Consider the following 67,435-nt stretch of genomic DNA (forward strand, 5'->3'; position numbering starts at 1 on the left):
CACCGCTTCTGTCTGGATTCCTTTTGGGGGAATAAAAATTTACCTCTAAGACTTCAGTGGGTCTCAGTGAGAAGAAGTTTATTTTAGTTACAGGATCACAAACAGATGTCCATAATTCTCATGTTTCTTTTGTTCACTTGCAATAGGAAAATCTAACTCACTGATACAGAATGCTTAAAAACTAGAGGACTGAACTCCCCCCATGCCTGGGGATGTCTGGAGCCCCTTACACTGACACTAATGAAATTCAGAGTGTGTTCAGACAATTGCTAAGGAATTATACACCAGAGAGCTGGTTGGTCTCGATAGAGACAGAAATATGTCAAATCTCAGGGAAAGATACGTTGGAAGAACAGCTAGAAAGAGAAGTCACTAATAGGCAGATTCCTGCTTCATCCCAAAAGATCTCCAATTTTACAGAAACCAGTTAGAGACCAGTGAAGACAAGCAATGCAAGATTATTAGCACAGTCAAAGAAATAAATTGTTCAGGACCTTCCAAGATAGGTCTAAATTAGACTTTTTCCTTTGTAGTGCTAGCCATTAAGCAGCACACACAATACTGCAGTTGTAGCCTTCAAAAACAGTTAGGGCATACTTTAAGAATTAATGTTTTTATCTGTGCACCTTTAGTCCTGTTTACGCTTACTTAAACACAACAACATTTTTTGTAACTAGGTACCAAGAAAAATGTTGTCTTAGGCTGAAAAATGTCTTCACACTGTTCAAAAGACATAATGTAAGTTCATACAAAATTTGCAGAGACTCCCAAATATGATGAGAGATGTTCTGACAAACATGTTGAGGAGATCATGGATTTATGACTTGGAGGAAGAATTGTTCCCAAAGCAAGTCTATGGGATAAATATTTTCTTAATAAAATTTTTAATCCATATGGGGAAGATCATAATCCAGGTGTTCCCCCACTGTACATGTAAGTTATTCCTAAACATAGACATATTTTCATATTGTACTGAAAATAAAGATCAAGGTAAATTGAAAATATTCAAAAGATGGGAGGTAGAAGAAAGGGGCAGTGGTGACACAGGTACTGAGTTTCTCATTTACCTTTAGAGAAACGAGACTCCCCCAAAAAACAAACCACAAAAAAACCCACAAAAATAAACAAACAAACAAATGCAACATAAAACAACAACAACAATAAACCCACCAAATTTATTTCATTATCACACATTGGCATACCTCTTGATGACAGGAACTGGGAAACTACCTTATTTTGCTAGTCTTGTTTAGCTGTGAAAGAATGCAAAGGATACTATTTCATACCCAGCTATTTTAGGTTTAGGGTATGTGTCTCAACTCCAGTTAGTCAACTACACATTTAAAAGTAAAATCATACAGAACAGTTCCTAAAATATTCAAAATGGAAAAATCTAGACATGATACTAAATAAGATAATTCCTTGCAAAACATTTTAAAGTCAAGTTAAATTCCTAGTCAGAAAAGTAATTCAGGCTTTATAAATTTACTTTTATCCATTGTAAAGAGGTCTCTGGTGATGAATTTCACATTTAATAACTTACTTTCAGATTAAAGTTAAGTGAATGTCACCTGAAATTGTTATCTGTCTTCTTACCTTAAAGAAAATAATTATTAAAAAAAATTTATTTAGGCAGCCTAAAGCACACCAAAACCCACAACACCTGACTACAGCTGTTATGCTATAATATATAATATGTGTCTATAAACTGAAGTTTTCAGAAGAGACAGAAGGTAGACAATCAGCAAGAAACACACAACTTCCACTTTTCATAAATCTGCAGGGTGGTGGGTGATATCAAAATATCAAAATTAATTTAACCATAAATTAGCTCTTAAGCTAAATGAAGGCTCTGCAAATTATATTCAGTACCAATCTGATGATTAGGCTCCAAATCCCTCTGTTCCAGAAGCTCCAAAAGTAAGGATTTGGAGCTCCTCTCTGAAGACTTCAGCAGTCTGTGTGTATGTTTAAATAAACTGTTGAGTCACATTAAGACACCGTACATATTCCATTTCCCCAACATTTATTATGAGGTTTTTTCCAAATAATTATGTCATAAAGTTGATTGTTTCTCAAATTATGCCAAGCATCTTCTAGGAACTCAGACATGAAAGAGACCAATCATCAGTGATTGAGTTACTGCAGCTCAACAAGTCACTTCATGTCCACAGCTCCCCTGACAGCTCCAGAACTAAAATAAACCATGGAAAAGGACTCTCAAGCACTGTATTTGGTGAAATCCATAGCAATTGCTGTACCACCTTTAAGAGTACCTATCTGGACTGGACCCTTTAGTATCATGTAAATAACAAACAGGGTGGACCAAACCTCCCAAATTAAGCTAAACACCTAAAAATAAATGAATTTGCAGGCTATTCTAGGTCTGAAGCAATGGAATAAATAAATGGCATAAATATGTGCCAAGAACAAAATCTTTAGATATTTAAGTACATCAAACCCTCCTAAATAATAAAATATGCTTGGATAAATATTCCCAGACACCAGCTTGTAATAGGTGTTAAGAGAGGCTGTTGAATACACAAAATACACAAAATACACAAATCAAGACCTTGTAAGTTCCTTAATGGCAATGCTCTGATGCACAATTAATAGTATCAATACATATGTGGTTGTTACACTCTCATTTTTATTACCAGTCTGAAGAGGGAGATATAATCTGGTTCCATGTATCTCCCAGACTGTGAGTGCTGCCCATCTGCCTATGAAATATCTTAGTATTGACTACAGAAGTGAGTCCAGAGGAGGCCAACAAGATGATCAGAGGGATGGAGCACCTCTTACACAAGGAAAGGCTGAGAGAGCTGGGATTGTTCACCCTGGAGAAGAGAAAGCTCTGGGATGACCTAACTGTGGCCTTCCAGGACCTGAAGAGGCTACAAGAAAGACAGAGAGAGACTATTTACAAGGGCTTGGAGTGACAGGACAGGGAAGAATGGCTTCCCACTGCCAGAGAGCAGGGTTAGATGGGATATTAGGAAGGAATTCTTCCCTGTGAGGGTGGTGAGGCCCTGGCACAGGTTTCCCAGAGAAGCTGTGGCTGCCCCATCCCTGGAAGTGTCCAAGGCCAGGTTGGATGGGGCTTGGAGCAACCTGGGTTAGTGAAAGGTGTCCCTGCCCAGGGGGTTTGGAAATGGATGATCTTTAAGGTCCCTTCCAACGCAAACCATTCTATGATTTTGTGATTCCATACTAGAAAAAAAATTGTTAAGGGATTTAAGCTTTGCCTTTGCTGCCTATCATGATTTAAATCATTAACAAGGATCATTGACATGAACAATTTAAATTTCTTCATATGATGCCAGTGAGACCCATGAAGTCAACCCAGCATGCATTAAAGTTCACAGAAGAGCTTTCATTAGCAGCAATGAGCTTTGAATTAAACCTTGTAGTAACTCATCAGACAAAGGCTGGGAGAGGTTCTTTTTGAATTTTTAGACACTTTTATGAAAGCAGGTTTTCAGACTGCTGTGAATTTTTTCCAAAAAAGAAATGCCTTTAAATGTAATTGATTGTGAACTATACAGATTAATTTCTCACTCCTCTGGCTTCATCGTAAAGACATGACATTTTCTGGAGAAGAAAAAAGGAACATGTAGACCTGGATCGGGAACTTTCCCCTTATTTATGTGAGATGGTACTCTTACAACTGCTGTCATATATTTCAGTAAAATGTTTAGAGACAAAGACATCATCACACCTGACACACCTTTCTTGAGTTTTCATCTGGATGTCACCTTCTGAATGCATCCCAGGCTTATAGAAGCTATCTGAAATATTAAGACGGGAGAGATAATCTAGTGAACACAAAACTGGAATGGTCAAAGATTAGCTGGTCATCCCCAAACCTCTGTGTTACCACAAAGGGTACCTTTATAGGATGCATATCTACACCCTACAGGTGATATACGTAACCCATAACCACTGGTCATTAGCTCCTTTACTTCTGGTGCACAGCTGGATGAGGAAAAGGAAAGGAAGAGAAAAATAGGTCATTTCTGTAGAGTAGATTGTGAGAAAGTCAGGAAAATTCCAACAAAGACACAAGAGAGATCACACTGTACAGATCTAACACCATGTGTCTTTATTGAGGTTGTTCACACAGGGATTTAAATCCTAAAATAAAGCACTTATCTCAGTAGTAAATAAGAAAAATAAGAACTGGGCCTTTCAGAGCTGTTTCCCCTTTGAAATGTGTAAAGTATTCTTATAAACAAAAAGGCAGCTGAAGAGCTTTAAATACTCTCTCAGGAACATTTTTAATCTCCCTCATGATTTAATGGGTTGGTTTTGGTGCAGTGGGAATGCAGAACAGTGATTTTCCTTCACCTGGACCAGTCTCTGCCAAAACAACAAATCTGGAGAGAAGCAAAGTGCTGGGAACAGCGCAGATCTTATCTCACCAGGACAAGAGTTTCCATGAGTCTAGATGTGAAGTGTGGTTGTCTTCCCATGGCTTTTTGGTTAACTTTGCTTAACACATGGATTTGAAAAGCTCCTCATGATCTAACAGGTCCATAGCAGACTTCAAAGGCTTCTTCTGGGATAATCCATTGCATCTGCAGTTGCTCCCGTGGAAGTCAAACATCTTAGCTCGGCTAAAGAGACACATTAATTTAATTCTTATTCATTAAATATCATTAATCTTTATATCTCTCTCTAGAGGGAGGTGTAAAGAGATTGAGGCAGTTTCCTTTCAAGTTCCTAAATTATTATGGAGCTACAGTGCTTTCCACATGTTCTCTTTCTAATATGCCCCACGAAAACATCTTGGAATAATTTAACTCCCATGATAGTTGTCATTTGTCTTTGTTAGAGACTCCTAGCTAGTGATGTTCTCTTGTGCTAGAGAAATGATTCAGAAAGGGGACCTGGAAATACCACAGTTTCAGGGCTGGATTTGCTGAATGCAGTCTGTGCACTGCTTTGAGTTCTGTGCTGACAGCCGAGATTCAAAGCTGTAAAGGTGGGACTTATACTGGGAGGCAACAAGAAACTGTGAGTTCAGTAAAGAGCATGAAGACCACACAGTTGGCTCAGGGATATGTGGTTTTGTGAACTTTCCTTTCTCACCAAATTTGTTTAGTAGAGCACTGTGCTTTCTTGCTAAAAGGTCATCTTATCACAGGGAAAGAGAACACATAGAACAGATTCAGTTCCTAGATATAATCAAAAGAAAGAATAAAATATACTCCTTTAGAGGAAAGGAACACCTGATGGTATATGGCCGCAATCATATAAGAACCTCAAACTTGGGCTCTTGAATTTCAGGACCCGAGTTTGAAGTGGACCTAAAATTACGACTGTCCCCCTTTGAATAGCTTGTGCTAAACTCTTTCAAATTCCCCCTAGAAGAAGGAGGATGTTTCACAGTGCTTTCTTTGGTGCTAAGGAGTCTCCAGAAACAGTAATCACTTGAAATGCAAAGACTTGAAAAACCAGAGCAATTTGCTTTGCTGTTTTGGTGTTGGACCCAAACCAGATTTCCAACCCATCTTGATGCAGAAACAGAAATCTGCACCACTTCTTAGTCATCCTGGAATCCTTTCCACCCTAGGCCATGCTAGTAAAAGTATATGTGTGTTATGTTGGCGGTCTTTATATGATAAAGAATGCTGTACGCTCTTCGTGAGGTGGAAATCAAAGAGATTTATTCCAAATTTGGCGTTTCCTTTTATCCCCTAAAACCATGTGACCTTAGAACCCATGGGGTTGTCTGTCCCTGTGCATGTCCCCTTGGGCTTCTCCACCCTGGTACGTCCCCTGTACCTTGGACACGCCTCCTACATATGTGTATATGTAAAAGGGAATATCATTTACTTTAGAAGTGGATCATACATTGCCTGTGCTTCTTGATTTAAAGAACATGGGGAATAAAACCTAAACCCAATACCCAAGGAGTTTTTTTCAAACCTAGCAGTTAACCATAACACTGAATTAGCACAACTACCAGACATTAAATTCTAATAAGAGGGAAGTAGGCAGAGGCATTTGAGAAGTCATGTTTTCAGAAAACGCAATATATGCAGTATAAGGAGCAGAACTGATCTGGCCAGTTAAATATAATACAGATATGTAATAAAAATATAGGTAATATTTAGGCTGTTGATTCTTTAGGTATAGTTTGGTAGGGTTTTTATACAGTTTGGTAGGACATTTTCTGGACATGAGCTTAGGAGTTATTATCAATAATGAAATTTATTTCGTAACTAAGAGGAATGTCGCAGTCTGTGCTGCTTCACCTAATTCTCACCTCACTGCATCCATTTCTCTTGTCATATCAAAAAAGCTAAACATGGAACAAACCATTGTGTACTGATTTTTTTCACCAGTGAACATCAATTTGTTGACAGTAGGGCATTGGAATGGGCTGCCCAGGGAGGTGGTGGATTCACCATCCCTGGAGATTTTTAAACGCAGATTGGACGTGGCACTGAGTGCCATGATCTAGTAAATGGACTGGATTTGGACCAAGGGTTGGACTCGATGATCTCGGAGGTCTTTTCCAACCCAATCGATTCTATGATTCTATGATTCTATGATTTGGAGAAATTAGAACGTAACAGTGTGACTGACTTGGATGATGTGGGAAACTTATGACGCAAGAGATGGAGGCAATGTCATTGAAATTATTTAAACCAGAGCAATAAATTTGCTGAATTTCGAGCAAGCTGAGTGAGTCTAAAAGAACCCTCAGTAAAAAAATAAAGAATCAATTCAGTTCACAGTTGGATTCTCAATCTCACAAGAGTTCACTGTAGCACTAACTGCAGTGGAATTCAAATTGTGACATCAGGGTACTCAGTTGTTGTAGATATTGATTTCCAGTGAGTGACTGAAGACAATTAACTTTGGTTTTGCCTCATTAGTCACCCCAGAGCCACCACTCCTAGTAGAGACATAAACACACTGATTTTTTCTCTCATCCCAACAACACCTGTGAAACGGAAAGTAATAAAAACCTTAGCATATTTAGCATGTCAGCATATCTAATATGGAAGTTGCAAAGGAAAAACAGAAATAAAAGAACAAACTGTGTTCATTTGGTCCTTCCCACATCTCACAATACACTACAATGGGACAGATTGTGTGCTCTGTCTTTCACAGAGTATATCCTGTGAATGAAAACTAGCATCCTTCATACCACCAAACATGTGCAAATAAGCCCAGGAAAACAAAGAAAGCTCTCAGGGTCTTGAATGATAACTTTTGATGTGTTTTGGACTTCTGAAAGGAGTGTTTGTCCAGAGCAGGATGAAGGCTGGACAGACATAGTGCAGCTGTGAATTTCCAGGGAGGCTTTATGCTTTTCATCAGTTGTAGGCTGGAGAGAAGAACAAGGTAGTGCCACACAGATCAAGATTAAAGGTCCTGGAGCAGTTTACCTTGGCTGGGATTCACTGCCAACATGAATGAGTACTGCTGTTTATTTTAACAGTTCTGGCTATGCTCTGTTTATGTCTCTAACATTTCACTAAGATTATTTCCTCCTTTTCCTTCAACTCTCCTTCACATCCTCTTCTTTTACCTACTTCAGTTCTCTGTAACAGCTCACAGGGCATTTTTTTTCCATTTATTCTCATTTCCCAAGGGCTACCTTTGCCACTTTCTGTCACAGCAGAACCTCGAAGTCAATAAAGTGATCTCGCATATGAGGTCAAATTATAGCAGCCAGTGTAAAAATTGTTCAGGTTGGGGTTAATGAATGAAAACCTTTCTCAGCTCATAAATAAAATATTATGACAGGGCGGGGGGCGGGGGTGTTCCAGTTTAGTGTGATATACTTTAAATATCACTTGGGAAAGAAATTCAGTACAGGTAGCAACTTCCTCCTTGTGTTTCCTCACTCTGGGGTAGAAAGTTCAGCACTGGAGTCAATTTCCACACTATTATATGTTGACAACATCATCACAAATCAGTGAAATTCCATCCATAATTGTAAAAACTATATTGGACTACCAAGAAGTCAGCTACTCTTGAAGTATGGATTAATGCTCACTTCTTCAAATTTTATGCCTGAAAGATGAATAGTTACAGATCAAAGGCAACAGCTGATTTTGGTGACTAATCCCACAAACTAAATAGCTGAACAGAAAATCATCAAAGATGCAATGAAAGTCAATTATTACCCAAACTCACAGATCAGGATACATTCACACAAACTTTTCATTGCATATCTGAATACAACATTATTTTAAAGATATTTTAGCCATGAAAATTTTAGTTAGAAGAGTAAACCCTTTTTATATCCAATATTACTTTTGTCTGTTCAAGTGAACTTTGGAAAACAATTGTCTTTTGTCTTCAAATGTCAAATACCAAGAGCTTACTTTATCTAAGTTCCAATAATTTCTTGCACAAGGTTATAATCTGCACATAGGTGACATCTTTAGGAACAGTATATAATAGATTTGCTATGTAGAAATTGAAGAAAGAAAATAAATTATAGTTAGCTCAATTTTTGCCATTGTTTATGGGTGCAGCAATATTTAAAAAGACTTGAAAAGCAAGAAAATTATTTCATTTTTAATTAAGGATTAGTTTGGTTTTTCCCTGGCCCGTAATAACATAGATCATTACACATATTATTGGATTTATGTGTAATTGGTAAATTATTCTTAATTTTCAGGATAGTACAACAATTGATTTTATGTACATAGTTATAACAATATAATGAAGAGATATATATTTAGATATTGTAGGAGGCATGTCCAGGGGTGCAGGGGAAGCACCCAGGGCAGGGAAGGCCAGGGGACATGCACCGGAATAAGATAACCCCATTGGTCACAAGGTCACATGGTTTTCAGGGATAAAAAGAGCGCTGGGTTTGAATAAAGTCTCTTTGATTACCATCACATCAGGGAGCTGACTCCATTTCTTTATTATATAAAGACCCCACGCGATAAGATATATATCTAAATATATATCTAAAGAACTGACAGACACATGACTTGGGCATTTTTATCACCATAGTCATTAAATGGTGGCAATAACAGACAAGAGCTGTGTCTTTTCTTGCTGGAAATATGTGCGTGGAACAGCTCTTTTCCATTTCAGTCTTCATGTTCTTACCCCAGAATTTTTCAGATTTGGGTGTCCTGGGACAGTTTACTTTGGCTGAATGCCAGGTGTCCACTGAGGCTGCCCAGATCTCTCACCACCCAGAGGGAAAAGGGGAGATGAAAAAAACATAAAAACCCGGGATTTACCAAGAAAGGCAGTTTTATATTAACACAGAGAGGAAAAAAAAAGAACTATAAGCACTATACACACAAGGAAAATTAACAATAAAGACTATTTCCCCCATGAAAGGTGTTTTCCTCCTCCAAAGAAGCAGCCCATCCACCACCATGCAGCTGCCCAGAAGAGAAGAGAGAGCCCTTACTTCCTTCCCGTCTTTTATATCTGAGCTGACATAACACAGTATGGAATATCTTACATATATACACATCAAATGACCTATCCTATTTCTGTTTCCTTCTCAGGGAGAGTAACAAACCCGTTACACTGGGGCATACAAAGTAATAAAGTCCAAGTGTCCTACAGTAGATGTATTGCAAAGGGGAATTATTACCAATATTAATAAAATTCATTTGCAAATAAACTGGTAGCACTATGTAAGAGTATTATTTGGGTACAGCTTTGTTTCATCATAGTTTTGATCATAACTCCCATCTGTTGATGCTCACCCAACACCAGGGATTTATCACTATGGATATAGAGTTTCAAGTAGCAGAGTTGGATTTGACTAATATAAAATTACTTTTAGTAATTATGGTGGAGGTTTTTTCCACAGAATTGATCAGTGTGTGGCTTCTTATCCTACTCATCTGACAACAACAAAAGTCAGATCAGAAAAGGGACAGAGTTTGCTAATACACCACCCACCCCCACTGATCGCTTCAGAATTGTTCTTTTCTAGTGAAATTGAAGATGTTTAGCGGTAACACTCCATCAGAGCCAAGATTTCAAGAACAGCAGGTCACACCTCAGAGCGCTGTTCTGAGCACTTTATTAACCCAGTTTCTACAGATCTGTGGCTGATTCAGAAACTTCATAGAGCCTCCCCTTCCTCCTGATGTGCAGCTCTGGCAGGGAATCAAATTTTCCCAAGCTGCTTCTGAATTATTATTATGAACTTTTACACTTAGTGACTACAATCATTGTAATACAGCGTCATCATCTGCTGCAGTTAATTATCCAGACCAAATTTGCACATCTATACCGGGTTCTATTGCTTGGCTTCAGGCAGGTTTGTTCAGAACTGCTGTAGATGGAATATAGATTTGCTCTAAAGAGGTTGTTTTAAATTGGAATTGAAGAGTCTCTTGTTCTGGTTTTTTTTTTCCCCATGTATAATACATGACCTGTCAGTACATATGACTCAGAATGCACCCTAGGAAAGACAAGGGTAACGTTTTTTTCAGTTAAAAAGTCTGATTAGAAAACTAATTTCCCAAAGGCGATTATTGAATTAACGCAGTGTGGATGACCTTTGGACAATGCTGGAAAACTTTTCTTAATAAGCTTATGCACCATAAACAGAACACTTTTCATAATGTGAAGGAATCCTGCTGGTGCAACTTCTTTTAACTTGAGAAAAAGATAAGCTAATATCTTCCTTCCAGTCCTCTAAGGACTTCACCACTATTAACCTGCTTTAAACAGGTGTTACTTGGATTTGGTGGTGAAAAATCTCTACTAAATACATGGAAGAGAAAAAAAGGGGGAGAAGGAGGACACATAGGACATTGCCAATTGGACCAGAGCAAAAAATAACCTAAGAAAAAACAAGATGAGAACACCCAAGATGTAATTATATGAGTTAAATCCTAGGCCTCCATGAAGCAAAAAGGTCTCACAATACACGAATAGTTGCAGGAATCGCCTTTAAAAAAAAATCCTGAGACCAATTCTATTTTCGGGACCAAAAATATAATATTTAATGGGTTTCTGAAAGGCCCAATATGTGCATGTAGTTCACATGGATCGAAGGATAGGATATATTTTATATAGATTATTTTGTCAGAGAGCTGAATGTAAGCAGGTTTTTAATCGTGTATTCTATTTGATTTGATTTATTATACCTTTTTTTTTAATATGGGAAACTTTGTTTTCCCATTTTATAAACTTTAAACAGGTTGCATCCCGCTGACTGAGAGGCCTTTATATCATTAACTGTTCTCTCCAATTAAAGCAAAGTAATTTTAAAGATAATTCATTTCACTGTTTAACATTGGACTGGAATTTTGTGACTGGCTGTGGTAACGTGGTTGGTGGCTGCTACCTGTGAGCAGCTGATTTTTGGGGACATCATATTCTTGTAAACAGTGTTAACTGCCTGTCACCTAAAACAGCTGCTTTACCCAGTTGGTTAATGGAGCCATCACTGCTGCACAGTGCTACTGCAGTTTGAAAGTTTCAAATTTCTCTTCCCATATTTGAACTGGTTTTGCTTTGTGCTAAATTTTTGAACAGGGTTTGATCTACAATTGGACATACTTGACATTTCCGAAGTGGATGATTTTTGAGATTCGAGCTGTGCAGATCTTACAGTTTTCACAAAATTTGATGCTTTTCAACAACTACACTAGAGTCTAAAGTGTTGACAAGCAAGGCAAGTGAAGCTGGTGAGAAAGTTTGTTTTTGGGAAAATGGATAGGCAGGAAGAAAAAGCAGTAAAATTGTGCTCTGTAGTATTGCTCTGAGTTTGTTTGAAGTTATTGACAGTCCTAAAGTGCAAACACTTCTTGAATTATATTAAATACAATTTTTGTCAGCATTCAAGATTTTGTAAATTAAAAACATAAGTATCATGTTCCTCATGTTCCTTCACTCTGGTTTTGATGTCAAAAAACAGCGTCATGGGAAGTTTTTGTGAGTTTTGTTTTGTTATCTTCTATAGAACTTATTGGTTACTTTTATTTCAAAACTCTTAGTGGCGTTTGATGCTTTTTGCACCTGAAAAAGTTGAAAATAATTTTCCCTTTTCACTGAGCTGTAGTAATTTCTTTCAGGTCAGAAAAGGTCCTTAAGAGATCTTTTGTCTTTGCTGAGGACAACTGGAAATCCACACAACCGTGTGATGTGTAATGCCCAGACAAGATCAAACTTAGACTACTGTAACCTACAAGTTTAAAAGGGAAGTAAGGGGAGAACAGCAGCAAATGAGGCAAGGATTGTTTATTGACAGGAGTGGCTGGCAGGGTAGAGCCAGTGAATTATCACTCTTTTCAGGCCTTATCTTGCTGCCTGCACTCCGTCAAACTTCTGCTGAACTCAACAAAAGTCATGCCAGTGTATTACCCCTTTTAAGTCTGCAAATTTTTGATGCCAAAGAGACACTGAGCAGGCTTTGATGTGCACTGTGATGTTTTCTCCCAAAAGTGAGCCCAAAGTGTAACAACGATGATATTACGCTTCCATGCACTCACAAAAATGTCTAATGCTACCTTTTTTCTTATTGTTGTTGTTGTTATTCACCTTCGGAGAAATTAAATTCTCAAACTTTTGTTTGGTTTGTTTTCCTATGGGAAAATGTACAGGTTTTCTAGGTTTTTTTCTCGGTTATGCTCGCCATTTTTCCCAGTGGATATGTTGACTTTGGGGACCTATCTTCATAGGGGTAACTGAAAGATCATGGTTCGTCTTGCAGGAAATCTGGAGGTTACAAAATGATTCTAATAATCTCACCTATTCAACAATTAATTATTAGTGTCAAATACATCAAGAGAAATGAAGGGAGAGGGGAATTCAGCTGGTCAGATAAGTTGTTTCTACTACTACTTTTTTTTATATTAAAGCATAAGGCAATCTTCTCTGAACCCACATGGCCACATCTTCTGGTCAGATCAGTGTCAAAATTTAGTGTCCATATGCATTTTTAATACAGAGAAGTCAATTAATGCAAGGTAATCAGATATTAATTCAGCCTTTTGACAGAATTACTGTAATTTGTGCTAGTGTTATTACGGTAGGTGCATAAGATCCTAAGCAGAATACCAGGTGAGCACTTTATAAGGTAGCAAAGTGACATACAATAAGCACAGAAAAGTGTCTTGTGTCATCTCAGGACCCAGTTAATGTGCTGTCATTAGCAGCACCACAAAAAATTAGAATGCAATGCCTTGCTTTAATTACCTTAGTGGTTGGATGGGGTGTACAATTTTAAATTCATTCAGGTGCCATTTAGACTGGAGGGGAAAATAAGCTTTTATAAATTTAAAGAAATCTAAGAACTGACTATAAACAAGATGTTTTAGGAAAGGATTTATGGAAAACCTCTTTCAATGGAGTTTGAGCCAAAACAGGTTAGAATTCATGAGTGTCTCACCAACACTTTGTAGAGGAGACCAATTCTTCAGCTAAAAAAAAAGCTTTTTGGCAGAAATTTCTAGGACAATCTGAGAGATGAGACATTTCAAATGTCTATCAGGCACTCTGAAGACTGGGAGCAGTGGAGTGTTGAGGAAATAGTGCTCATCTTTGAGCAGACTCAGCCAGCTGCCAGCTCATCACAGTCACAGCGTGCTCGGGTCCCACCTTGTGAAGCACAGTGTGTAATGAAGACTGGCATGAAAACACAGTGGAAGTGATGCTGAAGCAGATAAGCCCATTATAGGAGAAGAAATAATGGAAATGGGCATGAAATCATGATATATTGAAGTGTCTGCAGGAAGAAAGGAAAGATATTGTAATGTCATTGTCTGAATGCAGGGGCAGTGAAGAGGCTGCTGTCAATTGGTTTGTATAAATGGTTTCCTTCTAGCAAGCAGCTAAATTAGAAATATTCCTGACATTATAAAGCTGTTTAAAAGAAGCAAAACCAAACTGATGCAGTTATGTGCTTCTCTCAACATATACCCGAATTATTCAAAAAAAGGAAACGAAAAATGACACAATCAAATTGTCTGAGCAGAGATTAAGCACTTGAAATTTATTTACTGTAGAAACAGAACACATCCATGTGAGGTACATGATCACACGCTACAAATACTTCCAAGTTAATAATGAAAAATGGAATTATTTATCAGCTGTGTTATCAGACAAACCCTGCAGGGAAAACCTAAGGTTAAGGATTTTTTATAAGATTGAGAACTATGTTTCTGTCTGAAAACTTAGTCATTACTATTGACAGCCATCTCCCTTTCTGAAATTATATTTGTTTGGATTTATTTATTGGAATTTGGATGTAACATGGGCTATCAGACCAATGACAAAAGATCAAGGTGTAAAAGCATATTAGAAAATGTGCAAGATGAATCAAAATAATCAGAAAGGCAACGAGGAAAAACAAAGGTCATCATATTGAAACAGTACTGCTGTTTTTGTAACTGATGTTTTCACTTAGTAATATTCTTTATTTCATTTGCCTTTAATAATAATTTAAATAACAATTCAATAAATAATTTAGTAGATTATATTATATAGAAACATATTTAATAAATTATTTAATAATTTAATCTAGGCTTACCATAATATTTTAGAATTACCTTTAAGACAATGAAGATTATTATTATTGTTGTTGTTGTTACTATCTTTATGTCTGTGGTGTGTTCTCTTTTTGCCCATAACAATCACTAGGAACACCAATAGCAGGGTAAAATAGACATTCACTTATTTTAATTCTTTTAATATCAGGACAAGAAATAAAGCATATTTTATGAGAAAGAGTTCTTAAATTAGTTCCAAGTAACCACAGAATATTCTGAGTTGGAAGGAATTAAAATAGGATCATCCTGGCCCTGCACAGGAGAGCCCCAAGAATCTCACCCTGTGCACCATCTCAATTGATTATCAGTGATTATGGGAAAACAGCAGAAAATGAGCCAAGGATATATTTACCTGGACAGTGTTATAAGATGCACAGGGAAACTTACCCAGAAAAAGAGACTGTCAGCTGGGACAAATGAGCTGGGATCAATCAGCTTTCCCTGGATAGGTATGTGACAGGACATACCAATGGGGAGCTTGGTCTTGCAGGATGAACGTGAGACCACTACTCCTAGATCCTGCACTGAATTTCTGATTCCTGGAATGTCCCAAGAGTTTTGATATATTTCTGTATAAACCCCACATTTGTGTACAAACCCTACAGATCCTGGGAGATGGCAGGATGTTTGGGCAGTCGGGCAGTGGGCAGCCCAGGTGTAACCACAAGTTAGTTGTTACAAGTTACAAGAAGTTGTAGATGTGCCGGTTTTATCAGTGCACTCTTTCTGCTCTGCTACCTTCTTCCCTAACTCAATTTCCTCAGCCCTAACTTTCTCCTTCCCAGAACAGAGAGTACATTTGTTTCAGCATAAGAAAGCAGGCACTTTCAAATGGAGAGCTAATGGTATTGAAGCAGATTCCACAGTGCCTTTCGGGGAGCACGCAGCAAAATAACCCAAGGATGATAAGGATGCTTTCTGCCTCTCTGTGGTCCAAGCACTAGCTCCTGCTCCCAGGATCATCTGCAGCTGGGAGAATAGAACGTGAATAGGATTTATACCCTGTCAACACTTGTTTTTAACAACAGATTTCCACTGTATGCCCATCAATGACTACTGCCATATTGTTTTGGTGCAGTGCACATGTCTGGGATTTCTGGCCTCCAAAAGCCCTGTCAGGTGAAATGCACATGAGCATCCTCCATCTGTCTCACAGAGAGAAGAAACTCAGTGTGCTCAGGATGGGTTGGACTTGCTGAGCAACTGATCTGAGGCACAGCAGTCAGTTTTTTTTCAAGCTATCAGGATTTGTGCAGATTCCAGCCTTAGCCTTACAAGCCACCTTCCACATCCAGTCCCTTAGGCGGAGCTATGCCTAATCTGTTGATCCTGGAGGCATTTAGAAAGGGAACTGCTCAGTGCTATCATGACAGAAATTCACTAAGGTACATCTAGAAGTAGAGCATAATACGTTTAAAGGTCTGTCAGAACTAGGCAGACAGAGATCTTCAGTGGGTTTAGGTCTGTTTATAAAACAAGAGGGAGTTCTGAGGATCTCAATTTTTGGCTTGTGCAAAAATCCGACCTACATCTCAGATTAAATATTTAAATTGTTGTGGATGGTATTGGGCATTGTTTTGGTTATTTGAACTAACCTATCAGACTGGACTGCAAAAGTCCTCAGTAAAATGGTCAGTACTAGTGACTGGGTATGCACTCCCTGGTTTTACTAATGAGATTACAGATCTGTTCTGTTGTTATAGTTGACAACATTCATTTCTGTATTAGCACTAAATTATGCTGCTCACAACAAAGCACCCTGGCTCTCATACTGCCCATGACAGAACTACTCATAGCATTTTTATTTCATTTTCACAAGCTGTTTTTATCTGAAAACCAGTAATACAGAACAAGCATAAAACAGTTCATCTGCTCACATCCTCCCCTTTATGGGTCCCCTTTGGGACCCATAAACTAGTTGTCTATTGGTGCTGTATTGGCTTTTTTGGTCCCACAGTGACTAATGCCCAGCATCCTGCTGCATGATGCTCACTGTCACGCACAGCCAGCTTCATCTTTGCCTGTCTGAATCGCTTCTGGTCCCTCTGCTTTTTCTCAGCTCCTTCTGATAGGCAGTTCACACAGTGGGAAATGAGTGGGTAGAAAAAAGCACTCGAAAGCTAGACCTGTGCAAGGATCTCTGGTGAACTGGGAGGCATTCCACCTCACATGGCACTGCTTGAGTTTCTCTTCTGTGGAGAAAAGTGTTTCATCTTTCACAGATGATGGCTACATTCCTATTAGACTTGACAACCAAGGAAGAAACTAGACACTGACTTTCTAGATACTTTTATCTACATGTGAGATTAATTTTCCTATCCCAGTGAAAAGCTGAAGCTGCCATAGGAAAGAAAATGAGTGTTGTGTCACAGTACCAGGATTACAACAGCTTCATAACCTGGGTTTTGATTTCTGATGGGAACAGGAAAAATTTAGGATGAGTTAAAAGATACAGAAACCAGAAATTAAATGAACTTAGGAAACACATATTGAATGAGATCTAGAGCTAAAAGGAAACCTCACAGTGGTTATTGGCATTCAAATTCAAATGCAGTCCAGAGTTTCTTTGGTCAATAACTACCAACCTTGATAGCTGCCTGCAAGAACATAGTGCTTTCATTTTGAATAGCAATACCTCCTACAGTCAAGGTTAGACTTCCACATGTGCACTGACACCTTCTGGTTTGAGGAGATGAGTATCTACTGTCCAAGGTTATTGATGTGTGTGTTGGAAGGCCACCCAAACCTGGGCATGCAGATTCATACACCAGCCTGATAGAGATGCTTATATCATGCCTCAGGAGAGGCATGGTCTCCTGGTTGTTTTCTCCCTTTCCTGGGGACTCCTCCATTCCTGACTTAGCAGTGGCCAAACTTCACAAGGAATGTAAGCTATGCACCAGCCTTCTTGGAGCTTGGTGATTAAGGCTATCTCTTCAGAATGGGATTTTCACTGCTTCTAGGAAAGAAAGCCCTTAGTCAAAACCCCCCAATTCCATATGTCCTAAACCATAGCAGTTGTATGAGAGCACTCCAGCCCCACGACACCCATGACCTGTAGATATTCTTTAAAGGATACTCCAGTGTATTTTGACACCTATTGCCAAAACCAGGGCTCTATTCTGTACTCTGGCCAGGGAGTGAAACCAAAGGTTTATGGGAGTTGTGATACATTCCTACACTTGGCACTTTCTGGTAGCTTTCCCCAGCCAGTTCCCGCCTGAACACATCAGCATGGACCTACGTTCAGTCATTAGCAATATTCACTCTGAATTACCCTTTAGACTGCCTAAGGTTCCCCATTCCATTCATCTTTATGCCCAAATCTTCCATAGAATTGCCCAGTTTGATTTTTTTAGGCACTGCAAGACCTGCATGAGAGTGCTCTGTGTGCCCATTTCACTGAAATGCCTCAGCTCCTCTGAAAATCTGGTCTGAGGGCTTTCAGTGTTCAGCATAACACAACCAAAAAAGATTAAAATCCTTGTCCTTTTGCCCATAGGCATTGTCTCTAACTAGCATGTTTTTTTCCTATCAGCTCTGCTCTTTATTTTCAGCAAGCTCTTTCTCTCTCTTGTAAATTGTCTTGCTGGTTTGGCCTTATCTTTGGCTAGAGGATAAGAAAATTCTTCTGTCTGATGTTGATCAGCCAGCAGGGAATGCTTATAGCATCAGCTAGCCAGCCTCTACTTTACCTCCCAAGAAAGAAAACAAGAAATTCTCCAAGCCAGCTTCCCACAGCAGGCAGGGCCTGGAATTTACAGTCTGTTTGAACTCTCCCAGATGGTAACACACCAGGCTGCTGCAATACCACAGTCCATGGCTTGTCCAAAGGCACTTCCTCAGACTGATTTATTTGTTCTCTCAGCTTCAACAAGATTTTGTGTTGTGTATCTCTCTGCTCTCTGGCATTTTCCATCCCGTTTCAAAGGCTGGACAATTTATGCCACATGCCATTCTTGTCCACTCAGGAAAACACACAAAACCCGGGGAAAGAAAAAAAAAATGAAGTCAGATATATTTGGCGTCTTGTGTTGACTAGTAATTAATGAATTTTCAAAATTTAGCCAGATCCAGTATGTGCAGAAAGCTTGCCTGGGGAACACTCTCTGTGCTGGTAGGTCTGTGAATAGCAAATTGACAATCTACAGGTAAAGGAATATATGTCTAAACCTGGGAATGTAACTTTGCAGTCCTTGCTTTCATGGGTTTTATTTAGTTGTGATGTATGCAGCAGTCATAACAGCTCTGGCACAAAATCATTGGTGTCTTAATTAAATGAAACACGCTGAAATAACACAGATACAGAGTTTGGGAAACACTTCAGATACACTTTTAGCTCATAGGCTCAGCCTGACACTAAAAACAAAGGAGGCAGAGTGTGTGTGTGTATGTGTATATACATAAAAAAACCCCCTATCATATTAGCCCTTGCCTGCACAGTTTCTGATAATTCCATCAGGTTTAATGCATTAGCAAAGAAAATGAGGAAGTGACTATCAAAGGGTGAAAGGATAAATGGCAATGCTTTCAACTCAGTGAGACATCAGGAAGCCCCATCATCTGCACAGTTTAGTTTTGCTTTGACGGTCTCCTGGGAAACTCTTGAAGACACTGTGAAGTTGATACTAGCCTTATCACAAGGAACCAGGAAAACAGTTTGGAAGAACAAAAGCAAAGCCAGAATATATTTATGAAGGAAGACAATAAACTGAAAGGAAGGAAAAAACTAAAAAGCTTTCAAAGAGGGCTTTTCAACCAAAAAAAAAAAAAAAAAAAAAAAAAAAAGACACACAGCCCCTCTGCATTACCTCATTGTAGTACACAATTTGACTCAGAATGCAAGATTCCATGTATCATCTGTTGCTGAATTCAAATATATTCTCTTATCTAATAATGGAATCAAGGACACAATGGCATAAAGGGAGGCAGAAATATAGAACAGAAATTTTCCAGATCTATCATGCTGGATTTACAGTCATTAAAGTCTGCTAAGAATGTTTCTAAAGCCAGTTCTCCATTTTGTGTCTCTCTTAGAAATTGGTGTGGGTGTGGGTGTGCAAAAGAGAGCTAGCTAATTTACCTATTTCCTATGCCAGTCTACAAGAGTCCTTTTCCTTTTCTTCTTCCTTCTCTTTCACTTCTTCTGGTACTATGACCAATTTAGATGCCACTGTCTCTGAAAATCCACCTGTGGGTACCAAAACCCATGAAATTAAAGGACCCTTTCAAATCTAATTGTGACTTCTAAACCCCTCAAAACATTTGTTAATCCATCTGAGAATTAAATCTCATTAATTCCTGTGTAAAACAGCCAAAAAAATATAATATTTTCAAGGCAGGGATTAGGAAAGAGACATAAAGTTGGTTTCTTTCATCAAATATGAAACTGGACTGGTAACAAAACCAAAAGCTTGAGCATCACCATCTGGATCACTCAGCTGCTAAAAATTCACAGTACCACAAATCTACTTCTTGCCCCAAGATTCCTACCATTACTTGCATTTCTGTAATTTTCCAACACAGTTATTATATGAGTTCTAGGTATTAATTGAAGTATTGTATGTCATATCTCAGATACTTTTAAGCAATTTTTTTAGCATTGTAGTACATTTTGTTTGTGTTTTTTTTTCTTGCCACATGATCTGCCTAAAGCTATTTCTTCTTTGTTGCTAAACATAAACTCTGAACAAAAGTTATTTTCTCTTCCAAAACACTAATTTCAAGACAGTTTCATTTTTGTATAAGAAAAAGCTGTGGGCGACTGTCCCCATGAACTTTGAATGTCTTTCAAATCTTGACTGAGAACAGCTCATACCACCTATAAATCTAGCTGCTATCCTGTCCGATTAAAAGCTGCACTTCTTAAATTAAACTCGTACAGTAGGCAGGCTGTAGAACATTTTAGTTCCTATATTTCTGTGCACTCTGTAAATCTCACTTCTCTTTTCCCTTCTTCAACAATTTGACAAGACATTTGTTCAGCATTTAAGCTGCATGTCTAATGAGAAATATTGGGATTTCCTAGTTGGACCAAACCCAAGACAATGTAGTCTGGTATTCTATCTCCAAAAGTGACCTTTTTCATGCAAATGGGAACAATATGCTAACCACACCAGAACTCTTCCTGCCTTCTATAAGACACTGGTTCAGACATTGACAAAATACATATTATGGTTTCCAATAAATTCATGTCAAGAGAATGAAAACTTTGGTAAATATTCTGCATTCTGTGAAGTAATTTTGTGGACCTGTGACGTTCTGTCACAACCTCCTGTGTGAAAAAGTGTTGTTAATTTCTTTATTATCACATTAAGTGTCCCCATTGTTCTTGTGTTTTAGGACAGCAGAATTTCCTCATCTACCATCTTCAATCTACGTTTTATTGTCTATATTCTATATTGCCTACTATTATTATTTTATATTCTATTATTGCCTATATCTATACTTGCCTCTACAACTGTTTCCACATCTACTTATGCCGCTTACTCATTTTGTGATATTCTAAGATAATTTATTGCAATTGCATTTACCCAAAGTAAACAAACGCATCCCCAAATAATTAATCAAGCCCAAAGATCTTTCATTACAGTTTTCCATGTCTGGAATAAAAGTACTAATTAATTGGGCAACATGTTAGGCTAGTAGCCTACCTGGATCTGCAGAAAAAATTTTATCAGCAAATGTGTGAAATACCATCAGACACACACAAAAAAACAAAAACAAAAACAAACAACAACAACAACAACAACAAAAACTTTGACATATGAAGCCAATTTAAATGTTCCAAAAATTGTTAAAAATTAATTTAACATATTGGTAGGTTTTGTCTTTTTGGTTTGTTGGGGTTTTTTTGACCAGTGTTTAGAATTGAATTACTTCAGTAAATGCTTCTCTTTCTTTAATTCACTGCCTTAATAGGGTGCCTGAGAAATGGTTTTTATAAATATAATCACACATCACGCAGCATCTTCATCTTTTCTTAGTATATATAGAGAGGTTGAGACTTTGGGGTGATTTGATTTCATAGGTAAAACTCAGTTAAATTCTAAAATGCTACACAGCAACCTTTTTCTGTTCAGTGTGCAGAGGTTCTTTCCAAGGACCATCTAAAATATTCTAGAGTATTTCCAGAAACTCAACAGATTTTACAATTGTGTTAGATATTATGAATTAAATGGACAATGAAAATAGAACACCTCTGCGTATTCTATACATTTAGTACATTATATGCCTATAGTAAACTAGGCATACAAAGCTTGGAAAGGTGTTTTTTGGTTGTTTTTTTTTTGTCATAATGCATCAATCACAGGGATGTCATTTGCATCTTTACCTGAATGAAAACTCAAAAAAGGCCCAAAGCAGTATTTTGGCTTAGGAACAGGATGTGGTTGAATAGCACTAGTGTTATAGGTTTTACTTTCATTACAATGTCTTGACAACAGAAGCACTTAACTGCAAATTGATAGAGAAACTAGCAAAGCGCAGGAGAAAAGTGTGGGTCAGAGTGTCCCAGTACCTGAGTACAGATTTCATCTGACGGCAGGAGCTTGCCATTTTAATCAGTTTTTTTTTTCCTGTGGAATTTCAACACACAATCAGCTTTTGGTACTTCTACAGCATTGTCATTTAAAAATTTTTCGCTGTGTGTATGTTCCCTAAGGCTATCCAGGAAGCATCCCTCCTAATAATCCCACAGGAATTTTCCTTCCTTCCTTCTTTCCTTCCTTCCTTCAGACTTAGCCTACCTATGGCTAATGAGAGAGGACTATCAGTATTTCCGGGCTTTACTAAATTTCTTTGTCATACAGGTTGCTCAGAGACCCAGAAAACTTGGAGGAAAAAAGTGCTGTGTATAATTTAAATTCAGTTCAACATCAACTTGATGTGATAAAAAGATCACAGAAGACTGCATCAACAAGTTCCAGAAATACACCTACCCTTAAGGAAATGTCTCTTAAATTAAAAGAAGTTTTAATAACACTGATTTTTTTTCATTCTGCAGCATGTAAAATAAATGTAATTTCAAATGCATTGCATATTCATGCAGCTGTATTGAGGTGTCCTGGGCAAAAAAAAAAAAATACAGACTAGCCCAGGGACAGCTGTAGCACTGACACAAACACCGGAAGAAAGGTGGGAGTCATGTAACCCACCTCCTCTTCTGAATTCTTTTGCCATCATTTCTGACAGAGCTGTCTCTCACCCGATCAGAAAAATTCCATGGGCAATTTAACTCATCCCAGAGCTTCACAGTGTTTATCCTAGGGATTCATCTCATCTGCCACAGTTACACTCTCACTTCTGACCTATCCATCATGGAAAAAAAGAATGATATTTCTTACAATAATACAATACAATGGTACAATAGTTCTTTTTCCTTATTTCATGTTTATTTCAGGTGTGGTTCCACCTTGGGGTTCTCTCATGGTGTGATCTTGAGCTTCTCATGTCCAGCTTGTACTGACATATATATTCCTAGTATCCTGATTCTATCATGCAACTGCATCACCCTTTGTTTCAATACCCTGCTATCCTGAGTTTTCCTGGAACACCTCACTCCTGGATCTCTGATATTCACCTGGACAGTCCTGCTAAGGGCTTTGCCTCACACAGCACTTCCTTAGAGACCCCAGTTTTGTTACCCTCCCAACACACAGACTACTGCAGTTCCCACTCCTTTTCTTTTGTACACTTCTGCACAGCAACAATAAATTAGTCATTTATTATTAATGTTCTTTTGGGCATTTTTGGCAGAAATAACTCTACAGTGTTATGTGGCTTCAAAGATGAAAATCCTTGCTGTAAACAAAATGTTCAGTGTGGGAATAGAAGGGTTTACCTCACTGTAGGGAATATTTTGCGCCTCGTGTAGACTTCTCTGTTCAAGTATCTAATTGTCCATATTTACTCTCAGAAAATTAAAGATATCTAAATTATGGGAGAAGTTGATAAGGGGGTTTTGGTGGTGTTTTTTTGGTTTTGTTTTGGTTTTGTTTTTTTTAAATAGGATTTCTTTAAAATAGAGAGTGGGAAAGGGTTTGAAAATACAAGTATTGGTGGGAAGGTATTACTGTGTCTATAAACTTCATTAAAATGTCAGTGAATTTAAAGGGCATCTCCTCTTTGACAGGGTAAAAGAATAGATGCCTTCTGAGAAAAAATTCTGGTTGTTCTATGATACTGGACAGAATATTTCCTCCTATATGACCAGGACACCGAGAAAATGGAAAAATATTTTAAGATGGGGAAAAGAAAAATAACAAAAAAAGACAATATCTCTCTTGGTGTTATTGACTGTCATTTCATGATCATGAATTGAGATTCGATATTCTGAGCTATTTTAACTAGTTTTTGTTATTAATTTCCCAATGCAACTGGCTAGAGCCACAAAATCAGCATCACGTTATCCAGCTCTTCCTCCTGGAAGTGCAGGAGGATTGTTTTTCTCCTTCTGAGCATCCAGTTATCCACTGTTACAAATGGTTCCAGGAAAATTCAGCACATATAAGAGTTACCCACTCTTTTGAGAGAAAAAAGAGTGAGAAAGCAGCAACTCCCATTGCTTGCAAAGTAGGGATGCCGCCAGGGGATATTCCTGCGGTGCTGGGGAAGGTTCTCCCTTGGCTGAAAACTCCATCAGCTTCTGCAAGAAGCTTTGGCACCTCAAAGTGTTTTAACCCCCTTGAACTAAGCCCCGTGCTTCAGGGAACTGTTCTTATCAACAGCCTGGCTGTGTCTGGTCACAAAGACACTCCAAGAAATTGCAGTGTTTGAGTCAACGCTGGCTTTCTGAAACTGTTTATGCTCTGGATTTGAAGCAGACAGTGGAGCTGTGGGTGGTTTTCTTCCTTAGGGCACAGTGGCATCTAGTGGTCCTACACGGAGTGGATGAGGAAAATAAAAAGTATATAAAAAATAGGTGCTTTTTTGTCCTTTTTTTTTTTTTAAGAAATTATTTTTAGGAACATAATTCTTGCAACTGTATGGGTTTGTGAATACATAATGTGTTCAATTGCTTTCTTCACTAGAGATATGAGCAAGTGCTCCAGGAAAGGAAAGGAATTTGAGCACTTATGCTGTTCAGTTACTTCATTTTAACTCCATTACATCACGTATTTTTAAGTTGACTGGAACGGGACTATTATGTTTACACAGAAAACTGAGTTTGGAGTTTGGCTAATGCTCATAGTTAGAGTGAATGGAAGTTTTGAGTAGTAATATATTTGAGAAATTTGGCACTTAAGTTATACATATTTTTATGATATCTTCAACTTGTTAAAATTTCACACACCAAAAATATTCCTATTCTCTTTCCAGGGATTCTTGCCAGCATTTTTCATGAGGGTGAGTGATAAAGAGCATTTCCACTACTGGAGCTAAAAAAAGAAAGTGAGCCAAGCAAGTATTTTGAGATTATTGCTTCGGAGACATTTAGTTGGAGAAATGGTTTGTAACTAAATATATCTAACCCTCTGAGAAGGAATTATACTCCAAAGTTATCCATTTTGTCTTAAGGAGATGATGCAATATATCCTTACACAGTTGCTTTTATGCAGAGTCTGATCCAGCTGAAAAGCAAAATACTTCAGTTTAATTTTGAGATCAGTTTGCTAATTAGGATCCTGTTTATTTTCATTATTACGATGAAGATCTAGGCAACGTCCATGGGCATCTTTCTGGTTCTGATAGTTTGCTTAGCTAGTGCCTGGCAGAAAAAAATAAAAACAACTGCTATAATGAGATTGGCACTGCACACTTGGTGGCTTTAAAATTAATGTCATTGGGAAGCAATTGGATGCCATTCACATTAGCATTAATGTGAGTTAAGTGAGCACAGCCATGGGAGAAAACAAGTCCATACGTAAATGAAGGGAGGTTCTACACTTTATCATTTAAATAATAATGAGGAAATCACAATAAACCAATACCAAGTGGTTTTGTGGCTGATGGAAGTAGTACCATGGGTCCCATCAGTTTCAGACAATTTTTTGACTTGCTGTATTTATGATTCTATATGTTAGGTGAAAAAAAAAACCAAACCCTTATTGCTGTAGGAAATACCATAAAAACAATGCCTTGATAAGGCATTTTTAAAAAATCCACTAAAACAAGCTATGAGAATTAGAATAAGGACCTGCCAGAGACCTGAATGCTATAGGACACAATGCACTTACTGAGTCAAAATAGAAGCTGGAAAATTAACTATTCCTATAGGGCTGAAGAAGAAATGGCTGTACTTAGAACATTCTCTCTTTCTCAAAACTACATAGATCTTAAATGTGAGCAAATTGATTGTTGGCAAATACCTATTTCTATAACAATTATTGCTGAAGATGTGCAGTTAAAGACAGAGTCACAAAATATTACTTCTTGCCAGAAACACAAGTTCTCCAGCTGTGAAAGGGAGGAGCAGCTACAGGGTGTGCTGAATGGAGAGCAATAAACCGCCCTCAACTTTAACTAGAATGTTCCCTTCTTAAGGTTCTCTGAAAAAATTAAGGCAAGCGAAAAGAGCTTATGTAAGTCTAGATACCTTCAGTTAAAAAAAAAAAAAGAGTTTTAAAAGTAAATTAGATATCATCATGGCTAGGCTTCACGAATGAAGATTTGGGAAGGACTCTACCCACATTTGCTACAAGCACGCTGGTGGCTAAAGAGACCAATGCGAGATAGACAAGTCCAGTTGCAAAAGGCACAGCAGAAGGACTCCTTGGATGGTATCAGCAAGACACAATTCTTTCTGCATTGTCTTTTCTCCTCAAGAGTGATCCTGCGTGTGTTCTCAAAGGAAGCAGCAGCATTATAGATAGTGTGTCTCCAGGCCTGAGTTCCAGATCAGGAAGGGCATTGCTCATTTCTACTCTCCTGGTGTTTGTGATACCTGACAGCAACTCCAGGACTGCAGTCATCAAATCAGTCTTCAGGATTGGGTGAGAACATGGTAGCACCAAGTAGGTTGTGTCATAACCAAAAAGAAGACATTTACTGCTAATATCTAATGGGGTTCTTTGCAAGAAACCTTCCTCAATCCCTTCGTTTTTCTATTACATACATAGATATATATGTATAAATATATATACGTGTACCGTCGGACTGTAATATACAAATCCTTCATACATATTTATCTTTGATATGGGCTGATACTCTGACATGACAATGAAGGAGAATAAAAATTGGGTTTGGAAAGTCTAAATCACAGAATCACAGAACGGTTTGGGTTGGAAGGGACATTAAAGCTCATCTCATTCCACCTCCCTGCCACAGGCAAGGACACCCTCCACTAGACCAGGTTGATCCAAGTTTCATCCAACCAGGCCTTGAACACTTCCAGGATGGAATATAACTTCACTTACAAGCTGGACTGTATTGCAACTCCTATTCTCCTAACCATCTAGAGACATCAAATGTTTGAAGAGATTTATACCTTCTGCTTGGCTCTTCTTCCCATGCAGATGGTGCCCAGTGTGCATCCACTCTTCTCCCAGAGATAGGCTGAACAACAATCAGGATGGCTTGTGTGATGGTTCCTTCTTTCTTCATTATCTTCATGGTAATAAATTTGGATCTGGTAGCCTGAAATCCATGGGAATAAAGATCATTCAAAGATACTGGAGAATATGTTTCAGTAAGCTTCATTCTTAACCTTTTTAGCTTTTTCCTGTTAAGACATTTTCAAGGCTGCTCTTTGTCAATAGGCAGATTTATGTATTCTGAGCAAACTCAAACTAAAGCAGGTCCAAAGTTATTTCTAGATCGATTAATACGAAAAAAAAATCAGAGAGAAAATAAAAAGGAAAAAAACCCAAATAAGCTAACATTCTGATCATATCATGTGTTTTCTATCCTTCAACAGCCTGCAAAATCTTGAGCCTTCCTATACTTCTTTCTTAATCTCTAATCTTCCCAAAGAACTGGGAATTAAAAATATCTAGTTGATCATTGAAGTTCTACAAACGTGGCTAAACCACGTGCACCAAGGGAAGGTGCTTTCTTCCCAAGAGCAGCAGGGAAGCCCTACCCTCCCAAATCTGAACTAATCAACTTTTGAGATGAAGAAAGGAAACAAGCAAAATGAATAAATGGATTGTGTGCTTATGAGGTCTTCAACCTGGTAAGGCAAAAAATTCATGTGGGAAAATAGTCTAGACTTCACAATACTCCTGCCTGTTGAAGTTGTGTGCCATTCCAATAATAAATTCTGTGGTATATTAATCATAATATTCTGTTAAGGGAAACAAAGCTTTAATTGTCACTGTGACTTCACACATTATGCCAGGAATCCCTAAAAGCAGCCATCTGTCCCCTCAGTTTGGGTGATACTCATATATGGTACAACATCTAGCAGAATGTTTTCAATAACAGCGTGTGGATGATTTGGAATTCCTTGCTTCAACAGATGAACAATTTCGTGAAATATTTAAGCTCCTGTGTAAACCATTGCTTACAAGGTCTTTCCTGAACAAGGCTCAGCTGCCCATGACTTTTTCCTCACTCCACAATTACCAGTTCACAACAGGCACTTTCAACAGAGAAATGGGATTAGAACATAGCTGGGATGAGGCTTGCTCTCAGCAACAAGTGTGCTTCTCCAGCACCCTGAAAGCATCACAATGAATACAAAGAATTTATGGTTCTTTTTAATCTACTGTCTTCCCCTTCTTCCCAAATTCCTCATCCTGCCAAAGTACATTACAGCTTTCTTTGGACAGGAACTTTCAGATGAGATCTTTTGCCTAATTTAAGTTTATTCCCTGCCGGGATATTAAATGCAGAAATCACAAAACAACGCAGAAAACAAATTAATAGTCACAATTTTCTTGAGAAGAAATCTGAAGATGTGCTGCATAAACTCTATTATCTTCTGGGACATTTTATTAATAAGATGAATTATTAATCTCTGAGTATAACATTGCTTCTGTGTGGGTAACAAGGGCGGCGTTATCAGCATAAAGCAGCTCCCGGACAAGATGGTTTAAGGTCTTAGTGTGGGCCTTCAGTCGCCTTAGGTTGAAAAGGCTTCCATCAGTACGGTATCGAATGTAGATACCGTCCTGATCCTCGAGGTCTGCCATGGCCCTTTGGAGCATCATGCTAAAAAAAGACTGCGAATAGGGTAGGAGCAAGAACGCAGCCTTGTTTCACACCATTCTTAGTTAATCTGCCCTGGAAGATGAACCTTAGGATTAAAGGGTGGGTTCAGTTCTGCACATACTGCATCACACCTAAAAAATCCATTGCGCAGGCTTGAAGGCTTTTCCCCCGGCTTTATTATTCAGACAAATCATAGAACAGTGCAAATAATAGAACAGTACATTTTTAACCTTGTAAACCCTTTAACAATTACCATTGTATCACAGTGACCCAGCTCACTGCTTTATCTTGGTTCTTCAACAAACCTACTTATTTGAACTTTTATCTCTAACCTTTTGAATTTGCTTGATATAAACTTGAACATTTATTTTCTTAAGGGTCTGTGTGTAACTAGGATGAACAACAACTTTGTTAACTTGAGGGTTCTAGCATAACTGGGTAGAACATTGATTTTTACGTTTCTAAGGGTTTGCATATAATTGGTAGAAGCATCAGCTTTATTTTTCTGAGGGTTTTTTATAAAACTGGGTGGTACTTATATAACTGGGAGAAACAAGAAACATCAACCTTTATTTGTCTATGGGTTTGTGTAGAACAGGGAAAATTCAACTTTATTTCAACAATAGGGTTTACTGGGGGGTAAACATCATGAACTGAATTCTTCTCATGTGACCATGTGGCTGAGGTAACGTTACCTTTTTAAGATTTAGCGTTTAAAGTGCTTGTACACTCACATAATTTTCTTGCATTCACTCACACACATTCATACGGGTGGCCACCACTCTCTTTCTTCACATGCACACTTAAGGCTTTTAATAAGATTCTGTATTTTTGCCACATTGGTCATTTTCAGTAGTAAATATCAGTTCTGTGTCTTCAATTATCACTCTAGTTCTTGCTGCTGCTGTGAAGGTATACCTATGTAGGATTTGACACACCTGGAGGGAATCCGTTTTATTTCTTTACCTGTAGATATTCATGCATACCCCCTTCCCCAAGTCACGAGGTCCACCAGTCCCATCCATTGCCCCGATACTAAGTCTTTTATCATGACCAGTGGTTTGGGAAGGAAAATGCCTGAGGTCTGTATTGTCTCTCATACCCACTTTTCTCTGCACTGTCATGATTTAAAAAATTTATGACATATGTTGTTTTCCACAGACGTTCCTGTGGGCTACAGATGGACTCCCCCTTTCTTTGTCTTTTTAGCATGTCTTTCAGGGTACGGTGTGTTCTCTCTACCATGGCCTGTCCCGTGGGTGAGTGCGGTATGCCTGTGGAATGAGATATTCCCCAGTCTGTTAGGAAAGTTTTGATCTTCGCTGAAATGTATGCTGGGTCGTTGTCAGTTTTGATCTTTTTTGGGGTGACTACTGTTGCAAAGCAGTTAAGCCAGTGCCTTATGACATCTTTTGCCTTTTCCCCAGTGTGTGTGGTGGCAGTTATGTATCTGGAGTGCGTGTTGACTGTAACATGAACATATTTTAGCCAACCAAACTCTGGTATGTGTGTGATATCTGTCTGCCACACCTCATTAGCTATTAGTCCCCTGGGGTTAACTCCTTTCTGGGATGGCACTAGAGTAATTTGTTGGCAGTTTGGACATGATATGACATAACTGTGTCTCGAGCCTGATTAAGGGTGATTTGAAATTGTCTCTTCAGAGAACATGTTTTCTGGTGGAAAAAGAAATGAGACAATTTAGCTTGCTCCAGTGTTCTAGGCACTGCAGTGAACACAGCTGCTGCATCGGCTCTTTGGTTTCCTTCTGCTACAGGCCCCGGCATTTCTGTGTGTGATGTAACATGCATTAGGTAGAAATCAAACCTTCTGTGGTTAACAAGAAGCCGTACAGTGCATATTTCAGCAAGTAGGTGTGGATTAGCAACATCTCAAAGGAAGGAAGCCTCAAGACGTGAAACCAAACCTGCTGCATAACATGAATCAGTAACGATTTTAATTGGTTGATCTGAAAACAGTTCAAAGGCAATGCGAATAGCTGCAAGTTCTAGGACCTGTACCGAACCATGGCTTATGGTCTGTATTTCCTTTTCCCACTGTCCTGTGGCAGGGTTTACCCACGTCAATGCAGTCTTTTTGGACCATCCTGATGCATCAGTAAAAACCATGAGGCCTTTTACTGGCTGGTGTTGGCATCTGCGTGTGGCTTTCAAGGGTAGGTTACACATTTCTGCCCAAAGTCTGTGCTTAGGATAGTGAGTGGAACTGTCACTGTCATAACTTGCCAAAGCTGCCTGGAATCCAGCATCTTCAGTCAGTAGCCGGTCGAGGTTGTCCTTTGTCGCTGGGATGTAGATGGTCGCTGGATCTCATCTGTCCAATTCCTGTAGACATTCCCTGCCTTTAATGACAAGCTTGACAAACATTTCATTAAGTGTCCACACAATCTTTGGTGGTGAGTGGGGCAGAAACAGTCACTCCAGGACCCTCAGTGGATCTGATTCAGCCTGGTTCCACTGAAACAAAACTGCAAGTGGCCGGAACCTGCTAGGAACAAGTGCAAGGCAGGTGTGAAGTTCAGGATTTCTCCTTCTGCCTTGTCTGCTATCGATTGCTTGAGAACATGTCTAACGCTTGCTTTGCCTCTCTGGTCCGAGATCGACTAGATGACAAGTCTGGATCACCTTTCAGAAGCTCAAAGAGGGGGCGCAGTTCCTCTGTGGTCAAGCCTAAAATAGGCCTTAACCAGTTGATGGCTCCCAAAAGTTTCTGTAAGTCGTTTAAGGTTAAAGTGTCCTTTACCTTAATTCTCAGTGGCTGGGCTGAGATCTCCTGCTGCACGATCCTCCATCCAAGGTAGGTCCAGGGTTGAGATCACTGGATCTTCTCTGGAGCGACCTGCAACCCTGCTTCTTGGACAGCATTAGTCAGAGCAGTTATAACAGCTTGTAACTCAGTCTCTTTGGCCGTGGTGACCAAGATGTCATCCATGTAATGATAAATGATTGCTGAGGGGTGAAGCTTTCTGACAGGGTGGATAGCCTTTACCACAACAGTCTGACAAATCGTGGGGCTATTTCTCGTCGCCTGAGGCAAAACAACCCAGAGGTACCTCTGCATGGACTGTGCATGGTTTAGAGCGGGGATGGAGAAAACAAATTGTGGCACATTGTCGGGATGTAGAAAAATGGCGAAAAAACAGTCCTTTAAATCAATTACCACTAAAGGCCATCCTGCTGGAAGCATAGCAGGTGAGGGAAGTCCTGGATGTAATGCCCCCATGGGTTCTATGACTGAGTTAACTGCTCTTAAGTCATGCAGCATCCTCCACTTGCCACTTTTCTTCGGTATGCAGAACACTGGAGTGTTCCACAGACTGGAGGTTGGCACTATATGTCCTGCATCTAGTTGCACTTGGACAGGTCTCTTAGGTGAGCAAGCCATTTCCTTTTCATGAGGCACTGATTTACCCATATAGGGTCATGAGTTTTCCATGTCAGCTTTATTTGTCCTTGGAAAGGCTGGTCAATGGCCCTCACTGAAAATTTTGAGCATCTCTAGTTGCAATTTGCATAACAGTGCCAAATTGGCCGAGCACATCTCTTCCCCACAAGGTGCATGGAATAGGAGCAACAAAGGGAGCTATCTTGGCAACCTGCCCCTCTGGCCCCAACACCGTGCATATTTGTGCACTCTGCCTAGGCCTCTGCATGCCTCCAACTCCCAGGATAGTCGAAGCAGGAAAAACAGTGGGCCAGTCAGCTGGCCAGTCAGTATCCTTAACAATTGTAACATCTGCTCCTGTGTCCACTGTATCAGGGGTTAATTATGCTGATACTTTTGGTCTGTGTTTGGCCCCACCACCTGTGAAAGTTTTACTCTTTCCCTGCCAAGTTATGGGAAAACAAACACTGATAAACGGGAAGGTTTTCCTTGAAGAGAGTTTCTTGTATAAACTGTTTTAATTGGTGTTCTGTGATTGGCTAATTGTCCTCCAAGGTCACTTGAAGGAGAGATTGAGGAGGAGGATGAAGTAGCGCCCCCAGACTCAATTAAGAAAGACCCCCAAAACATACTGCGCGTGCGTTAGGGGATTTCCAAAGTTCTCACGCATGTGCAGAAGATGCACTTACATAACTGGGAGGTGGGGCTGAGGGCCTCTGGCTGGGCGGTGCTGGCCACACCTGGGAGGTTGTGGTCACTCAGTTAATTGTATAGAAGTAGATAGTGCTTTCTCGGAAGAGAGCTAATTTCACAACAAGGACAACGTTGCCTTTGGCAGGGACGCCTGCCAGTTTGTAAACTTACTGACTCTCCAAGGATGCAGCTTCTGCTATGGATAATTATAGGCATGCTAGGTCGGTGTGGGAGGCATGTCCAAGGCACAGGGTAGGTGCCGGGGCAGAGGAGCCCAGGAGAGCATGCGCCGACATAGGTAACCTCATTGGTCAAAGAAGTCACATGGTGTTAAAGGATAAAACAGCACCGATTTTAAAATAAAGGCTCTTTGTTCACCATCACACAAGGAGGTGTTTTTCCTTATTATATAAGGCATACGCCAACTCTACAGGTCGGTAAGATAACTTTATGGGCAACAGCTGAGTAACTGGGGAGGTCATGCTGGGGGCTTATTTCTCTCTTCCTTCCTCCCTTTTGGGTTTGTTCGTTTTGTTGGCCACCTCTTAGTAATAAATATTGGGTTTTGTCAAGCTTTTAATGGTGTCATGGTTTCAAGATTCGGTATGGTTTGAACCCTCCCTAATACAGTCCAAGCCTTTGAATCTGCATCCGTCTATCTGACAAGTCATTAGTGGTTGTGCCACAGAAATGGTTTTTGCCCAGAATATTTGAGGCTCGTCTGTGCTCCCAAAAGCCCCTGAGCGCCTTTCCCCCTCCCCCACATGCTGTAAAAGGGGATTAGCTGGGCAAGTTGTTGTCCCTCAGGTATGTAACAGGGAGGCACTGGGGTACATGCCATGATTTGTATCTTGCTGTGAGAATCTATCACTCCAGGTAAGACAAACAAACCCATCCTGGCAGTTGATGATCGTCTGATTAGAAGGGCAGGGACTCCTGGGCCTAGGGGTCCCCAGACCCCTGTGGGGATCAAGACTAAAGCGGTAGATGTTAAAGTTACTGGCTCTCTGGAGGCCAAGTCCAATCCAGTGCTGCCTGAGGTGGTGGTGAGCAAATCACTAACCTGTTTTCTTGGGCCATATTTATTTGCTGAAGCAGGGCGTGCGGTTTCGCACTCTGTCTGCAGTTTCCGTGATGGGAAGGGTTTCTCCTCAGGGCGACTCAACCTCAACCTTCGTTAAGACCCCCGCTTCTCATGGTGACCTTTTTGGCATACTGTCGAGGCGGGTTTCTTTGGGCAGTCCTTATAAAAATGATCAGTAGCGCCACATCAGTAGCAGCTGCTTCTCCCTCTTGCCCCGTCCTGTAATCTCAGCTGGCCACTTAAGGCTGTTGCTAGAGAGGCTATGTGATGCTCAATCGATCCAACACCCTGACACGCTCGGACCATTTCAGCTATTATGCAGGTTTCCCTTTTAGGGATAGTCTGCAAGGCTCACTTACAATCCAGGTTCGAATTCTCATAAGCAAGCTGCCTAAAAAGTATCTCTTTAGCATCTTCATGTTCTATTTGCCTGCTTAAAGCTGCCTGTAGCCTATCGAGAAACTGGGAGAAAAATTCAGTTGATCCCTGAAGGACCTTTTTGAAGGACAAGTTGCTATCCCTGTCCATGCTAGGGAGCTTTATCATCGCCCTTAAAGCCATTTTTGCTATCACCTCATATATCTCCTGGGGGTAGCCTGTCTGGGAATCAGCTACCGTGTAAGCCCTCTCTCCTGCCAAATGATTGCAAGTCATGCCTGCTTGTGAACCACCTGGGTCACTTGCATATGCTGCGCAATTTTCCCGATAGCCTGTTAACCAGACGCTGTATCAAGCTGTAGTTAAAACCATCTTCAACAGCGTCTTCCAATTATGAGGTATAAATACACAGGTGGTACTCAATGTCTCCAAATATGACAACAGTTGAGACAAGGAAATACCACTTTCTTTAACAATTTGCCTCAATTCCTTGGTCACCTCACAGGGCAAGCTTTGGAACTGAGAGGTTTGGCACAGCGGGTACATAACTGGGCACGCACTAATAACTTTCCAGTCTCCTGTCCGCATTGCCTCCTCGTGGCATTTTTCCCATCAGTTAACTGACACCCCCACACCTGTACGCTTGCCCTCACCTGGAGGAACCACCGTTGATTCCTCCTCAGCATCCTCTGATGCCTCACTATCCATGGTTCTGAAACACTCGGCTTCTGGCAGCGGTATGCCAGAGGATGGCTGCTGTGAAGGGAAGGCACCACCCCCCCATCACATGGTCAGGACAAGATGGCTGCGGGGTTGAAGAGACAGCTCAAGTTCCACTCCATTTCGCGTGCAAGATGGCTGTGCCCAGGTAACATTTCTTTCAGCACATAGCCATGAGTCATCAGCAACAAGAGGGGGTAAGTTGTCTGGATTCCCTTCCCCATGACGCGGTGGGAACCTACAAACTGCACCTGTGTACTGGATTCATGATTTAAAATTCCTGCCCTTTCTCTGCAGCTCACATGCACATCAAAATCAGGACCCTCGCCGTAGCTCATATTGCACCCCCCCCGCTCCTGCCCACATGAAACCCAACCCAAGTCCATTGTTAGGTTCTCCCGGGTAGCATGCTGTTCTCCCCCACCTCTATGTCTGTTCCCAGTGTCTGGGGAATGGCTACGCCTAGCAGCATTCATGGGGGGTGCAGGAAAATGTGTGTTTGAGTCTCTGGGGGGGTTCTGCTTTCTTTGAGCGATCTGCAGAGCATTCATGACTTGCATCCAGGCAGGAAGGCATCTAGAGGCTTCTGTATCGCCTAACATATACCTTTTTCTCATGGTCCTGCCAATTTTTTGTCAGGTGTTTATATTTAAATCTCCTACGAGCGGCAGTCATGGTGCAATGATTTTTATCCATTTCAAGAGTTCTATTATTTCTGCATGTGTGATCTCACTGGGATATTGTCTTAGCAAGAGACACATGGCTTCTGCATCCCTTTCTGTGTCCTGGGAAACCGAATTCCCCATGCTTTCTTTACCTTTTTTCTTTGCCGCTTTCCTCTCATGTGCGTTTTCTCGCTGCTTTCGGTTCTCGCCGCTTTCGGTTTTCGCCGCTTTGGCTTTCGGTGCTTTCGGTCTCCACAGCTTTCAGCTTTCACCAGTTTTGTTTCCCGCCGCTTCTCAGCTTTTGTTCTCCACCTCACTTCTCTTCGCGCGTGAACTTTCAATTTTTTCAAGCTCTGTTCAGTATTGCGTCCTCCAGCCGCGTTCTGCGCTGAAGTCTCGACACTTTTATCGGCATCTGGATTTTTTTTTGGGATGCGTTCCTGAGCTTTAGAACAAGCTAGTGTGAATGCTACTGCGATCTTCTTTGCTGCAAGGCAGTCTGATTATCCCTGTTACAGGAAATGCCCCCCATTCAGGGCGCCATATGTGGCTTTATTAATATAATAAATAAACCACATGACCCAGTTGGTTGGATTCCCAACAACCAAATCCATTTATTGGAAGTGAACAGCACCTTTTACGTGCACTTCAAAATGACATCTGATACTCTTAGCCAACCCCATGGGACTTGCCACTGCCCATGTGTATTAGAGTATATTTTAGGGACTACATCTCCCAGGATGCCTCGTCCAGCATCCCTAAAACACATTCCCCACACTTTACTGCTACAGAAACACCCCTTGAGGTGGAAACATAATTTCTGAGGTTGGGTGTTTTTTCTGGACACGTAGTCACATCTGCTTTAACACGGGGCCTTTTTCTGCATAACTACATAGCTATGTGTATATACACATGTACCAATTTCATTTAGGTATTTTGGGAGTACATTCAGTTTTACCTGGTGGCCAAAGAACTGAAGAAGAACGATGCCTGAAACAGTGTTGGTGGAGGAGGAACCCAGTGAGCCTAAGCAAGTCTTAAGTTTTCTGAAACAAAAAAAGCTCTGGGACAGCAAGTGCCACTCCCACCATGCTGGCAGAGCCAAAATCCCAGCAAGCTGAAAGACACCTTGATAAATGGATTAGTCCATCTGGGTGCTGGCAGATGGACAGAGGAGCCTAAGCACCCTTCAGGCCCACTCAGTCTGTGGCTCTCCCTGCGGAGATGGGAATGTCCTGAGTGACAAGGAGACGGTCAGGAAGAGGGGCTGCTCTGGGCACCTGGGGAGGGTCTGAGCCAAACACATGGGCTTGTGCTCTCTCCAGCTGGCAGAGGACAGTCTCCAGGCTGGGGGAGTCCCCAAAATCCTGTGTGTCCTCTGCTGAGATAGGGGCACCCCAGGATCCTACTACCCATCAGCTATAGGGCTGGTTTGGAGTGGTTAATATCTTGGAGACAACCTGGGGTCCCCTCCCAGTGCAGGGGGCAGATCCCTAAGCTCAGACAGATGCTGGGATGTCTCATCCTCAAGGCATTTGACGAAGGCAAGCCCAGCACTGTGGCTCAGAAGGCTTTTCTGTGTCCTCCTCAAATTCCTCTACCAGACAAAAAGTGAGAGAAGTTGTGGAGGGCTGCATTCCCCACCTGTGGTTAATTTGGGTCAGCTGGCCTGGTTGTGTCCCCTTGGTTGTGGGGGAGGAATATTGAGACACAGTGCTGATGCTGTGCCAGCTCTGCTCAGCAGTAAGCAAAACAATGGTGTTACCAGTGGTAACAAAGGTGTTACCAACACCTTTCCAGCTCCCAGTGCAAAGCACAGCACTGGGAGGGCTGCTATGGAAAAATTAACTCCATCTCAGCCAGACCCAATACACTCCCCAAGAATGAATGCAACACATCAGGTTTTAATTCAGAAAACAGAGACAACAATACTCAACTGGGAAACTTTTTTATTTAAGCAACAAGGTAGAAGTAAAACCTATTCTATCAAGCAGGGCTTTAAAACATTTTGCAGCAAAAATCAAATGGACAGTCGGAAAAGTAGTAGAATTTAGGAAAATTGTATCAAGTGAGAGTCTTCTCCAAACCTGCTTTCAAATTGTGTAAATAACCGCAAAACCAGCAACTAAGAAATGCTCAGTAATATGCCAGTATCCAGTGAAAACCAGTTTTAGTTAATTACAGTCATTCCCCAACACTCAAAATGCACATTAGGAATCATGCATCTCTGTCTCACCTACCTGGTAAGCTTGCACAGAAGTACACTACCAGCCTATATCAGAAAGAGGACAATTTTAGTATTAACATCTTCCAGGTAAAAGCAATAGTCTGCAGAACTACTGTGAAAAACTCCTGACACTGGTGAAGTGCTTGTCTTTGAGTTACACATTAACTTCCTTTGGTTTCAGGTCTCTTATCACAAGAGCTACAACGTGCACTTAGTGGGGACTGGCATGTAAAAATTTAGGAAATGAATCTCACTGCTTTCTGGGTTACCCACAGATGTAGTGGGCTTAGAGGTGGCTGATCATCCCCTTCTTAATCTATTTGAGTCCCTAGGAGACCCTCACAGATAATGTAGAGTAAACAACGTCTTGTTCACTCCGAGTCTGCATTAGAACTCTCATTATCACAGATGCACAAATAGCACAGCATCAACATTGGGCACATTCACGATCCCAGGTAAGTGTGATTTACTGATCCTTGTGACAGAATAAGGTACATAAATTGTCATTGATAAATATACTGATAAGAGAAAGCACAAGCAATGGTATTCCCACGAAATAAGCAATGGTATTTCCATGAAATAAGGGGGAGCAGAGGGGTACAGCCCATTGGCCATTCCAGGATACAAAGGGGGAGTCTCCTCTGACTTCCTTCCCCCCTTAAGATTTTTTTTTTTCTTTGAGGTGGGGAAAAGACAACGTTCCAGTTGATGTCATCTCATGATAAGGTGCAGTTTGAGTGACTATACTCATACATGTAAAGCATGTACAGGTTTTACTTCATTAGCACATGCAGGGTGTTAAAAGTAATATGTATTTTCAAGACAACGAAACAGAAATTCAGCTTTTGGTCACTGGTTTGGCCATTCCTCTGGCTCAGTTCCCATTAGCTGCATTGTTTTAAACAGGGCATGACCACAACACCTCTGTGCCGCTCCATCCCTTTTCCCACTCCTTTCTTAGGGCAGCACACCAAGCTCTCTCAGTGTCCCTGCTCCCAATACATGTAGAGTTTGTTTCTGGTGAACTGCCAACACAGACACTTCTCTTTGCTCAGCTTTGTCTTTTAGCATTTCTCCACAGGGACTGAAGAAAAATGTCAGCTTATGGCATCTGTACTCTAAAGCTACAGAAAATATATGTGAGGCCTCTACCATGGCCAGATGGCATTGTTCCTTGGGAAATTACAACAGCCAAAAACTACATCTTCTGTTTGCAGTAGTGAGAGAATACACCCTCACAGGACATGAGGGTGTACGTGCAAAGTGTCTTACCTGAAAAGATCTTTAAGAATGCACACTACTGGAAAAAGCACAATCCCAAAAAAACAAAACTAGTACTGGTGAAAACAAAACTGCTGTGGATAAAAGCCAACTGACCAGAAAGCACAGAACAGCCCACACAGATTCCAGGAGGCACGAAAATTTCACACCAATATAGAATCACTTTAGCAAACCACTGGAGGTCTTCCAAGACCTCTGGACACAATCCTGATTACATTCTCTATGGGCTCCTGCCTAAGCAGGGAGCTTGGACCAGGTGACATTCAGTGATCCCTTCCAAACTTATCCATTTTCACATTCTGTGAAAATGAACAGCAAGTCCAAATCCCTTCTCACAGTTCCCATTAAATTTTTTATCCTGTTGACTTTCAGACTATGTTGTTAATATTGCTCTCATGCACACAACTGGACATGAAAAGCTGAAAGGGTCTGAGCAATCTATCCTAAAGGGGGGAAGACACAGCAAAAAGCAATGAGCACTTCTTCTAGCCATCTCCTCAGTGTTCATTTCTACTGCCTTGCATAGTCTCAAGTACACAATGCTTTTTGGACACTGAGACCTTTAGTCACTCTGCAAATGAATAAACTCTGTCCGTAGATATTTCCCTCCTAAAGTTACTCCCAACTATCCTACAAGGGGATATCTGTTACGCTTGTTATTCAGCAGGACTCACTGATTGTAGATCTTCAGCTGAACAACAAGGTGAGGGGTCTCACAGGATTTTTTTAACATTACTACTCCTGTAGCTGCACCAACGAGTGTGGGGTTTTCCAAACAACCTGGGAGGTATTTGGCCTAAGTAGCAAGTCACTTTACAAGGTTTCTCATAATGTTTAAAGAAGACCCTCTGTATCCTGAACCAAAATGGTTCCAATGGTTCATGTAGTGAAACAGTTGATAAAGCTTCAGGCGTTTCTCAAACCCTGCAGCTTTGGGAATTTTACTGTGATAAGCAGAATAAAAAGAACTGCTGAAGCCACCAAACATCCCAGCTATTGCAAGCTCATACTCTGAATGGCCGTAGAAAGAAGCTGGATCAAAGATAATTGGACCAGAATCATCCTCAGCTACGTTTCCTCCCCATAGATCTCCATGGAGGAGAGCAGGAACAACTTCTACATCACAGAACAAACTGGGTATTTTCAGCTGCAGAAGGAAAAAACAAGACATATAAATACATTTTAAAGTGAATGATTGTAGAGTTTTATCTGCATAAACAGCATAGGACAAGTAAACAAAGACACTGAGCAAATCCAGAGGATTACTATTTTTCATAAAGTCAGCAGCAAAAGAATAGCCATCCAAACCTTTTTTAGCAAAAAATTAAATATTTAAAACTGTATTTGGTGCTGGAATATTGACCAGGTTTAAGAACAACCACTATCACCACTTCATCATTAGAAGGCTCATGGATTTCTCACCAACCCTGAGGAATTTCCACAAAGTCACTTAATTAGATGCAAACAGTAAATGAACAGACAATGTGCTTATGTACATTTCTCATCATGAACATGTTACAGAGAATGAGAAATATGAACTCCATCTAGTATTTCCCAAACAGTAAGGCAAGGTGTTATCTGTCACTCTGGAATTCACTTTGGAATACTAGCATAGGGTGATGTAGCAAAAGCCCTTACACCTTAAAATAAAGGGCCTCTTAAGACCTAAAAACTGGAGTTTCTTACCAACAGAACCAGGGCCAAACCAAAAAACAGCAACTTTGTTTTAAGAAAATAAAATCTGAATAACTGATACCCAGCTATCACTATAATGAGAACTGAGAGAATTGCTCCTACCTGAAGTTGTGCCCAAAGTTCTCTTGCTTCCCTGTCTCCTGAATTCTTTTCGATCATGTCCATCTGGGGCTGGATTCTTTGTTTGGCAAAGAAGGTCACCCAGTCACTCTGCCAGTCATTCACCTGAAGGACAGGACTGACATGTCAGTTCTACACCACATGAAAAGCTTATTTTCTTCATTTTCAAATAAACATTTTAAGGATTATTTGGTACCTTTGTGCTGGTACCAAATACAACAGTAAATGCTACCATTTAACTGGACATTATCTTAAAACATTAAATTAGGGGAGTAAAGTTTTCTTTAGTGATTAAAACCCAAGAAATGGAAGAGCTATGAATGTCCAGTGCAGCAAGAAGTGCTGTCCAAAGCACTTTCCTTAGAAGACTGGAAAATGTTTTTTCTTTTCACTGTTCCACAAAACATAATTTATTATGATAATTTTGACCCTTTCTGTCATTGAAGAGAAAAAAAGATAAACTTAAAAAAAGATAAACTTAAAATGATAAACTTCTGATGATGTACAACCTACCTGTGGAAGATAGCCACAGCAGGTAATTGTATGAAAGCCAAACTGATCCACAAACTGGACTTCCGTTTGCCCTTGCCCCTTACCTTTCAAACCAAAAAGAAAAATTCAACACTAATGACAAAATATTAAGCAGCCACAATGTAAATGAACCTTAAAAACTATGCAAAAGTACAGTGCTGCTTCTACTGAGAATAAAAAAAAAAATGCTCTTTTTTTTTACAGTGGTTGTTGCTGTTTTAAGTTTAAAGCTCAATGTAAAGCAGCCATATTCTACTTTTCATAATCACATTTTGAGGTATTGTATCTCCTGTGATGTCATGTCCTCCTAGAAACTGTGGTTTGGACTCCTGAGAGTGCCAAATCGAGTGTGTTTTGCTCACAGAGATCCAAACAGAGCAAACAAAAGCAAAAAGAAGCCCTCCTACCTGGATGCTTCATCCAACTCATACTATCTTTAGTGGAAGGAGACAAACTTGTCCTGAAGCGGCAAAAGCTATTTCAACTCTTCCGTAGATTATTATTAATTAGGTTAAATTTGCAAACAGTACTGTACCAACTGTGCTCTCTTCCTTCTTCAGCTTCTCTGCAAGTTGCTGGTTATGAAGGTGAAGATCAGCCAGTTGTGTTCCAAGAAGAGCTGAATGTCTATGAAACAAAAATATTCTTAGCAGCACTGACACACGAACGAATTCACATCTTGATAACCAAGGAATTACTTCAAAAGATTTATCAAGTAAGTAAAAGAAGTCTGCATCTCTAACAAAATAATTTTTTACAAGATTCCAGTTAAAAATGCCTCCTCTTTCTATCAATATTGCACACAGTCAAAATGTACTTATGTGGTTGTTTCTAATGTGACTGTTAAAAAAAATGAGGAACTATCAATTCTAATTTCTGTGCGGTATCACTTCCAGAAGAACTTCCAGTAAGATATCTGTGAGAAAGCACAACATGTTATGCCTTTTTTTTTTATGACAAAAAGTCTTTGGAAATAGAGCCAAACAAGGCTCTCTTCTCTGTATCTTTGTCTCTAGCTTCTTTTCTCTAAAAGGTCTAGAAAATGTGGCAGTCAAGTAGGCCTTGTTTATTATCTACTTTTAATAAGAGCTCATCCTCTACACATTGCAAAAAAATTTTGCAGCAATTACAAACAACTCTTACAGCCAGTTGCCTCCCACATTAATAACAGTACATTCCTTTTCCTGTCTTTGATGTTTCTCTACTTTCCCTGTTCTCAAGGCACTGTCACTTAAGGCAAATTTATTTCTTCATTTTGTTCCTGTTAGCACAGGTGGTAATTATCCCCAGATATCTGCACGACAAAGGAAGAGTTTGCAATCCAAAACAAGATCTTTGCTCTTTCTCTGGGGGCTCATTGAGGGCTCTTCATAAATTAGAAACTCTCCCAGGGAGCAGAATGAGGGATGACTTTAAACTGGCTGCAGAAGTTCTGAGAATGAGGTGAGAAACTGGTCATGACCACCTCCCTAATGAAATCAGACACATGGATTCAACATATAAGTGCTTGTCAGAGAGAAGGGTCGAAAGTTTGAAACTATCAAAATGAAAGTAAGAGTTCTAAAACTGTTGAAATTAATTCATTTGGGGAAGTGCTTCTGCATACTCATGGCAAGCAACAAAGCACTGGCTCTTATATCAAAGGCAAGTACACAGAACAGGTGATCAGGTAATTTTCCTTACTATAAAAAGGAAGCTTACTTTTATCACTAATTACCTAAACAAACAAATCCAAAATTAACCAAAACTCAGACTCATTTCTTGATGTATGGCCAATTTTCTAGGTGAGGCATTATGAGGTATTTTATACAGTTCTCTGCTGTATAACTTTCTGTATGTCTCCTGACTTGCTCTGTAAAAATTTAAACAAGTTTCCCCTCTGAAAACAAGTGACATAACTGTCATAACAACAAAAATTTCTGGTCAAAGGAGGCAAAGATAATACTGTGTTTTACCTGTTTAAGCCTCTCATTTCCAAATGTTCCATCACAAACGCAGTGCTGCCCCCAGGCAGGTCTATAACTTTGATGGGTTTAGGCACTTTTATCGTCTGCGTTTTCAGGAGGGCTTCCAAACTTGCCATTTCTCCCTCAAACATTCTTCTGGCCTGCCAGACATTAGAGAAAAGCATCAGTCTCCATGAAAATCAGTCACTGGTAAACCAGGCACTTTCACAAAACAGCACTTTCACAAAACCAATCAAGGCTGTAAAAGTTAAATGCTTCTACTTTAGAAGAGTCAGGCAGACATTGCAGAAAAAGAGCATGTGGGAAATCTAACAAATGTGGTTGAAAATAAAAGTAGGAACTGTAAAAAATAAAACAGAAGCCACAACAAATAAAACAGAATGCTACCCCTTTAGTACTGATACATGAAACACTGCCAAAGGACAATTTGCAACAGACATAAAATAAAAATTCCAAAGCCTACAGGACATGATAGAAATGACAGAACAGTTTGGGTCTGAATGGACCTTAAATTTCATCTTGTTTCACTCCCTGCCATGGGCAGGGACACCTTCCACTGGACCAGGTTGCTCTAAGATACATCCAATCTGGCCTTGAACACTTCCAGGGATGGGGCAGCCACAGCTTCCCTGGGCAACTTGTGCCAGGGCCTCACCACCCTCACAGAAAAGAATTTCTTCCCAGCATTCCATCCCAACCTATTTTTTGTCAGTTTGAACCCATTCCCCCTTGTCCTGTCACTGCCTGCTCTTGTAAAAAAGACATCTTTCCTGTCTGCCCCTTCAGGTACTGGAAGACCACAATTAGGTCTCCCCCCAGCCTTCTCTTTTCCAGGCTGGATAATCCCAGTTTTCTCAGCCTTTCCTCATAGGAGAGGTACTCCATCTGACTGTCTCTGTAGCCCTCTTTTTGACTAACGAGTGAAGAACTGCTGAGCTACTGAGCCATGAGTTAGCTCTGTTCAGAGGAAATCAGTTAATACTGTATCTCTGTCTAAAGCATCATACTAGGTTAAAGCCTGCTGCTAAAATACAGTAAAAACTGCTGATGCACAGCTGCTGCTGTACACACAGTACAGCATTTACAATAGACTTGAGCAAAGTTCACTTTCATCAGTGCTCAGGATCCACACACAGGCAAAAGCACTGAAAAGGAAACATCTGGATAGAAAATATACCGAGATCTTTTTTTCCCCAAGCATGATCTTGCAGTTAGCTGGCTGCTGTGTATTTAGCTAGTTAAATACAAAATTATCAAAGGCATAGGAAGGGCCCATTCAAACTACCTATTTGTATTTCAAACAACCGATGCTACCAATTCAAACTCTTTTCTGTAAAGCTGGATAACGTTCCTATATTATCCCATGTTACCGCCTCTGTGCATCCATCTAGCTCCCCAACATGAACGGAAAGCATAGAGAAATTTGGAATAAATATAGTGGCATACATACTTCCAAACACATTTGTTTGCTATGAAAGGCAAACACAAGTTCTGACTTCTGTTCTGCCATTGAAACTTTTTACTTGATAGACACAACTATAAGGTATCTTTAAAGGAAATTCCACCTGAGCTCTGCTTTTCCTGCTGTAGAGCTATGTTGCATTGTACTTACGTCTATCAAATGCTGACATCTACCTTCAACAGCAGGCAGTTCCAGGTATTGAAAGCAGAAAATCTTGAGGAATTGTAGCAAAATATCACTTACTGAGAAGAGTTCCTTCTCACACGCAGGGAATTAATTAGTGGTTTACTTACAATCGCAAAAGGTGCAGACAATTTTACAACTGCCAGTTTGCCTTAGACACTATTACTGCACTCGCAGACACAGTTACACCACTGTCGCCCCCCCACAAATGACAACAACATGTCATAGTACTGCATGCCCTGGACAAACAACACTGATACCACAACACAATCCCACCACAGAAATCATTTAGGTTGGAAAACACCTCCAAGATCATTGAGTCCAACCTTTGACCCATCATCACTTTGTCAACCAACCCAGAGCACTGATGCCACATCATCGTTTCTCCAACACCTCCAGGGATGGGGACTCCAGCACCTCCCTGGGCACCCCCTTCCAATGCTTAACAACCTTTTCCATGACGAAATTCCTCCTGATGGCGAGCCTGAACCTCCTTTGCCACAGCTTGACGCCGTTTCCCCTTTTCCTAACCTTGTTCCCTAACCTTGTTCCCGACCCCGCCCTGGCTCCACCCTCCTCTCACGGAGTTGCAGAGAGCGAGAAGGTGCCCCCCGAGTCTCCTTTTCTCCGGGCTGAGCCACCCCAGCTCCCTCAGCCGCTCCTGGTGCTCCAGACCCTTCCCCAGCTCAGTTCCCTTCCTGGTCACGCTCCAGCCCTTCAATGTCTTTCTTGTCCTGAGGGGCCTGAACTGCCCCCAGCACTCGAGGTGTGGCCCCAGCAGTGCCCAACACAGGAACAGTCACTGCCCCGGTCCTGCTGCCACACTAGTGCTGGCCCGAGCCAGGAATGCTACTTCCGACAGTGCCGCCTGCCCACCTCCCTCGCTCCCGCTCCCTACCCCACCACACCTCCGCCTGGGGGTTGCTCTTGACGAACACCCGGCCGCGGTCCGTGTCGTAGCTCTGGCCCTGGCTGATACAGCCGCCGCCGGTGTGCCCGGTGGGCCGCAGCAGCACCGTGCCGAGCTCCCGCCTCAGCGCGTCCTCCATGGCGCCCGCGGGGCCACTGCGGCTGCGCGGGGAGCTGAGCGGGGCACGGGGCGGGCATGGGGGCGGGAGGGGGTGGCTCCGGGCTTTCGCTCCTCCTGGCCCGCAGATTCAGTTTTGTTCTTACTATTTTCACAGAATCACGGAATATACCGAGTTGCAAGGGACCCACAAGGGTCGAGTCCAACCCTCAGACCTGCACAGGACCATCCCCAAGAGTCACACCGTGTGCCCCGGAGTATCAGCCAAACGCTGCTTGAGCTCTGTCAGCCTTGGTGCTGTGACCACTGCCCCGGTGAGCCTGTTCAGTGCCAGACCGCCCTCTGGGGGAAGAACTTTTTCCTAATATCCAACCTAAACCTCTCCTGACACAATTTCAGGCCGTTCCGTCTGGTTTGAGTCCTGTCTCTGGTCCCTACAGAGCAAAGTGCCTGCCCCTTCTACCACTTAAAGTGAAGAGTTTGCATTAACGAGAGAGGACAGAAAACAGCCTCGAAGTATTTCAATTTCCTACACTATTTTTAATTCAAATATGCACAACTTCATAGTAAAGGTACTGTGTCTTCAGTATCTACTGATAAGTTTATTTCAATGTAAAAACCTAAGTCCTGAAGAAAAGAAAAGACAAGAAAAAAGCAGCTTCAAATATAAGCAACAGGAACAACAAAAGTAGTTAACAATACTGAAACCTAATGCACAAGTTTGATATGCTACAGTTCAATAATGACATACATAATCTTAACTTTCAGATAAATAAGCTATAGTTCGTAGACGTGTCCTGGCTGACACAGCTGGTGCCAGAACTCCACCTGCTGTTTTGTCAAATCCGATATTAGTCTCTTAATGTGAGACATCTTATTGTGCAGATACTGGCATCTGTTCTTCAGAGTAGCTGGGGCTAGACTGCAAAGGAAAAATAAGAAAATCTGGGCATGCAAACATGTCCTTTCCGTTAAAATAGCCTTGAGCCAGGCTTAGTGGTTACCACCTCCTACAGACTGTTTTTTCTTCTCATACTCTGTTAAGACCTTTCTTAAGAAGCATCTTCAAGGAAAGAATAAATAAGCATAAAGCCAATATGAAGAACATTTCACTATTAACAGAAAATGCAAACAGATGTACACCATTAAAAATATGCTGTTTGACTCAAGATTCTGTGAGCTTTCACTCTCCTGCTTTGCAAAAATAAACACCAAGCCCCCATATCCCCCAAGATCTGCAAGTAAACCTGTCAACTAGCAACAAAATCAGTACCTGCTCCAATACTCCCTTTGGCACATGCCTCATGCTGCCATGCATCCATGAACGGCTCAGACAAGTGCAGTCTGAGGGCTGAACAACTTTTTTTGGCTGGGTTTTGCGAAAAAATCAGTGCCAGCCCACACAGCACCTCAGCAAGTATGCCAGTTACTTAAGAGGATTTACTCCTTCACAAGAGGAATACTCCTTCACAAAATACACGATATTGACGATGTGGAATTTGCACATATCCATATCAGATAGGGATATGTGTCCATATCAGAACCGTCCGTGCTGAACCCGCAACGCACATCAGGGCATCTCTGCGGGGCCATTGTGACCTCGCTGATGAGAGGGGCTCTGCAAAGTTCTGGCGTCACAAAGGGGATCCCCGGCTCCCCAATAAAAGCGGGTGAGCCGCACGCCCCGCACACCACCATGGCTCGCTACCGCCGGCGCTCCCGCAGGAGCCGCAGCCGAAGCCGCAGCCGCCGCCGCTCCCGCCGCCGGGGCGCGCGGAGAAGGCGGCGGGCTGGATCCCGCCGCTCCAGATACCGCCGGCGCCGCCGGGGCGGCAGGAGGCGCAGACGCCGCTGAGCGGCCACCGGGCAGCGCGGACCAGGCCCCGTACGGACACACGGCGGGCCTGACAATAAATTAGCACGGCAAACGTCACATGGGTGTGCTTGTCTCTGCTTCGCCCCCCTCGTAGCGCCTCACGCCTCAGGGCTCCCCTGTGGGTCGCGCTGCTCGGAACCCGCGCCCGCATTCCACGTGTTCCATCTGCTGCTGCTCCTGTGTTTCCAGCTCCGCTGTTCGACAACAGCGCTCCCAAACTCTGTCCCTCCCCGTTTTTCTGTGCCCTGTTCATGTCCATCCCAAAGCTGAATCAAGAAGGAATGTGAATTGCAGACCTTTTCAGAGGTCCCCTACCTGATATTCGTGCTGTATAGGAATATATTTGCATCAGTTAATCAAATTTATTTACATCAAATGGTGAATTTTTTTACATAACTATTCCTTATTTGCACAAATTCATCAAGTGATGAATTTCTTACATAAATGATGCCCCTTATTTACATAAATTCATCTTCACAGCTGGCAAAGCTTCAGTCTGTCACCAGCAATTTTCTGCCGTGGACATGGTCCTGGGGCTCCCGGGCCCGTGGCTGCATCCCCCAGCACGTGGGCCGGTGAGGCGGCCTCTTGCTGGGCGGAGGGCAATCCTGCGGGCTGGGGACCCTCCTCTGGGGGGTGCTGGGACGCCCCGGGCAAGCGGTTCCTGCCCCGTCTGAGAGCGGAGGGGCCGCGGCTGCTGCCCTGGGCAGAGGGACCCGCCCCCTCTGCCTGCTGCTCCCGCTCTGCGGAGTCAGGCACAGCTCGGGGGCAGCTGGGACTGCCAGGAGGGGTGGCCGCCGATGTATCGGCTTCCTCCACTTTGGAGCCTGCGGGGCTGCTGGTGGGAGTCCCCTCCTGGGAGCTGCTGGACTTGGGGCTGCTGGAGCTTCTGGTGCTGCTGGACCTGCATCTAGAGCCGGCCACAGGGCCGTTGTTCTCGTCCCTGGCAGCAGCAGAGCCCAGCAACCCCTGTGCCTCCTCGCTGCACCGGCCCACGAAGACGCTGCTGACGCTGTGGATCAGTGGCCAGCCACGACTGGTCCCAGTATATTCCCTCCAGCCTCTGGCGCAGGCAGGGCCACACGCGGTCCAGGAGATGCTGCTGTCGACGGAACAGTCCTGCCCACACCTCGGGCAGGATGCCGTCCGTGGGCTGTGGCCCTGCAGTCCCCTGCCCAGCTGGGGACAGTGTTCCAGGTGGGGGAGGTGGAGTGGGCACCACAGGGCGATAGGGGCTGTTTCCGGGCAGGCGGGAGGGAGCTCTCCCTGCTCAACTCCTGGTCTCCGGTAACTCCTCGGGGGCTGTGATGGCCATCTCTATATAATCATGTTCTTCATGGCCAGGAAACCTGACAGTCTTTACTGTCCTGCTGCAGAGTGGGCATGCTGGATTTCTCCTTGTCCACCGCGGGATGCAAACCCTGCAGAACTTGTGGTGACAGGGAAGAGAGGCAGCCACGTCATTTTGATGTCCTGGCACATGGGGCAGCCCCACTGTGTCTCCGTGGCCATTCTGTGCTCTGCGTGGGGCTGGAGAGAGCTGAGGACCAGGAGCTGCTCCCCCTCGCCGGCACGCTCGGCAGGAGTCAAGGCTTGGACCAGCCTGGCCCAGGCTCTGCTGGTGCCCAAACATGAGCAACGAGGGACGTGGCATCGCAGTTTGACCAGCAATGTCAAAATGGGAGGTTCCCCCCCGCAGGTGCTGGAGCTGGAGCTGCTGGAGCTGGAGCTGGCTCTGGCCACAGGGTCGTTGTTCTCGTCCCTGACTGCACCAGAGCGCAGCAGCCTCTGGGCCTCCTCACTGCTCTGGCCAACAATGATGTTGTGGGGTTTTTTTCCCACTTGATTTCCAGTAAGCTGACAGTTGACTGAAACTCTACATTTTCCACCAGAAGTTTTAAAGTCTGCCTGCTGGAGATAAAAATAAAACCCTGTCAGGCACTTCTTGCAGACTAGTTTACTGAAACACGTGGATCCGGCATCAATGATTTCGTTGTGGTGCATCAAACTCTGCCTTTCCATGGAAAGTCTAAAAGCTACATAACCTGGCCTCTGGTTTACTGGAGTTCTGGGTTGAACTACGCGGTCAGCTCCTCTCCATCTCAGCTGCAGAATTTATTTCTTCTAAAGCTGTAGAAGTGGCACAGGCCCAAAATGACACTGAAAAGCTCAACAGAAATGCACAATGGACACTGGATTTCTTATCACAGAAATACACCCAGTAAGGCAGAGTTCAGTCTGGGTGTTGTCTTGTTTTAGAGACTGGACTCGCAAATTAGAAATCGGGTTTAGCCTGGAGGCCTCTTTAGAGTGTGCAGCTGCCTCTTGGAAGTGCAGGTGTGCTTGCAGAGACGGGTGCTTTGGGATGGTCTTTCCACATCTGCCCTGGACATACGCACGGTGCCCACAAGCCTTGGCATTGCTTTGGAAGTATTTGTGCTTGAATCTATAAACACACGAGCATCCTTCTTCAGGAGCCAGTACGAAAATTCTGAACAGCTGGAGAAAGACAAGTCTGTACTGTGGTTCAAGACTTGAGGAAACGAAATGGAGAAATGAAATGTCTTTTTCCCCCTCTCCCATTTCTCGCCCTCCCCCCCACGTTTTCTGCCCTTTTCTCCGATCACGTTTCTCTCCTCTTTTCAGTCACGTTTCTTGCCCTTCCTTTTCCCCTCATATTTCTTGCCCTTTCCCCCTCACAGTTCAGTCCCTTTTTTCACTTGTTTCCCTCCCCTTTTTCACTCACTTTTCCTGCCTTTTCCCTCCTCACGTTTCCCACCCTTTCCTCCTCACATTTCTCGCTTTTCCCCCTCATGTTTCCTGCCCTTGTCCCATCATGTTTTCTGCCCTTTTCTCCCCTCACGTTTCTGTGCTTTTTCCAGTCACAGTTTTCACACTTTCCCCCTCATGTTTTCCACCTGTTTCCCCTCCCGTTTCTCCCATTTCCCCCTCATGTTTCCCCCCCTTTCCCCCTCACATTTCCCTCCTTTTATCCCCTCCCGTTTCTCACACTTTCTCCATCACATTTCCTGCCCTTTCCCCCTCACATTTCCTGCATTTTTTCACCCTCTCAGTGTCTGTTTCTCTTCAGTGGTGTTTGGCCTTCTCTTCTTTTTATTTTTTTTTCCTGCAATGCCCTACTCAAGTAATGCTTCCTTGAGCAGCAGCCCGAGAAGCCCTAGCCTGTGAGTCTGTCTGTTGCTGAACAGAAGGTCGTGCTGAACCAGAAGAATCTCATTAGGGAAAAACAAACCAGAGTGGACTTCCTGCTGGAAAGTGTTTTGGTGTTTGGGGTTTTTGTTTGTTTGTTTGTTTGTTTTTTCCCCAAACTCTGCACAGTCTTCTTAGTGTTCTAAAACAAATAGGTAGCCTTAGGCATACGTATCTCAGAGAAGCACCCACTGCACAATGGACTTCAAGTAGATCCCATCTCCTTCTTAAGAATCACCTCAGAGTCACTATGACTCCTGTCTGAAAGAAACCTGCCCTGATGGCTCTTCAGGTTAAAGGAAGTCCATCAGGACAAGAAGTGCTTTTGGCCCTTTGTTGGCTCCATATAACTTTAAAAGGTGCAAACCACGGAGTTTCTTCCCATTTTCACCTATTTGGACTGACTTGACATCAGATGAAAGCACTGAGAGCCGAGGTTACAAACTGGCTCGTGGATCTCTGCGTGTAGAGACCAAAGATGCAAAACTGGATCGATCAGCCCGTTGTTCATTACTGTCCATCTAAACAGGGGGCTGAAAGTGGGGGCTCCGCCTGCCCTCTGCTGCTCCGGGGCCAGGGCTGGGGAGGGAGAGACCAGGGATGGCCCTGGGAGGCGCCTCCAGCTCCAGGCACCATCTTTGTGTGTGGCTGCAGTCCTGGCTGCCGTCTTGTGCGGTCTCTTGTGCCTCCAGGGATGGGCGCCTGTCTTTTTCTCTTCCACACTGGGATTTGGAAACGGTTCTTTTTTTCTGTGTTACACTGTTTCTTCCTTGTACATGCCCAAGTCGTTGTCTTGCTCATTTTACTCTAGGAATGGAAATAAGAGGGCTCAGATAAGCATCCATCCAAATGTTCTCTGACTACTGCAGCTTCAGCCAGCAGTCACCTGCCTCTGCTTTGCTCCTCCAGCATTCTCTCTACCACAGCAACGCACATCATTCAGCTTTCAAAGCTTTCCACAGGATATCGTCCTCTGCCATCTCCTGTTCATTAGGATCTGGTTCCTGCCTCCAAACACCCCATGAGGCTGGCTTCTCTATGCGAGCACCTAGGCACACACTTCTGTGCTTTCTTTTCATTTGGAGAGGACCGGCCGAACATTACAAGATAAGGATAATGCTCCATGTGTGATTAGTACAGGTTTATGTATTTTCTGTAGACTTTTACAACCACGGTTTGGAAGTGCATTTTACAAAACTGTACGCGCTACAGAGCGTTTCAAAGACAGCTCTTTCAAATTTTCCTTTTCTTTCCTAAATAAAGGCAGATACCTGGTTTACAAAATCACATTTCCTAAGCTGAGTCCAAACTACAGACCTTCTGCTGGTGTCTGTCCATGCCCAGATCAAATCCAGGCTTTCTCTCCATGAGCGTGCCACTGGGAGCTATCATTTCACAGCTGTTCCGTGTCTTTTGTGGAAGGAGTGGGTGATATCAGTCCAGTTCCTAGTCAAGGCTTCCGTATCTCAAAATCTCCTGCCTTAATTAGCACTAACTGGCATCCTTCTTGGAAGCATCAGAAGAAAGGCCAAGCATGAAGAATGAAGTAGTCTCTCTCTCCTGGAGGTGAACCCCCCAGGACACACACCTCTCTCCTGGAGGTGAACCCCCCAGGCTTAACGGTATGAGGGCTGAATATGAAGTTTATTCTCATTAGATTAACTAAAGGCTATTCTCATCCTTAAAATACACCAAAAAAATAGCACAAGTGTGTAGTGGCCTGAAAACAACAGGAAAAGGGAAATGGGAGCAGAGTGGGAGCAGGCTGTGTGCTCAGGAGCTGATCTGCCCTGTCAGGCACCAGCCTAGAACTGGGCCTTGCCCGCAGCCCAGGTGAAATGGCCCCGGGCAGGTGGAAATTCAGAGCTCAAAACCAGGTGATGCCAGCTGAGGAGAATGGGTGGGAGCAAATTTGGGTCACAGGGGCAGCAAAATGCTGTTACATTGTCTTGGAACGGGTGTGGGAAGACGGGCACATGGCACCACCCTTTGCACACCCCGGGAAAGGGGGACACTGTGGAGATGTGGGGACAGAGCCACTGCATGGACTTGGAGTGGTTTTGGGGGGGTTGGCAACCAAAGTCCTGCTCCTGAGTGGGGTGCAGGGACACGGAGGTCATCAGAGATGCAGGGCACAATGAGGGACATGGGGGACAGGAGGCCGTAATGGGCTGGGCTAGATCTGCACGAGAGTGACTGGCAGTGAAGGCATTTCCTTGCTAGCTGCAGTCACTGTACTTCCCACTTTACATCTGCAAGAACAATCACCCTACAGGCTTGGCCCAACATCACTGTGATGATCAGTCAGCCTCCACCCTCTCTGGCTGGAACCTCGGCCGGGGGCAGCAGTCAGCAGTGTTTATGCAGGTTTGTCTGCTTTTTCTGCTGTGAATCCAGGAAGCGATTCGCTTTTTCAGGGCAAGAGCAGAAGCTCTGGCCCAAGCAGACTGATCGGTGAATATCCATCTGTAAGCTTTAATCTCACTGCACACACAAGTATCCACAGCTAAGGTTAAAGGAAGCAGACAGATACGATATTCACGGGCGACAATGGGAGCCCTTTCTTCCCCATCACACATGCATTTTGCACATAGGCGTCTTTCGCTGGAAAGGCAAGCTGTTGCAATGGCATAGTTATCCCAAAGTCCATACAACAGTGCACCAAAGCATTAGACCCTTCATTCTCCAGTACTTTCTTACTGATACTGGCTAATTAGGTTCTACTGAATTCCAACCAGGGATCACCCCCATAATATCAGGGGGCTGTTCTTCCTTTGAGTAATAATGGCTCAGCTGTCTCTTGAGGACATATTGCTGACTGAAGGCCAGTCTCTCCCATATCCCTTGTAGAAGGAGTTTACCTTAGATCCCCAAATTTTGCATGCATGCAAAAAGACCACCAACAAACCAACAAAAAATCCGCAACAGAAACTTTCAGGAGGACCAAGGCATAAAAGCAGATTCTGCTTATCAAACCCAGAGCAGTTGCATTAAAATGTCTATGAATCTTTCTTTGGCATTTTCTTAATTATGGCTGTAGAGTCATTTTTGAGAGATAAATATGCCGCACCTAACAAGCCCAGATTACACAGTGACAGGAGCAATTAGTCATCCATACAGCATTCCAGCAATTGTGTAGCATTTTATTCAGATAACTGGGCCCTGGACATTGCAACTGGCTTCTGATTTACGTTTCACCACTTCTTTTCCACATTCTGAGCCAAGAGTGTCCCAGGCGGCCAGGGGAGTGGGGCTGTGCAGGGAGGAGAAAAGGCTCCATGTGCCTGTGCAGCGAGGGGAAGGCGCTGTTGCCCATCTGTGAGTGAGGGAGTGGGGCAGGCACAGGGAACTGGGTGCTGTGTCTGTGGTTCGGTCTGCACATGCCATAAGGGTGCAGCTCCTTTGCCTGCACAGGGTGCTTGGAGGAGGGTGAGGAGGGTGCCGCTCTGGGGAGTAAGAGCTCCAAGCGGAGGTTGGTTTGTACCCTCAAGGGTGTCGGATCCCTTGCTTTGTTTAAGTTTCTTGATAAATTTTAGCCATATGGGCCAAACTGAAAGTCCATGAGAGGAAAGGAAAGAAAAATTGAAAGCTTTTAGGGCAGGGTTTTTGTTTTTCTGGCGGAAGATGGAGATGATGCATGAAAGCCGTAAAACTCCTTCCAGCAACTTCCAAGGTCTTATAGCATTGAGGGGTACAAGGGTCAGTTAAAACAGGGCTAATTAGGACTAGGATTTTAATCCAGACAATAAGATATAGGTTATTCATGGGTTATAGGTTGTAAGATATAGGTTATTCATCTTCTGCCTCTTTCCTTGTCAAGGTCTGGTATGACATGTATTTCCACTGCTCAGTACCTGAGGGGTTGCAACCCACAGTGGAGCAGAGGTCTTCTTGGTGGCAAATACAGGGATCAATCCAGTCTTGCCCTTGATTTTTTTGTACAGATTATTTTTTAAAGGTTAACTTCAGAGGGTTACTTCCCTGTACCACTGTCCACTCTGTGGGAGGAGGCTCCACTGGTCCCTTAACCCGGGATGCGTGTGACCACCCTTTTCTGCACTGCAGGCTGCTGTCTCAGTTGTTAAGAGTACTTGGAAGGGACCTTCCCATGCCGGTGTTAAGGTTTCATCTTTCTGTGGGAGATGAGCAAAAAGAAGAAGAACAATACCGGAGATGGATCACAGTTTTGAAAGAATCGACAGAGGAAGAAGACCTTATTTAAGACTACGGACTTTACTTACAAACAAGGGACTTTATGAATTAAGTTAGAGTTTAACGTTAAAATAGGGTTGTCATGTTATATTTCATAGTGTTTGTAAAGATTCTACCCTCTCTTATCCCTTTTTACTAGTTAATTCCCTTATAAGGTTCTTACTCCTTCCCTCTTGTCCATATACAATTGTAACCCCTCCCATGATCACCTATTTTATGCAAGCTCCTCCTCCTCTTATCTATTATATTCATAACGTTCCAGAAAGTTCTCCTCCTTCCCCTATATAAGGGGGAAGCCATCTTAATAAATATTGAGTTCACTCCTGTTCCACCTACAACCCTTTGAGTGAATTTCCCCATTTCCCTTAGCCGGGCTGTGTTACCTTTCCAAGATATTACTAGAACCCAATCTCCTGGCTTTACCTGATGTGTGTCAAAGTCCAGGGGTGAGGTTTGGGGCAACAACCCTTTTCTTCTAAGCTTTGCAAGAGAGAACGCAATCGCCTGCAAATAATTTTTGAGAGACAGGTAATTTGTTTCAGGAACTGGCAACCCTTCCTCCCTTCCCAGAGAAGGTAGGCCAAACAGCATTTCATAAGGAGTATCCTTCCTTGGAGCAGTTGTAATTCACAGTAGTGCTAAAGGCAAACATTTAGCCCTAGTTTCAATTATTAATGAATATCTAGTTTCAATTATTAATTTAGTGATACGGGTTTTAAGAGTAGCATGCATCCTCTCAACACGTCCTGAACTTTGAGCATGCCAGGAAGTATGAAAACTCCAAGTGGTGTCCAATGCAGCACACACAGCCTGTAAAATTTTTGAAGTGAAGTGAGTCCCTTTATCAGATCACTCTGTATCTGGGAATGATTTGTTCTAATTGAATTTTAGCCACATTTGAGGTTGCAGAGGTTGCAGTAGGAAAAGCCTCTACCCAGTGAGTAAGATGATCAGCTATAGCCAGGAGGTATTTCCATCTCTGCACCGTGGAGAATTCAGTATAATCTACCTGTATACTTTGAACAGGTGTAGCGGTTAGGTGCCGCGGTCCGGGGTTGGCGTTGCGACGACGACAGCAATAAAGGGCTCTTTACAAGGTGGAAGGTCTGAGGCTATTGCAAGTTTATTGAAGGGGGGTGCCTGCTTTTATAGGGTTCAGGGGGAAGGTACTGGAAAGATAGGTGGAGGATGGGATGGACAGGTGAGAGAACAAACCAGAGGACAAGCCAGTGAAGGTAGGAGGGAAACTGAAACAACCGGGGACCAGTAACAAGTCACTCCACACTGCGGCAAATCCTAGCCAATCCGAGGGAGGAACAGGGGAACAAGGGGTGAACAGGTCTGAACATGTCTGGGCAATAGGAATGAATGGGGTACATCAATGTATGCATGCATTAACAGTTTTATAAACATTCTAAAGTCCTTGAAGTCAACTCAGCAATGTCGTCTCAACTTCCATAAACTTCTCTCCACTTTTGGAACCTTTCCCACTCTGATTTCTCTTCCTCCGCTGTTAGATACGGTTCTTCCTCCACTAGGGGCTTTTCTCATCACTTTCTTATGTACCGTTGGGCAAACCAAACCTCGTTCAGTCACTTGTTTTGCTAGTGAACATACTCCTACCCAGCCATAGGTTCTTAGAAATGGGTCACATAATGCTTGGGTTCCCCAGGGTGTTTCTTGGTGTAACTTAATTAATATTTCTCTAGTAATTGCTTTGTTCAGTATTTGCCTTCCATCTGGTAAAAACCACCTGCCTTCCTGGGTTTTCACACCTCCCATTTTTTGTAAGAGTTCTTCTTCTTCCTTCATAAACAGGGGAAGTTTTACATTCCCTGTTTTGCTGCTACGTATCAAGGCCAGCATTTTGGTTTCTTCCTCCCTTGCAGCCTCCTTAGCTAGTTTATCAGCCAAATGATTTTCCCTTATTTCCAGAGTCTCTCCTTTCTGATGTCCCATTACAGGGACTACAGAAACAGCCTCAGGTAGGTCAAGAGCTTCCAAAACTTCCAGGACTACCTGCTCATGTACTGATTCCTTCCCTCTAGAGGAAATTAATGCCTGTTCCTTCCATATTTTCCCAAAAGCATGTACTACTCCAAAAACACACTTAGAATCGGCAGAAATTGTTCCTCTCTCTCCTCTAAGTAACTCCAAGGCTCGCTTTAATGCATATAATTCACATGTCTGGGCCGACCAGCTCTTGGGCTCCCCAGTGGCATAACCATTATGACGCTTCCCATTTATACATCGGGACGACCTGTCACTACAAATTCTCTTTCCATCAACTAAGGGGGTTTCCTGTAAATCCTCTCTGACTCTAGTTTGGTATTCTAGAATGTCTAGTTTGGTATTCTAGAATGTCTAGACAGTCATGTTCAGGGATTTCTGATTCTGCCCTCCCACACAGGAACTGAGAGGGATTTACATTCTTATCTGTAGCTAATACTAAGTTGTCCTTTTCCATTAAAATGGTCTCATATTTCAGGGCTCTTAAGTCTGTTAACCACCTCCCAGACTTCTGACTCAGAACTGTTCTAACTGCACGTGGAGTGGACACAATTAAAGCACCTCCAAAAGTTAATTTTCTGCTTTCTTCCACTAGTAAGGCTGTAGCAGCTACTGCCTGGACACAGGTCAGCCATCCCCGCAATACCGGGTCTAACATTTTCAAAAGGTAAGCTATGGGTCTTTTCTGGCCTCCCCATATCTGAGTCAAGACTCCGTAAGCCATTCCTTCTTCCACGTTGATATACAAGTGGAAGAGTTTCTCCAAGGAGGGGAGTGCCAGAACAGGTGCTTGGATCAGTTTCTCCTTTATATCCTCGAACTGTTGCTGCTGATCTCTAGTCCACTCAAGTTTTTCTCCCTCTTCTTGTAATTTTTCATATAGGAACTTAGCATGCTGGGTAAAGTTCTCCATCCATAACCGACAATATCCAAGCAAGCCTAAGAACTTCCTTGTTTCTCATTTGGTTCTAGGAAGGTGCATGGCAACAATGCCAGAAATGCATTCTGGGGTTATCCTCTTTCACCCTTCACTCGTTACATGCCGGAGATATTTTACTTCTTTTTCCACAAACTGTAATTTAGTGTTAGAGACCCTTAGGCCTTTCCCTCCCAGGAAGTTTAATGACCGGACAGTGGCATCTTGAACTTCTTCTTTTCCCTCCCCTGACACCAGTAAATCATCTACATATTTTAGCAACCTAACCCCTGGGGGTGTTCTGAATTCCTCAAGAACTTTTTCTAGGATTTGTCCAAACAAATTTGGAGACTCTGTAAACCCCTGGCGTAAGGAAGTCCAACGTAACTGCTGCTTCCTTCCTGTGATAGGATTTTCTTCTCAAAAGCAAATATATCCCTACTGTTCTCGGCTAAAGGACAGGCCCAGAAGGCATCTTTAAGGTCCACTACACTAAACACACATGATTGTGGGGGATTTTACTCAATAGGGTATAAGGATTTGGGACAGCTAGATGACATACCTGGATGAGCTTATTCAAGTCTCTTAAATCTTGAAGTAATCTGTAAGTCTCATCTGACTTTCTGATTGGTAAAATAGGAGTATTGTAGGGAGACATGCAAGGTTCCATCAACTCATCTCTCAAGAATCTTTCGACTGCCAGTTGTAACCATCATAGCTGAAGCTACTTTTTTTCTGGTCCTTTCTTTTCTTGAATAGTTAAGCTGCCACTTGCTGACATTCCCCCTCACCCCAGCCCCCTTTTTGCCTCCAGAAGGCTTGGAACAGAAAGGGCACTGGAAGTTCAGCTCTGCACATGCTGAACCAGCAGAAACGTGTCCCGCGTGTCACGTCACTCTTGGCACAGGTGAAGACAAAGCTTTGGAGTGGTCTGGGTCCCAAGGGATGCACTCACGGCATAGGGTCCCGGTTGTGAGAGGCCTGATCCCCAGCGGAGCACTCCCGAGTGGGATCCAGGGGGCTCTCCCGAGCCAGGGAAAGCCCGGGCGAGCAGAGACGCGGGCCCGGGCACACCCTGAGCGAGTCGCTGCCGGCGCAAAGGGACACCAGGGACCATTGACACCCTCATCTGATGGGAGCTTGCTGTGCTTTATTGGCAGAGCCAGGCCCGCGTCAGGGCCACGCTCTGGTTGCTCTGGCTCTGTAAGGCCGAGGCCCTGAGCTTGGCTCAGCGGCGCCTGCGCCTCCTGCCGCCCCGGCGGCGCCGGCGGTATCTGGAGCGGCGGGATCCAGCCCGCCGCCTCCTCCGCGCACCCCGGCGGCGGGAGCGGCGGCGGCTGCGGCTTCGGCTGCGGCTCCTGCGGGAGCGCCGGCGGTAGCGGGCCATGGTGGTTCTGGCTAAGGACTGGGGGCGGCTGCCCAGCTTTTATAGGAGAGCCGTGCAAGAGCCCTTTGTGACACCAGCACTTATTAGAGCCAGCATCACCAGTGAGGTCATAATGATGGCATAATCCATGGCACCTGAATCCAGAGAATAATTCTTTCAGTCTGAAGGAACATTTCTTTAAAGACATTCAGAAGGTTGGCCTGCTTACAGTGAAATAGAAGGAGTTTGGAGATAATACTTTCAAGGAAGTTCAGGCTGTAGGGCTGGGATCAGGCACATTGCAGATAGCTGGTGCTGGGTGCATTCTGAGGGGATGCTGATTTTCTCAAAGGATGACCCAGCATTTCACATTACAAGCCAGAAACATCTATTTGTCCTAGTTCTTTCTTTAGAGGGAAGGGAGACCTTCATTTCCCTGAAGTTTTCCAAAGTGGCTCTTGTCCCTCCCCTACAGGGATTCTGCAGGGTGTGGCCCTCATTATGACCTCACTGGTGATGTTGGCTCTAATAAGTGCTGGTGTCACAAAGGGCTCTTGCACGGCTCTCCTATAAAAGCTGGGCAGCCGCCCCCAGTCCTTAGCCAGAACCACCATGGCCCGCTACCGCCGGCGCTCCCGCAGGAGCCGCAGCCGAAGCCGCAGCCGCCGCCGCTCCCGCCGCCGGGGTGCGCGGAGGAGGCGGCGGGCTGGATCCCGCCGCTCCAGATACCGCCGGCGCCGCCGGGGCGGCAGGAGGCGCAGGCGCCGCTGAGCCAAGCTCAGGGCCTCGGCCTTACAGAGCCAGAGCAACCAGAGCGTGGCCCTGACGCGGGCCTGGCTCTGCCAATAAAGCACAGCAAGCTCCCATCAGATGAGGGTGTCAATGGTCCCTGGTGTCCCTTTGCGCCGGCAGCGACTCGCTCAGGGTGTGCCCGGGCCCGCGTCTCTGCTCGCCCGGGCTTTCCCTGGCTCGGGAGAGCCCCCTGGATCCCACTCGGGAGTGCTCCGCTGGGGATCAGGCCTCTCACAACCGGGACCCTATGCCGTGAGTGCATCCCTTGGGACCCAGACCACTCCAAAGCTTTGTCTTCACCTGTGCCAAGAGTGACGTGACACGCGGGACACGTTTCTGCTGGTTCAGCATGTGCAGAGCTGAACTTCCAGTGCCCTTTCTGTTCCAAGCCTTCTGGAGGCAAAAAGGGGGCTGGGGTGAGGGGGAATGTCAGCAAGTGGCAGCTTAACTATTCAAGAAAAGAAAGGACCAGAAAAAAAGTAGCTTCAGCTATGATGGTTACAACTGGCAGTCGAAAGATTCTTGAGAGATGAGTTGATGGAACCTTGCATGTCTCCCTACAATACTCCTATTTTACCAATCAGAAAGTCAGATGAGACTTACAGATTACTTCAAGATTTAAGAGACTTGAATAAGCTCATCCAGGTATGTCATCTAGCTGTCCCAAATCCTTATACCCTATTGAGTAAAATCCCCCACAATCATGTGTGTTTAGTGTAGTGGACCTTAAAGATGCCTTCTGGGCCTGTCCTTTAGCCGAGAACAGTAGGGATATATTTGCTTTTGAGAAGAAAATCCTATCACAGGAAGGAAGCAGCAGTTACGTTGGACTTCCTTACGCCAGGGGTTTACAGAGTCTCCAAATTTGTTTGGACAAATCCTAGAAAAAGTTCTTGAGGAATTCAGAACACCCCCAGGGGTTAGGTTGCTAAAATATGTAGATGATTTACTGGTGTCAGGGGAGGGAAAAGAAGAAGTTCAAGATGCCACTGTCCGGTCATTAAACTTCCTGGGAGGGAAAGGCCTAAGGGTCTCTAACACTAAATTACAGTTTGTGGAAAAAGAAGTAAAATATCTCCGGCATGTAACGAGTGAAGGGTGAAAGAGGATAACCCCAGAATGCATTTCTGGCATTGTTGCCATGCACCTTCCTAGAACCAAATGAGAAACAAGGAAGTTCTTAGGCTTGCTTGGATATTGTCGGTTATGGATGGAGAACTTTACCCAGCATGCTAAGTTCCTATATGAAAAATTACAAGAAGAGGGAGAAAAACTTGAGTGGACTAGAGATCAGCAGCAACAGTTCGAGGATATAAAGGAGAAACTGATCCAAGCACCTGTTCTGGCACTCCCCTCCTTGGAGAAACTCTTCCACTTGTATATCAACGTGGAAGAAGGAATGGCTTACGGAGTCTTGACTCAGATATGGGGAGGCCAGAAAAGACCCATAGCTTACCTTTTGAAAATGTTAGACCCGGTATTGCGGGGATGGCTGACCTGTGTCCAGGCAGTAGCTGCTACAGCCTTACTAGTGGAAGAAAGCAGAAAATTAACTTTTGGAGGTGCTTTAATTGTGTCCACTCCACGTGCAGTTAGAACAGTTCTGAGTCAGAAGTCTGGGAGGTGGTTGACAGACTTAAGAGCCCTGAAATATGAGACCATTTTAATGGAAAAGGACAACTTAGTATTAGCTACAGATAAGAATGTAAATCCCTCTCAGTTCCTGTGTGGGAGGGCAGAATCAGAAATCCCTGAACATGACTGTCTAGACATTCTAGAATACCAAACTAGACATTCTAGAATACCAAACTAGAGTCAGAGAGGATTTACAGGAAACCCCCTTAGTTGATGGAAAGAGAATTTGTAGTGACAGGTCGTCCCGATGTATAAATGGGAAGCGTCGTAATGGTTATGCCACTGGGGAGCCCAAGAGCTGGTCGGCCCAGACATGTGAATTATATGCATTAAAGCGAGCCTTGGAGTTACTTAGAGGAGAGAGAGGAACAATTTCTGCCGATTCTAAGTGTGTTTTTGGAGTAGTACATGCTTTTGGGAAAATATGGAAGGAACAGGCATTAATTTCCTCTAGAGGGAAGGAATCAGTACATGAGCAGGTAGTCCTGGAAGTTTTGGAAGCTCTTGACCTACCTGAGGCTGTTTCTGTAGTCCCTGTAATGGGACATCAGAAAGGAGAGACTCTGGAAATAAGGGAAAATCATTTGGCTGATAAACTAGCTAAGGAGGCTGCAAGGGAGGAAGAAACCAAAATGCTGGCCTTGATATGTAGCAGCAAAACAGGGAATGTAAAACTTCCCCTGTTTATGAAGGAAGAAGAAGAACTCTTACAAAAAATGGGAGGTGTGAAAACCCAGGAAGGCAGGTGGTTTTTACCAGATGGAAGGCAAATACTGAACAAAGCAATTACTAGAGAAATATTAATTAAGTTACACCAAGAAACACCCTGGGGAACCCAAGCATTATGTGACCCATTTCTAAGAACCTATGGCTGGGTAGGAGTATGTTCACTAGCAAAACAAGTGACTGAACGAGGTTTGGTTTGCCCAACGGTACATAAGAAAGTGATGAGAAAAGCCCCTAGTGGAGGAAGAACCGTATCTAACAGCGGAGGAAGAGAAATCAGAGTGGGAAAGGTTCCAAAAGTGGAGAGAAGTTTATGGAAGTTGAGACGACATTGCTGAGTTGACTTCAAGGACTTTAGAATGTTTATAAAACTGTTAATGCATGCATACATTGATGTACCCCATTCATTCCTATTGCCCAGACATGTTCAGACCTGTTCACCCCTTGTTCCCCTGTTCCTCCCTCGGATTGGCTAGGATTTGCCGCAGTGTGGAGTGACTTGTTACTGGTCCCCGGTTGTTTCAGTTTCCCTCCTACCTTCACTGGCTTGTCCTCTGGTTTGTTCTCTCACCTGTCCATCCCATCCTCCACCTATCTTTCCAGTACCTTCCCCCTGAACCCTATAAAAGCAGGCACCCCCCTTCAATAAACTTGCAATAGCCTCAGACCTTCCACCTTGTAAAGAGCCCTTTATTGCTGTCGTCGTCGCAACGCCAACCCCGGACCGCGGCACCTAACCGCTACACCTGTTCAAAGTATACAGGTAGATTATACTGAATTCTCCACGGTGCAGAGATGGAAATACCTCCTGGCTATAGCTGATCATCTTACTCACTGGGTAGAGGCTTTTCCTACTGCAACCTCTGCAACCTCAAATGTGGCTAAAATTCAATTAGAACAAATCATTCCCAGATACAGAGTGATCTGATAAAGGGACTCACTTCACTTCAAAAATTTTACAGGCTGTGTGTGCTGCATTGGACACCACTTGGAGTTTTCATACTTCCTGGCATGCTCAAAGTTCAGGACGTGTTGAGAGGATGCATGCTACTCTTAAAACCCGTATCACTAAATTAATAATTGAAACTAGATATTCATTAATAATTGAAACTAGGGCTAAATGTTTGCCTTTAGCACTACTGTGAATTACAACTGCTCCAAGGAAGGATACTCCTTATGAAATGCTGTTTGGCCTGCCTTCTCTGGGAAGGGAGGAAGGGTTGCCAGTTCCTGAAACAAATTACCTGTCTCTCAAAAATTATTTGCAGGCGATTGCGTTCTCTCTTGCAAAGCTTAGAAGAAAAGGGTTGTTGCCCCAAACCTCACCCCTGGACTTTGACACACATCAGGTAAAGCCAGGAGATTGGGTTCTAGTAATATCTTGGAAAGGTAACACAGCCCGGCTAAGGGAAATGGGGAAATTCACTCAAAGGGTTGTAGGTGGAACAGGAGTGAACTCAATATTTATTAAGATGGCTTCCCCCTTATATAGGGGAAGGAGGAGAACTTTCTGGAACGTTATGAATATAATAGATAAGAGGAGGAGGAGCTTGCATAAAATAGGTGATCGTGGGAGGGGTTACAATTGTATATGGACAAGAGGGAAGGAGTAAGAACCTTATAAGGGAATTAACAAGTAAAAAGGGATAAGAGAGGGTAGAATCTTTACAAACACTATGAAATATAACATGACAACCCTATTTTAACATTAAACTCTAACTTAATTCATAAAGTCCCTTGTTTGTAAGTAAAGTCCGTAGTCTTAAATAAGGTCTTCTTCCTCTGTCGATTCTTTCAAAACTGTGATCCATCTCCGGTATTGTTCTTCTTCTTTTTGCTCATCTCCCACAGAAAGATGAAACCTTAACACCGGCATGGGAAGGTCCCTTCCAAGTACTCTTAACAACTGAGACAGCAGCCTGCAGTGCAGAAAAGGGTGGTCACACGCATCCCGGGTTAAGGGACCAGTGGAGCCTCCTCCCACAGAGTGGACAGTGGTACAGGGAAGTAACCCTCTGAAGTTAACCTTTAAAAAATAATCTGTACAAAAAAATCAAGGGCAAGACTGGATTGATCCCTGTATTTGCCACCAAGAAGACCTCTGCTCCACTGTGGGTTGCAACCCCTCAGGTACTGAGCAGTGGAAATACATGTCATACCAGACCTTGACAAGGAAAGAGGCAGAAGATGAATAACCTATATCTTACAACCTATAACCCATGAATAACCTATATCTTATTGTCTGGATTAAAATCCTAGTCCTAATTAGCCCTGTTTTAACTGACCCTTGTACCCCTCAATGCTATAAGACCTTGGAAGTTGCTGGAAGGAGTTTTACGGCTTTCATGCATCATCTCCATCTTCCGCCAGAAAAACAAAAACCCTGCCCTAAAAGCTTTCAATTTTTCTTTCCTTTCCTCTCATGGACTTTCAGTTTGGCCCATATGGCTAAAATTTATCAAGAAACTTAAACAAAGCAAGGGATCCGACACCCTTGAGGGTACAAACCAACCTCCGCTTGGAGCTCTTACTCCCCAGAGCGGCACCCTCCTCACCCTCCTCCAAGCACCCTGTGCAGGCAAAGGAGCTGCACCCTTATGGCATGTGCAGACCGAACCACAGACACAGCACCCAGTTCCCTGTGCCTGCCCCACTCCCTCACTCACAGATGGGCAACAGCGCCTTCCCCTCGCTGCACAGGCACATGGAGCCTTTTCTCCTCCCTGCACAGCCCCACTCCCCTGGCCGCCTGGGACACTCTTGGCTCAGAATGTGGAAAAGAAGTGGTGAAACGTAAATCAGAAGCCAGTTGCAATGTCCAGGGCCCAGTTATCTGAATAAAATGCTACACAATTGCTGGAATGCTGTATGGATGACTAATTGCTCCTGTCACTGTGTAATCTGGGCTTGTTAGGTGCGGCATATTTATCTCTCAAAAATGACTCTACAGCCATAATTAAGAAAATGCCAAAGAAAGATTCATAGACATTTTAATGCAACTGCTCTGGGTTTGATAAGCAGAATCTGCTTTTATGCCTTGGTCCTCCTGAAAGTTTCTGTTGCGGATTTTTTGTTGGTTTGTTGGTGGTCTTTTTGCATGCATGCAAAATTTGGGGATCTAAGGTAAACTCCTTCTACAAGGGATATGGGAGAGACTGGCCTTCAGTCAGCAATATGTCCTCAAGAGACAGCTGAGCCATTATTACTCAAAGGAAGAACAGCCCCCTGATATTATGGGGGTGATCCCTGGTTGGAATTCAGTAGAACCTAATTAGCCAGTATCAGTAAGAAAGTACTGGAGAATGAAGGGTCTAATGCTTTGGTGCACTGTTGTATGGACTTTGGGATAACTATGCCATTGCAACAGCTTGCCTTTCCAGCGAAAGACGCCTATGTGCAAAATGCATGTGTGATGGGGAAGAAAGGGCTCCCATTGTCGCCCGTGAATATCGTATCTGTCTGCTTCCTTTAACCTTAGCTGTGGATACTTGTGTGTGCAGTGAGATTAAAGCTTACAGATGGATATTCACCGATCAGTCTGCTTGGGCCAGAGCTTCTGCTCTTGCCCTGAAAAAGCGAATCGCTTCCTGGATTCACAGCAGAAAAAGCAGACAAACCTGCATAAACACTGCTGACTGCTGCCCCCGGCCGAGGTTCCAGCCAGAGAGGGTGGAGGCTGACTGATCATCACAGTGATGTTGGGCCAAGCCTGTAGGGTGATTGTTCTTGCAGATGTAAAGTGGGAAGTACAGTGACTGCAGCTAGCAAGGAAATGCCTTCACTGCCAGTCACTCTCGTGCAGATCTAGCCCAGCCCATTACGGCCTCCTGTCCCCCATGTCCCTCATTGTGCCCTGCATCTCTGATGACCTCCGTGTCCCTGCACCCCACTCAGGAGCAGGACTTTGGTTGCCAACCCCCCCAAAACCACTCCAAGTCCATGCAGTGGCTCTGTCCCCACATCTCCACAGTGTCCCCCTTTCCCGGGGTGTGCAAAGGGTGGTGCCATGTGCCCGTCTTCCCACACCCGTTCCAAGACAATGTAACAGCATTTTGCTGCCCCTGTGACCCAAATTTGCTCCCACCCATTCTCCTCAGCTGGCATCACCTGGTTTTGAGCTCTGAATTTCCACCTGCCCGGGGCCATTTCACCTGGGCTGCGGGCAAGGCCCAGTTCTAGGCTGGTGCCTGACAGGGCAGATCAGCTCCTGAGCACACAGCCTGCTCCCACTCTGCTCCCATTTCCCTTTTCCTGTTGTTTTCAGGCCACTACACACTTGTGCTATTTTTTTGGTGTATTTTAAGGATGAGAATAGCCTTTAGTTAATCTAATGAGAATAAACTTCATATTCAGCCCTCATACCGTTAAGCCTGGGGGGTTCACCTCCAGGAGAGAGGTGTGTGTCCTGGGGGGTTCACCTCCAGGAGAGAGAGACTACTTCATTCTTCATGCTTGGCCTTTCTTCTGATGCTTCCAAGAAGGATGCCAGTTAGTGCTAATTAAGGCAGGAGATTTTGAGATACGGAAGCCTTGACTAGGAACTGGACTGATATCACCCACTCCTTCCACAAAAGACACGGAACAGCTGTGAAATGATAGCTCCCAGTGGCACGCTCATGGAGAGAAAGCCTGGATTTGATCTGGGCA

The 67,435-nt window shown here is 43.1% G+C and overlaps 1 protein-coding gene and 1 pseudogene across 2 annotated transcripts; both read right to left on the reverse strand.

Moving 5' to 3' along the window:
- Positions 1–37,484: 37,484 nt before the first annotated feature.
- Positions 37,485–47,448, reverse strand: LOC135407622 (ketosamine-3-kinase-like). 2 transcript variants are annotated; one of them, XM_064642823.1, is made up of 6 exons: positions 45,927–46,098; positions 43,362–43,513; positions 41,942–42,033; positions 41,389–41,471; positions 40,858–40,980; positions 37,485–40,207 (listed from the first exon to the last, which is right to left on the reverse strand). In XM_064642823.1, exons 1-6 carry the CDS (start codon positions 46,065–46,067, stop codon positions 39,869–39,871), a joined length of 930 nt encoding a protein of 309 aa, XP_064498893.1. In that variant the 5' UTR covers positions 46,068–46,098; the 3' UTR covers positions 37,485–39,868. The 2 variants fall into 2 exon arrangements, with proteins under 2 accessions (XP_064498893.1, XP_064498894.1); XM_064642824.1 differs by lacking the exon at positions 45,927–46,098 and adding an exon at positions 47,319–47,448 and having other exon boundaries at positions 39,735–40,207.
- A 553-nt stretch (positions 47,449–48,001) lies between these two features.
- Positions 48,002–50,650, reverse strand: LOC135406726 (uncharacterized; annotated as a pseudogene).
- Positions 50,651–67,435: the final 16,785 nt, after the last annotated feature.

This window comes from Pseudopipra pipra, chromosome Z (genome assembly GCF_036250125.1).
Source record: "Pseudopipra pipra isolate bDixPip1 chromosome Z, bDixPip1.hap1, whole genome shotgun sequence".
In the NCBI taxonomy this organism is placed as follows: domain Eukaryota; kingdom Metazoa; phylum Chordata; class Aves; order Passeriformes; family Pipridae; genus Pseudopipra; species Pseudopipra pipra.

Bases quoted from the DNA above. Each gene is read 5' to 3' on its own strand.
- LOC135407622 (XM_064642823.1), bottom strand. From the start codon at position 46,067: ATGGAGGACGCGCTGAGGCGGGAGCTCGGCACGGTGCTGCTGCGGCCC. The intron at 42,034-43,361 runs GTAAAACACAGT...TTTGTTTCATAG, and splicing joins GAAATGAGAGGCTTAAACAG to ACATTCAGCTCTTCTTGGAA. The intron at 40,208-40,857 runs GTAGGAGCAATT...TTCCTTCTGCAG, and splicing joins AACTTTGGGCACAACTTCAG to CTGAAAATACCCAGTTTGTT.